This window comes from Cajanus cajan, chromosome 4 (assembly GCF_000230855.2).
Source record: "Cajanus cajan strain Asha chromosome 4, NIPB_CcT2T_4, whole genome shotgun sequence".
Lineage (NCBI taxonomy): Eukaryota > Viridiplantae > Streptophyta > Magnoliopsida > Fabales > Fabaceae > Cajanus > Cajanus cajan.
In genome coordinates this window covers 23,436,543-23,508,631 of record NC_138520.1, presented here as the reverse complement: position 1 = coordinate 23,508,631, position 72,089 = coordinate 23,436,543, and the positions used below count along the sequence as shown (strand labels likewise).

Genomic DNA, 72,089 nt, shown 5'->3' with positions numbered 1-72,089 from the left:
GTGTAAAATAGGCCCCAAAATATTTTTTCTACTTATAGAACTTAATGAATTAATTGTATCAATATTAACTTTAGTTTGTTGGTCATTGTCTAAGCCTAACATTGTAAAGACTGAGATTTGATCCTAATATTATAATTTTTTGTTGAAAGTTCCTTTTTTATGAGTGACTGTTAATTTTCTTGTCACTCTCTCATCTTTAAACTAAGCCCGCTTTCCAATTAATTCTTCTTCCCCCACTAAATCAGGCCCAAATTTTTAATGTTATTTATCCACTTTCCTATTAATTCTTCTTCCTCTCACTAAATTAAGCTCCAAATTATAAATGTTACGGACTAAACTTATTGTATTCTTCATCTTCTCTCCCTGCCTCTTTCCCTCTGCCTTTTCTCAATCTCTCTCTTGATTATAATAACTTATTAAGTGATTTTACATCCCAAAAGACTTGAAAAATAAATTTAAATAAAATCAAAATAAATTATTATTAGGCTAAAAACCTATTTTGGTCCCTTATAATCTTTTTTTGTTTCAATTTAGTCCCTCATTAATTTTTGGTCTCAAACTAATTAATTGGTTTCAATTTAGTCCCAAATTAATTAATTGGTTTCAATGTGTGACTTTCCGTCCAAATTGCTTTAACGGTATTAACTTTTGGCCACGTGGACGCCACGTAGATGCATACGTGGATGCCACGTGGATGAGAATTTTTTTGAAAACACCTGGACCCAGAACGACCCATTCTGAAACCGGAACGGGCCGTTCTTGGTGCACTTTTGGTGTATTAATTTTGCATCCGAAACGGCCCATTCCAGGTGCAAAATTAACACACTGAAAATGTAACCAGAACGGCCCGTTCCGGTTTCAGAACGGGCCGTTCCGGTTTTTTTTATATATATATATATAAAATATTAATAATTTTATAAAATATATATTATTAATTATATTTTAATTATGTTAATATATCTAATAAAATAAATATATTAACTTTTTTATATTTTATTTTATTATGTTTATCTTATTAATTTTTATCATTTTATTCTTTTAATCTTAAATAAGTTGCAAAAAATTATAAAGTGATATTTAAATATTTCTTCAAACAGAAAGAGAAAAAGAAAAAATTATTACTCTATTTATAAGACAATTATATTTTATAAAAATAAGTAATTTTAAAATTTTTACCATAAAAAAATATTTTTCAAAATTATTATATTTTTTAATAAAATTAATCAAGAATATTTGTTTAATTGCATTTTTTATCTCTCAAGTATTACAATTGTGCAGTTTTGTGATCTCCAAGATTTTAATTGCATAATTTTAGTCCTTAAAGAATTACAATTGCGCGATTTTGGTCCTTCAATTTTTAATTGAACAATTTTAGTCCCTCGAATATCATAATAGTATGATTTTTGTTTCTCCCATTAAAAATTAATAATTTTAATATATATATATATATATATATATATATATATATAATGTTTTAAAATTAAATAATTATTTATCTATTCAAATTAACGTATATTATAATTTTCGATATTATATCAATAATATTATTAATATATTTATAGATAAACTAATAATTTGATAAATATAACTTGTTATATATTAATATACTTTTACAAAAATATAAGTATATTAATTAGAAATATATATATATGATCTTATATATTTATATTTTTGTAAAAGTATACTAATATATATTAAGTTATATTTATCAAATTATTAGTTTATTTATAAATATAGTAAAAATATTATTGATATTAATTTATCAGTAATATTAAAATACTAATAGTATATAAATTTTATTTATTTAGTAATAATAAATATATATCATTTGATACATTAAAAAAAAAATATACGTTAATTTAAATAAACAAACAATTATATAATTTTAAAATATTATATATATATATATATATTAAAATTTTAAAATTATTAAATTTTTAATGAGAAAGACTAAAATTGCACAATTATGATATTCGAGAGATTAAAATTGTTCAATTAAAAATTGTGAGACTAAAATTACATAACTATAATCTTTTAAGCAGAACGGGCCGTTCTGTTTTCAGAATGTCTCGTTCTACTTCACTGATGGTGTTTTAATTTTGCAACCAGAACGGCCGTTCCGGTTTCAGAACAGGCCGTTCCGGTCCAAGTATTTTCAAAAATAATTCTCACCCACGTGAATGCAACGTATGCATCTACGTGGCATCCACGTGGCCAAAAGTTAACTCCATTTAAATAATTTGGACGGAAGTCCCACATTGAAACTAATTAATTAGTTTGGAACCAATTAATTAGTTTGGAACCAAATTGAGACCAAAAATTAATGAATGACTAAATTGAAACAAAAAAAGATTATAAGGGACCAAAATAGGTTTTTAGCCTTATTATTATTAATTTTAAAAAAAATTAACTTCAAAATTCGTTTTAAGCCTCAAAAAATATGTTAGGCCAGCCGTGATTTCAAGACGCAAGCCCAGCCTCCAACAATGACTAACTCGACAATTTTCGAGTGCTTTAGTTTTTAAGCTCTTCTTTGAACCGCTCTACACGCCTTAACCGATTGTTGAAAGCAATTTAATTCAATAAATAATTCGGAGAATTGCTATTAGGTATGTGAATCTATGCAAACAAGCAAAAGACAGGTATCATAAATGAGATAAAACGAAAATATTCCAGATAAAAGTATAATTTAACACAAGAACGAATTCGTTTTCCGTATAATTTGACAAAGTCATTCTTCGTACTATTAAGTATTTCCCAATAGTTTGCTCTTTAATGATTTTAAACTAAGTTTATTTCTTTATATTTTCCCTCAACATTTTGAAAACCAACCACAACATTAGACCAAAAAAACCAATACAAAAAAGCACCTGTTATCCGAGGCAAATAAATTATCAGGCATTGATTCCCACCACCAAAATCCACACTTCCCCGACACAATTTCGTGCAAGTTAACGATCACAATCCTCCCTTTTCAAACCGCAAAGTTTAATGCCACTTAAAATTTCTGGATTCTCACTCCTCATTAAATTATAGTTGGAATTTACCATCCTCCTTTAATTAAAGTTACCCTTTTGCTTTATGATGCGCCACCCATATATAGTTGGATCCTGGAGTCCATGCAAGTGGGCCTAGTCGAATCCTTAATGAGTTCACGAGAGTTAATTTGATTAGGCCTGGGCAAAAACTTCTGGCCGATCCGAAACCGGCCAAACCGACGATCAGATTGGGTGAAGCGGATTAATTCTCAGGTATTTCGGATTTTTTCTGAAGCAAATTTCGGGTTCAAACGGGTTTTAACGGTCGGATTCGGTGTTAGAATTTTCTCATCAGATGCACCCGAATCCGACCGTTCGTCTTCACCGTTTATTTTCTCCGTCTCTTTTACTTCGTCTTCTTTCTTCTTCTTCTTCACTCCGTCTTCTTTCCTCTTCTTCTTCACTCCGTCTTCTTTCCTCTGCTTCTTTCTTCTTCTTCACAGTGTCTTCTTTCTTCTTCTTCTTCACTCCGTAAACATCCTCTTTTCTTCAACTTATTCCTGCCATGACTACTGCCGCTGAGAAGCTCCCTGTTCTGGTTGATGAAGATAGTGATGTGGAGATCTGAAACTCCGTGATTTCCCCCAAATGAAGCAGTAACAGAGACCGGCAAAGAGTGACGAAGGATGGCAGCACGAGACGCTAGAGGAAGCTTCTCAAACCGATGAATCCATCCGATGAACCCGTAACCCACACGGATTGAACCCGCTAAAACCCGAGTTCTTCGTCGGTCGGAAATGGCTCCTGATTTTTCTTAATCGGTTTCGGATGATTTTAAGAATTTTAATTTTGGTTGGTTTCGGATGATTTTAAGAATTTTAATTTTGGTCCGAAACCGACCGTGTCCGACCGATGCTCAGGCCTAAATTTGATGGACCACATACTCATCAACTTGTTCTTGTACACCCAAAATAAAGCATAATAAAGCATATGAGCAGTGCTTGTCACAGTGTATCAGACCAGTTCCAACAGAAACTGAGTAAGGGCTCAAAAAGATGTTGCATTAATCTCATTTTCGTAGACAAATACAAACAGTGCTTAATTTGATCACACAAAATGAGATGAAAATTGTTGGTACATAATTGTTTTGAAAATTCACCACGCAGAAACCAGCCTTCGTATACCAAACACAAATTACAGAAACTGGACACAAATAAAAAAATCAGTGATCAGGAGTGTGCAGTAGAACTGCTTGCATTGCTTCTTTCAACCATCCACCAAATTCGTAGATAAACATAGACATTGCTTTATTTGATTAATCCCACAAAATGGAATTAGAAGCCTTATTTACAGTTTTGATACAAACATAAATTACATAAACGTGAATACATAAATAGAGTGGTAATCAGGAGTGTGAAGTATACCTGTTTATTTGAAACTATAGAAATATACACTTGCTTCTTTCTTTAACCTTCCATTTCCCCTGAACCAATTAAACTTAGTATCTGTTTGGATACAATTATCAAGTTAAAAGTACTTTTTGAGCTTTACAACTTGAGAAAGAACTTAATTCTGCTGAAGTTATACCCAAACAAAGTCTTAAACAACAACTTGAACAAACTTGCTGGACGCCCACATTTTGGCAGCATCAGAGAGCTTGCTCCCTTCAACCTCGACCCTCCTCAAGCGAGAAGCGTTCTTGACAAACAACTCAACAGCCTCGGAGCCTATCCCTAAGCATTGCATAATATCCACATTCTCAAGGCTTTTGCAGCTCCTAAGCATGGAAGCCACAGCCACAGTAGTGAGCTCCTTGCACCCTCTCACCCTCAAATCAACCAAACAAACGCACGAAAACAACATGGACACAAACTCCTTGTCCAGCAACATTTCATTATGCGACAAGTCGAGCTTCCTCAACTTCCTCAAATGCTGCCCCAGAGTAGCCAGCAACCCAGGCTCCCTCTCCACCACGTCGCAGTTCACAAGCGCCAACTCCTCGAGCCCGCCGAAGCTCACGGCCAGGGCCTTCAGGCCCTCGCCGGAAACAAGGCAACAACTCTGAAGCCTGAGAACACTGAGCCCTCTCAAATACAAAGCCATGGCTAATAGATGGTCGTTGTTTAGGTCGAGAGGCAAACGAAGGTCGAGTTTGTGAAGCGTGGAGCGGGATTGAGAGAAGAATTGAAGCAAGCCCTCTCTGCTACCACCGTCGTGAACCAAGAGGGAGTTGAGAGAGGAAGAATGCTCCCGAAGCTCCAAGAGAATCGCGTAAACCACAGTCCTGCAGGTTCTGAGCTCGATTGAGTGGAGACCCTGTAGGCACTTGACGAAAGAGGAATAAGAGGCTCCAATTCCTTGGCAACTGTGAAGGCTTAGTTTCTTGAGGCTGGTGCATCTCTTGTACAACCAACCCAGCCCCCAATCATCGCCGCAAAGCCCCACCAGGGAAAGAGTCTCCAACGCCAACCCCAATTGGGATTCCGCATAAAAATGTTGACTTTCTTCGGGAGTGACGTGGGCTTGGTGGGAAGAGAAGGAGAGGGTTAATTGCTTGAGGCAGGGGAAGGAGAGGAGCCATGTGAGGGAAATGGGTCTGGGGAGGGTGATGGAGAGGGAGGTGAGGCGGGGGAGGGCGGAGGAGAGAGAGAGGAGGGAGGAGAGAGAAAGTGGGGCGGGGGAGAGAGTGAGAGAGAGGAGGTTGGGGCAGGAGGAGATGAGGGAGAGAAGGTGAGAGGAGGGTATGGGAGAGAGAGAGAGGGAGAGGGAGAGGGAAGAGAGGAAAGGGTGGTGGGAGAGGAAGGTTGAGAGAGAAGGGAGGAGGGAGGGGTGAGGGGAGAGGCGGAGGGAGAGGGAGGCTCTGGAGGACCGGAAGAGGCGGAGCCACCGCTTCGAGACCAGGGAGACGGAGGAGGAACAAGAGGAGGGAAGCTTCTGGAAGATTTCTTGCAGTACTTCATCGTACAGACTCTTCTCCATCTTTCTCCCTCCCTCTCTCTCTCGCTTGCAACGTCTCGTTTTTTAAGAGAGAGAGAAGGTTGATTAGGTAGAAGAAGAGAAGTGAGTTTGAAAGAGGCACCTTGCTTGCTTACACGCGCAGCTGCAGAGGACGTGGAACTCACGTCCTTACCTTGGAGCAAGAGGTTAAGTGCCGCTTAAAATTTGAAAAACAAATATATATAAATGATTTTATATGATTTAAGAGGCTGAGACTCGCCGATACCTTAAAAATTACATCAATGATTATTTTTATTAGTTGATTTAAGGGATTTTGGATCACCTCCTGCTCCTCTTGCCTCTCAAAAAATCTAAAATTGAGCTATCAAAAATATATAAGAAAACAAAAGGAAAGAATACAAAAAAATAGAAAAAGATTAAGATAATGGAGAATTGGAGAGAGCAGAGAGGTTGTGTGCCGGGAAAGATCTGGATCCATTTTGGATAATGTGGACAAGATTTTTACATTTAATGTTATTGCTTCCATATATGCGTCAAAAATAAAATAAAATAAAATAAACCTTACATAAAAATTAAATTCATATTAGTAAAAATATATTAAAAATAGAAAAGGATTAAGATAATGGAGAATTGGAGAGAGCAGAGAGGATTATGTGCTGGGAAAGATGTGGATCCATTTTGGATAATGTAGACAAGATTTTAAGATTTAATATTATTGATTCCATGTATGTATGCGTCAAAAATAAAATAAAATTAACCGTACAAAAAATTAAATTCGTGTGATGTAGTTAAAATTTAGTAAAAATATCTTTTAATAATATATATTTTTATCCTTTATAAACAAATTTAATAATTATAACTGAAATAATATATATATGAGGGTTTTCTCTAAAATAAAATAAATAAATAAATATATATATATATATAGAAGGGTTCAAATGACACTAAGTATTATATCGCTCAATAATTTTATATTAAATGTAAATTTTATAAATCTAATGATTAGATTGAAAGTTTATGTATATCAAATTTTATTAAAATTGAACAATAACTTGGAATAGTTAAAGTGTTTAAATTTTGTTATATTTTAAAATATATTAAGTAATATAATATTTAATAAAATTACACTAGTATCTTTTGAACCCTCTTCATATATATATATAAGTTTACCCTTTCTTTTAAATCGGTTATAATAAATGAAATTCAATAACTTTTTACATGAAAATAATTAAAGTAGCTTCTAAGACATGAAAATAATTAAAGTGGATTTTATTTTTCTAACAAAATATTTTTATATATTTAATCAAAAATTGATTCCCTATTAACATGCAAGCTTAAAGACTCGTCAATATTTCTGTAAAAAAAAAGAAGAAAATCGTCTACGCCAAAAATTAAAAGGAAAATTTATATGCCACAGTCCAACGAAAACGAAATGTATTGGGTATTCCACCTGATCGTACTCTATCAATTTTTTAATTAATCACCCAAAAAAAAAAATGTCACAATTTGAACAAAACGATAGTTTCTTGTACGAGGGTTTTGAGTGTTGAAGTTCACGCTTCTTAGTGGACGCGAGTGGATTTTCTTCCTATAGCATGCCATGTCTTCTTCTCCAACCGGGTGTGTGACACCTTTCACAATATTATTCATTATCGAATATCAAAATCATGTTAACATATTTCTCCTTCACTATAACAACATAAAAGCTCCATTTCCTCTGTTTGATTTTGTGTTTATACTTTATTCACAGCCACACACAAGCTACCTGCGGGTAGAATGGAGGTTTTCATTTTAAATTTGTATTTAATATACAAGTAGTTCTAAATAAGCCACCGTTCGTTAGTCTTTTTATGTTTATCGTTTTCTTTATAATATAAAATTTTCATTAAAAAGAATTCCCTGACAATTTCTAGATGCTACTGTTATATTTTATCCATAAAATCTTTCTTATATTATCGACTTTATAGAAACAATTTACAAACAACTAATTGTTTTGATCATTCTGTCTCTAAATAATTTCAGGCATGATGAGGAAAAAACAATCTTAAAATATAAATCCTAAAAGTTTTAGATAATTACATGCTTTAGTTTTTAATTTTGACATTAACTTTCAACAATTGTAAAGTTAGCCTACTTTTTACAGAAACATAAAACACTTGAGAATTTAAATGATGATTATTGAAATTCTGAACAGGCAAAATATGCTTAAAAAACATGCTTATGAAGTAAGTGACATTTTAGTGGTGGAATGGAATCCAAGTCGAAAGCAAGAAAAGAATCTGAAAAAATAGGTGGTTAGTGGACATGGTGGATTGGTTGGTGGGGTCGTCCCATGCCTTGTGTTTTTTTCTCATCCACTAGTTAAAGAATCAGAGAAGAATGAAGACTGTTCCACATTCCAGAAGAACATCGTGAAATTTAACAAATTTATAGGATTATTTTGTATCGTAAGTGTCTAAGTGTTACAAAAAGGTATAAAGTCTCTCATCTACTTGGTATTACTTTAAAGTGGTTTATATAATAACTTGTGCCTTTAAAAGATTGTTAGCAAGAATCAATTTCACTTGTCTCTCTTGATGACATGAGAAAGGGCTAGATATGCATTATTGAAAGGATAAATTTTATAACTATATTTTATGTATTTATAAGAAAGTTTAACAAAATATTTTTTAAGGATTTTTATATTTTTTATGAGTGATGTATGATTTGCGGTATATATGTGATGAAATTACTTATTTGAGTGTTAAGTGGAGATATTTGTATGAGATTTTTGTGAGATCTCTACAACACTTATGAATATCAAACGTGCAAAGTCTAAAAGTGCATCAAAGTGGTAACAATAAAAATTATGGGAATTTATTATGATTGGTTAATCTATAATACTCGTCAAATGTTTTGTATTCAATAACTTGCTTCACTCACTATATAGTGTGTTATGTTTTATTAGTTTAGATCTAGTTCAATAACTTGTTACATCTAGTCCAATACATTACATCCCATATTGGAATCCAAAACCTTGTTTTCCCTTTTTTAAAAATATTTTCTTTACCTTTTGTAAAATATGGGGATTGTTGTAAATATATAAGTGTTAAGTCAAAAGAAGGTCTTGGATTTGACAAATTTCTAGAACTTTATTGTTAACAAAACGAAATATTTTGACAAGAGAAAATGTCTTTGAAAATGTTTATCAAATGAAGTGTAAAATGCAAATCATCTGTAAGACGCAGATTGTCTACAAGATGATGTGAACCAAATAGAATAACATATAGTTTATCTCATTCATTAAATGTTCATTATTTATTGAGACTAACGAAAAAAATCATTTGAATATTTTATTCCTTAATAGATCAAAATAGAAAATCATCTTGGAACTTACAAATCTGTTAAAGAGAACAAAATCATACTTTATGTCAAGACAAAGGACGAAGATCCTGAAATCATGGAGAAAAACAGATAAAGTCTTTATTGTTGCTACTATGTGTTGAGATTGCTTCTGTAAGCTCCGTTTGGTATAGAAAGATGATAAGTAGCTTCCTTAATTGAATAAGAGGTACCATTTGATGAAATGCATTTAATATTTGTATAAAATGAGTCAACGATTACCTCTCATCGTAAGGAAAGACATTGAAGATGAACAAAGCAAAATTGTGAGCTAAATTCAAAGAGTTGCAACAATTATCTTCTCCAAGCTAGTATATAAAGAAGACTTGAAGCTTAGAAAAGAAGACAAAACACATAGATACACTTGTACAGAAACATACACACTATATAAATTATACTTGTGTATAATCTTTATGCTTTCTTGCAAAAGCTTACTACACTATATAGGTTGTATAATATCTAAGTGAGACGAAAATAACAATGATAAAAAGAGTTTTATAACGAATTCATCAGGATACAATATCAATCAAGAGGTGAATCAAAGTCAGAGTAGCTTAGCCTTTCTCTCTAGTTCGATGGTGATGATTCTTGAACCCTTTCTTCAAATTATCCACAAGGGATCAAAAGATTCTTTCATAAAGAAAACATATAATTTCATGGAGCTTTTTTCTTGTAGGAGATTTCACAAAGTTAAGAGTATTTTTGGTTTTTTGTTTTGAGTTCAAAAACTGATATTTATATAACTCTCCAACTAAAATAATCAATTATTTTCATAGATAATCAATTATTTTGTTCTTGGTAAATCTGAAAACCATTTGAGAACATTTTAATCAATTATTTATTAGAATAATCGATTGTTATAGAGTGTTGACTCTAAAATAATTGATTATTGCACAATGATAATCAATTGTTATAGTGAGCTTTTCAAAATGAGAAAACACGACATAAGTGATCAATTATTATAAGTAGATAATCGATTATTTTGAGTGACAGACTCAAATTCTCGATTTTTCAAGTTTAAAATCAGTTTAAAAATCTTTTCATAATCAAACATCACCTAACAACAGATATATGACTAATTTACTCATAATGCACAAAGCAAACATGCCTAATAAAATATAAACACAAATCAATACAATTTGCACTCTCTTAAACATGAGAGACATTATTTGTAATCAACAAAATAAACTAAGTCTTCATTATGAGTTTGGTCAACAAACACACTTTCTTTTATGATGACAAATATTTCAATACTTAAAGTTCTTCTCATGCCGTGATCAAATCAAATGTATGATTTTGCTTTCACTATTGCTTACCATTGTGCATAACTTCTAAACTTTTAAACTTCTAAAACTTGCACAACAATAACAAACTACCTTTTCTCTCCCTTTGGGTATCATCAAAAATAGAACAAGAGCCCAAAATTATAGAGAAATAACATATAAATTACAGATTTTGCATTCATTCATACATGATAATGTCGGTGAAAACTTTCAAACATACAACCATGTACATATCACAATTTTATATCAACACTATATGACCAAAATTATAATCAAACTCAAGAAAATTTAAGCTAAAATAAACATGCATTAAAGTTGAAATTGTTCAGAAATTAAAAATATCACAACCCATAAAATTGTTTAAACCTTAAACCGATTAAAAACTTAGAAAAACAACTAAGCTAACAAACTAGACCCAATAGCTAGACTAAATAACTAAACCAATAACCAAAGGATCCTAAGAATTAAGTAACTAATCTGAGTTGTCCTCTATGCCTAGATGGTGGTTGGTTTGTGCCACTTCAAAATGAAAATCATCAAAATGTTAAACATATTATTCAACAAAAACTCATGTTTAATCCCCCTCTCCAGTATAGCACTCATCTTATTTATTAGCATTTTCTCAATAGGTGAGAAAGGCTTGACCTTTGATTCAATAACTTCTTGTTGATCATGATCTTCTTCACCCTTGAAGATATCATTCCCATGTGATGAAGGAAACTTTTTTTATTTTGTTGGATTGATACAAGACAATCTTTTTCTCTCTGGACAAGTCTACTCCATAGACTTCAAACACTTTAGACAAAAGTAAAACATAAGGAAGAGGTCCATCCTCTTTCCCTTTTGCCTTACTAATGCAGTCATTCACAACAACCATCGAATCTATTTCTATTTTGTTTTTAATGATATACTTCAAAAGCAAATCATCTTTAGACATTTGAGCATGGTTTATGCAACCTTGGCTTAAGCATCTAAGAAATAATAAAATAAATCAATCTAGAGTATTGTTTTCATTCCTCTAGTTAGAAACTTATTATAGTTTTCTGACTCGGGATTTCTCAAACAACCCATAAAAATATCCATTTTAGAGTACTCCTCAAAGTTACCAACCAATGCTCTCTACCCTGCTTCCTTCAAATCAACAACCTTGAGTAGTGTGGAACCGTCAAGAGTAACCTTGGTACCCTCAACAATAACATTAAAAGATAATAAGAAAAATACTTGTACGAGATCGGGGTAGTATACACCTTGAACACCTAGAAATTTCTTCAAGCTCTGATGTTCCATTAGAGAGGGAAAGGTGAACCTTTGAGTGGCAAATCAATCTAGATTTAGAGTTTTTAGAGGAATGATTCTCCTTCCAAAGTATCATTCGAAATAATTATTCTATTAGTCTTTTTAGGGAAACTAACTTTGTACAAGAGCTTGTCTAGATGAAGAAATTGGTTTCTTGCTCCCCCTCACATTAAGCTACCTTGGTATTTTGGAAGAAGATGAGGCCATGGGTTTAGAGATAGTATAGATATGAAGAAGATGAAGAAATTTTGGAAAGGTGAGAAATTTAGTGTTTGTAAGTATAAAAAGAATGATTGGAATGTTGAAATTTATAGAAAAGAAATGATGATTGAGGGATTATAACTATTTTTATCTATCATTGGACGAAAAAATGGTGCCATTAATGAAAAATTATGGTGATTGGGGGTTTGGCGCAAAGTTCTAACATTCAATATGTTGAGATTCATGGATGATGAATCAAACTCAACTTTGAAGTTTTGAGAGTTTTGATGATAACAAAGGACACAAGCTAATAACAAAGGACACAAGCTAATCAAGAGAGGAAAACATGAAGATCATGAAAAGAATGCAATATGTAATAGGAGTAGTTTATATGTTTTTATATGTTGAGTTGCCTTGTTGAGTTTATTGTGCATGTGTATGCTTTGTGCATGAGTTAATCTTAATCTAAATTGACTAAGAGTGAGTATGATAATGATTCAAATAACTTGGAAAGTTTTCTAAAGTGTGAAATCAAATCTTTGAAAAATAACTCAAAATAATCGATTATTACTAACTATAATCTATTATTCTAGCAAGAGGTTCAGAGAACCTTTCTGTAATAATCGATTATCTGTGAAATAATAAATTATTCCAGGAAGTACTCTATGGAATAATCGATTATCCTGCAAAATAATTGATTATTCTATTCTTGAGTAATTTCCAGAATTCATGAAAAATAAAAGAATCGATTATCCTTAAAAGTAATTGATTGTCTAGGTTTGGAAAACTTTATAAATAGTTTTAAAACTTTGAAACAAGTACAAAGAAAAAAAGAGAACATAAGAGAGGATTCTACTGATTTTGTGAAGTCTTTGTGACCTTCTTGGAGTGTTTTCTGTGTGAAACCAAGAAGAAAAATATTTTGTGAAATACTTTGAAAGAGATCATCATCATCACTACATTCTTGGAAGAGAAGGATTGAGATTTGTTAAGAATTCACAGTCTGAATTGTTCAGCTTTCAGGTGAATTCGTTTCTTTAATTCTTTGTGTAATGTGTTAAAGAAATCTTGAGTAGGTGTCTCAAGTGGTAAGGAATTCTTGTAGTGAGTTTCTACAAGAAGTGCTTTCTTGGGTGCAAGAAAGTGTCTATCTTGAGTGTTGAAGTGCGTGCATGTATGGTATACTTGTAAAACTTCTTCATTGAGATAGTAGAACAAATCTTGATCAAGTTATGATTGAGAACTGAATGTAGGTCACATGTGGAGTGGTTGAACCAGGATAAAACACTTTGCACTCTTCTCTCATCCTTATCTCTTGTATTGATTAATCTTTAATTGAATTTTACAATGACTGATTCTGAGTAATTTGTTTGCATGGATAAAACTGTTTAAAAGTGAATATTGTCATTGCATACATGTTATTGTGAGAGCTGATTCAATAAAGATTAACCAAGAACTCATATAGAAGTCATTCCTATATACAAGTGATTCAATATACTTCTTTGAAAAGTGTCTTAGAAAAGTTTTGAATGAAATAAAGATCCTTAAACTCTGATAAAAATTTTAAGTGTCATTGAATCTAATTCACCCCCCTCTTGGATTGAGTCATTCTTTTCTATCACAATATTCAAAGAAAATGAAAAGTATCTAAAATAATTGATTATTGCTATGCAATAAGCAATTATACACATTGGAAAAATGCTTAAAAACAACTCTGTTATGAATAATCGATTATTTCTTAAAATAATTAATTATTCAAGAACAAATAACTCACCTATTGCCTGAAATAATCGATTATTCTAGTGACAACCTCAAAATAGAATTGAAAATTCTTCTAGATAATCGATTATTTGACTATTTAATTAATTATTTGTTTACACTTACTAAAAACAATCAATTACCAACTTAAAATAATTAATTATTCTAGTAAAGAATGCAGAAAAATTAACATTCATCAAAATAATTCACTCAATCAATCAAACATATTTCAATCATTCATTCAACTCGTACAAATAACATACATCAAACATAGATTAAAATAAGAATACTTATCATTCAATTTAGACAAGTGTAAGATAAAAAAGAAAGTTTGTTGAATCAAAAGATGATCTTAAACTCTTAGAATAACTATGAGTTTTTATGATAACAAACAAATTTTCAGGAAGACTATCTCAAATGAAGAAAATGTCATAATTTGTTTTTCATTCATGTCTTTTACATTTTCTTCGTACTCTAGACTATTTTTAGCATAGGGACCATGCTAGTCCTTAAATGTGTGGATAGGTGTAGACCCCTAAAATTGTCCGGGTCGGAAATAAAGCTCAAAGACTCTCGAAGACCGAAGGAAAGTCAGCCGGAAGGACTCCTGGAAGACCCTAGGATGATTCTTTGTAGGTCTAGAAGTCTTAGAGTAGCTTAGAATAAGGGTGTGCGAGGATTGGAGCTCAATACACCCTCCTAGAGGTTCAGTACGGCCGTACTGAGCCATTTGAACTGCAATACGGCCGTAGTGAACTCAATACGGCCGTACTGAAGTTTTTGAACTTCAGTACGGCCGTACCAAATTCAATACGGCCGTACTATAGTTCAAAAACCCAGTACGGGCCGTATTGACCTCCCAGGCCGTATTGCGCCTCAATCCTATAAATAGGACGTCATTTGCACGTCCTCCCACACTTTTTCCACATTTCCGGACCCTCGTGCTGAGTATTCTTGGGTTTTTGAGCTATTCTCTGCCCTAGAAGTCTCTCCGAGAGCCGATCCGACGAAGTTCTTGAGTCATGAGCCATTAGCTTGAGACTCGAACAAGTCGAAGGGAAATCTCTTTGATTTCCGTAGTAAAAATTATCTTTAGGGGAAAGGAGCGAGCGGACGTGTAGTGAGAAGGAGCGCCAAAAAGCCTCCCAAAACTTCGTTCTGAATATATAAAAGCCCGCTTCGAAGGTTTTCTCCCAAATCCTTTCTTTATCGCTTTTATTTATTTTTTTGATTGCTGCATTGCATGTTTAGAATTTTCATAATGTAAATATTTTACTAATAATTGTTTCTAATAAATAGGGGTAATTTAGTAACTTTACACTATTATTCATGAAATAATCCGTCATAGGGAACCCGAAAGGGGCGTTGTGGGGTGCTAACACCTTCCTCGCACGTAATCGACTCCCTTACCCGACTCTGGTTGTAATGGCCAAAGTTGATTTGCGAAAATCAATTGCCTTATATCTTTTTCCAATGTTTTGAGTAAAACATTGGTGGCGACTCCAAGAACCCTTCTTTTGCGAAAACCACTAATCCATGGAGGGTCCCGCTTGGGATTAACATGGATTGGTGAATCATTTAAACAAAATTGTTAGCTCGATGAGGTCTCAGTTTGAGAATAAGTCGTTCTAACAATCCACCATTTTTCAAAACTTAAAAAGAGTCCGACCATCGTCGCGAATGCCAATGTCCGTTTCAGCGGGTGGCGACAATAGGTTACACTTCATGCATCAATTTTTGTACTTTTGCAACACTTATTATATGATTATAAGATGATTGCCCCTGCATAATGTTATTCTATGAACTTGCTTATTTTCCTAATTTTTGAGAAATTACTATGAAAATTAATTTTTTTAAAAATGAATCTTAATTTAACTAGTGTTATCTAGAGGCTATCTTCTTTTCTTTTTTTTTTTTTAAAAAAAGAAAACTTTTAATTAGAACTCGACACACCACCTCATCGAGTCTTGAAACAAAAACATTTGTGAAAGATTGTTGGTTTAGCTAAAATATGTTAAAATTAGGTTTTCTATGACACTTATTATATATATCTAGTTATTGGAGAATTGACTATTTTAGGGGCATAAAAAAATATAAAAATACAAAATAAGAAAAACTAGAAAAATTTTGGCTTAGCATCCCTTTGAGGCCGTAGGTTATTAAAATAATTTTTAGTATCCTTAAAAAAGGACTACTAGAGAAATGTTTAGTCACCAAAGCCCCAAAACAACACTCCTTTAAGACTTGGTATGGCAAGTGCAAAGCATAATTGGTTGGTAAGTGCCTTCTTAATTAGTAGAGAACCTAAGAAGAAAAAAAGAAAATAAAACTAATCCAACTCTCTAACCCAAAGCCCAATAGATTGACTCAACAAATCTTTACATTAGGGAACCTCTGAAAATGGTTATGATATGTTTGACAAGCCCTTATACTATAATGATTAACTGTGGATTCATGTAAATATGAAATTGAACACAACAAATTCTTGATTTTTGAAAAAAAAACACTTTTAGTGATAATTTATCTCTCTTTTGTTTAAGGGTAAACAAAGTTCAAGTGTAGAGAGGTTGTTAAACCATTACAATATTATGTAATGACTTGATACATGGTCGTACTTCCTTTAGAACACCAAGCACGTTTGTGCTCCCTAAAACAGGCCCCAGCTCAAGATATTAAGTATGACTGTGCTCTCTGATATGCATGGTTGTGCTTCAAGAGTTCACACTAATTTTTGCCTATGAATAGAGATGTCTAGGCCACATTGTAATCATCCAATTTTTAGTTCTAGTTTTATATTTTTTTTTCTCTTTCTTTTACTCTAGGTGGTAATGTAATTATTCCTCATGAACCTCCAATGATTTATTAAATGAATTTCTTTTTTATTGTTATATTATTTTAGTATTTTCAATTCTTATCTCAGTTAATTGAAAGTTGTATGATGAAACTCTTTTGATTAATACAACCTTAAAATAGTTGAATTATTTGAAAATTAGCATGATCAAGTTGTTTTCTTAATTTCTAATTTAATTAATTTATTAATTTATGCTTTATTTTTAGAATAAATCTCTTATTATCAATTAGGGGTTTTCTTAAAATAAAAATTGTTGACTTCTTGGAACATAGGGTTGTAAACAATTTCAAAAGCAAATTGACGACAATATTTTATAATTCATGAAATTTATATTGGGGGATAGCCGTAACCTTAGAGATTTTAATTTTTGAATCTCAATCCATATATTTTCTAGTTTAATTTAATTATTATCTCAAATCAAATTTTTTTTTCCTGTTAAAATCGTCAAACACCATATAATTAGGACGATAATTATTTTAACTAGTTATTTGGATTCCTTTTATCTATTGTTATGAATATGATAATGCTTTTGTCTTTAAACACATTTTAGAAGCAACAATTAGCATGTCTTCCAAAATCTCAAACAAGGATTTGATGTGGTGCAAGTATGTCAAATACCTAGATCAAATGATGAAAGAGCTGAACAATTGGCTAAACTTGCAAGCCGAAAACCTAGCCAACCATGAACACTGATTCAATAGGAGCTATCAACACCACGCATTGAAGAGAAGGAATGCAAGCGAAAGAAGGAGATAGTAAAAATTAAATGATAGACATCACAAATCACATTAAAGAAGGATCCATCCTAGAAGACCCTTCATTGGCTAAAACGATCAAGAGAAAGGTAGCACGATTCACCCTAGTCGGTGACGAGCTATACCGATGAGAATTCTCTACACTAATGATGAAATGCTTAATAAGGGGCAGGCAAACTATGCGTTAAGGGAGAACCATTAAGGTATATGTAGAATGCATTCTGGTAAGATAACCATGGTGGCAAAAGTCTTACGATTTGGATACCATTGGCCAACACTCCAGACAAATTGCATGACCTTGTAAAAAAATGTATCCAATGTCAATGACATGGTAATCTTGTACATCAACCCGCATATGAAATGCATGGTGTAATCTCCCCGTGACCTTTTATTATGTGGGGTATGGACATTCTCAGATGTTTCCTAATGGCAAAAGGCCAATACAAGTTCCTCATGGTTGCAATAGACTATCTCACAAAGTAGATTGAAGCCAAACCATTGGCTACCATCTCTATAGGAAATGTACAAAAATTTACATAAAAAAATATTGTTACCTATTTCAGAATTCCACACATATCATCACCAACAATGAAGTTCAGGTCATAAGAAAAAAAGTTGAATGAGTTCTCACAAGATTTGGCATAAAACACAGATTAACATTAGTCAAACACCTCCAAGAAAATGGTCAAGACAAACCAGCCAATAAAGTCATTTTGTCTACGTTAAGAAAGCGGCTCGAAACAACTAAAGGAGGGTGGGTTGAATTGCTATAACAGGTATTATGGGCATATTGGTGCACCTCATAAACATCCACTAAGTCAGATTATTATAGAAAAATACATAAGTGTATGCTATTAATTAATTACTAAATGATACAAATTCTTGAATTATGTAGACAATTATATATAGATAGAAAACTCTAGAATAGATATCTCTAGAATCTTCTACATAAAATATGAATAGTGGTGTTGAGGCATATAAATAGGTCATGTACCCAACATTTGTAGCCGAGTAACTAGTAAGTCATTTCCACTCAAATACATTCCAACTATTCCTCTAAGCTAGTTTTTCTTTCAACTAAGCCTATCAATATAAATTTGTCTCCCCATTCTTTCTACCAATCAAAGAAGTTTTTACTATTTGATAATTCATAAACTAACAGTGGTGTCAGAGCTACGTTCGGTCATCTACTGGGCGTAGAAATATTGCCCCACTACTTCCAAAAAAAAATTTTCCCAATATTCTACCCACTTTCAAAAAAAAATTTCTAATCCATGGCTAACACCATTAAACCATCATCTATCCCTATTATCATTTTTAATGGTGAAAATTATGACTTTTGGAGTACAAAAATGAAGACATATTTCACCTTCCAAGATTTATGGGACACGATAAACGAAAGATTTTCTACTCCAAAAGACACACCATCCCTTACTGTGGCTCAAAAAAAAGAGTTGAAAGAGAACAAACAAAAGAATTCAAAGGTGCTATTTATTTTGCAACAAGTTGTTACTGACACAATTTTTTTGAGAATAATGGGTGCAACAACAGCCAAAGAAGCGTGGACTACGCTACAGGAGGAGTACAAAGGAAGTGAAAAGGTACGTGCTGTAAAATTACAAACTCTATGGCGTAACTTTGAATTGTTAAATACGAAGGAATTTGGTACCGTAACTGACTACTATTCTAAGATAAAATAAATAGTTAACCAAATGAGAACGTACGGGGAAAATATTCTTAACAAGAAAATTATGGAAAAATTTCTAATTAGTGTTTCCCGTAAATATGATCCAATCGTGACAACAATTGAGCAAACAAAAGATCTATCTACCTTATGAGTAACAGAGTTGATGGGTCACTTGAAGCATATGAGCAAAGGTTGAATAGGCATGATGAGGACTCAATTGATACTGCCTTTTAATCAAAGCTCAAATTACGGTCTCAAAATAAAGAAAAAATGAATAATGGAGAAACTTCTAGAAATAAAGAGAATTCTAGAAATTTCTCTAGAAATTATCAGAATGAACGTCCTCCATGTGGCATTTGCAAGAGGACAAATATACTGAGAAAGACTGTCGATATCGTGGAAAGCCACAATGTCGCCACTACAACAAAGTTGGACATGTGGAGAAGTATTACCACAACAAAAATAAGCATCAAGCAAACTTTGCTAAAAAGAAAGATGGTGAGCATCATCTTTTCTATGCTAGCCAAGATTCCAATAGTGAAACAAGTGGAAGTTGGTACTTGGATAGCGGTTGCAACAATCATATGGCCAAAGATGTAAGCATCTTCAAGGATATTGACCAATCCGTCAAAGTGAAAGTCTGAATGGGGAACAATACTATTGTTGAATCAAAAGGCAAAGGCACAGTTATGGTGGAGACGAATAAAGGTACGAGACTTATTACTGATGTTCTACTAGTTCCCAATCTCAAAGAAAATCTCTTGAGCATTGACCAAATAATGGAGAAAGGTTATACTCTTCATTTCAAAGGAGACACATGTAAAATATATGACAATAAAAAGCTAGAGATTGGTCAAGTAAAAATAGAGAAGAGGAATAGAAGTTTCCCTATAAGCTTGAGACAAGGCCCTAACATTGCCATGAAAGCAAAAGTAGACGACTCATGGCTTTGGCATCAAAGATTTGGCCACTTTAATATGAATTCCTTAAAGTTATATATCAAAAAAATATGATGAGAGATCTCCTATGCTTAAAGGAGAATAGTGAATCTTGTGAAGGATGTCTCCTTGGCAAGCAACACCGACTATCGTTTTCAACAGGCAAAACATGGAGAGCGAAGGACTTGTTGGAGTTGATCCATATAGATATATGTGGACCAATGCAAACGTTGTCACTCCATAACAATAGGTATTTCATTCTCTTCATAAATGATTTTTCTAGAATGACTTGGGTCTACTTCATAAAAGCAAAATCAAAAGTCTTTGGTATTTTCAAGAAGTTTATGACCCTTGTCAAAAACCAAAGTATTAAACAAATAGAAGTACTTAGAAGTGATCATGACAAAGAATACACTTCCCATGAGTTTGATAAATTCTACGAAGATGAAGGCATTGAGCGACAACTTACAGTTGCATATTCTCCACAACAAAATGGAGTATCTGAAAGGAAAAATCGCACAGTAATGAAAATGGTCATATCGATGCTCAAGGAGAAAGGATTACCAAACACTTGAAGTTAGATGAAAAACACATAGAAGGGGGGGTTGAATATGTGTGTATGAGTGAACAAAGGAATTTTAAAACGTTTTCGCAATAAGAATCTTTTTTGTCCAGTAAAATAATATTAGAAAATGCCAACTGGAACTCCCCAGGATTGGTTCATCAATATTTTTGTGTCTGGAAATTTCATTGTCTGCTTAAGAAAAATATTTCTTAAACGAAAATCGTTCTTTAGAATAACAAGTTAAACGAGTGTGGTTTTCGTCTGAAGATAGTTTTAATGGACGATAAGTGTTAGACAAAATTTTCAATATATTGAGTCAATCAAATAAAGTGCGTATAAAATATTAAAGTATAGAGCAAGTATTTTTATACTGGTTCACTCAAGCTGAGCTACGTCCAGTCTCCTTCAATTGAAGGGTTCCACTAGATAATCAATAAAGTGCAAGTATTATTTGTTCAACCTCTTCAGGCTCGCAGTGAGTATTATATACCACCCAGGTCACGACCACTCCTAGTCCCAAGTATTCTCAACCACTTCTAGCTCGTCAACTTCACTCGCAGACGCTAGTATTCTTTGCTCAGCCACTTCTGGCTCTCAGTGAATATTATCGACCAACTCCTAGCCTGCCAACTTCACTCACTAACGCTAGTATTCTTTGATCAGCCACTTCTAGCTCCTAGTGAGTATTCTCGACCAACTCCTAGCCCGTTGACTTCACTCATCAACGCTAGTATTCTTTAATTAGCCACTTCTGGCTCGCAATGAGTATTCTTTGATCAGCCTTTCCAAGCTTTACAAGTATTCTTTTCATAGCCTCTTCAGGCCTTATAAATGTTGACTAGACAGATTTAGTTTGAGTGTTTGGGTTACTCTCATAGAAAGGATACATAGGTTTCTACACTCACTAAGGTATGTAACCTTAGTCTTTACAACGATTGAGTGTTTTTTTCACTCTCACAGAGAAGATACATAAATTGGTACACTAACTAAGGTTTTGTTCCTAAGATGTACATGTTTGGAACTCCTTAGTTTATAGAGATGAATACACTATTGGTACATTTGACTCTATACGCTCTATTTCTCATTTCGTTGTTTTGTGGGCTTAATATCACTTGGTTAAGAATGAAAAGCCAAAGGCCAGCCAACAAAGCCAACCTCCCAAGGTTTGAGATGGTGATATATATATATATATATATATATATATATATATATTGTCTTGTAGAATCTTCCCGTTGCAAGTGTCCGTTGAAGCAGATATAGTCGTTTATGATTAGTTCAATCTACTCATTTAATGCTTGAGTGTTTGCATTAAATGTTGCTTCCTATGATGGACCTTGCATGTAGTCTTCTTTGCTGGTTAGTAGCAGCGTCTGAATTTAGCAGAGACCTAGGAACCTTTTTGTCCTTTTCTGGTCACATAGTTGTTGAGTGTTGTCCTTAATTGAAAAAGAAATGTACTTTTTCTGACACATGCATGTTTTTGCTTTTACATGCTTTTCTTCTTCTTCTTCTTCTCTTCTCTTTAATCACGCATTTTACGTTGAGAGCATTTGAGTGATTGTAGACGATGCCTTGATTTTTCTTTTAAGACTTGATTATTTAAATGCTTGAGTGGCAGTCTTCGTCTGCATCTGTTGGTCCTATGCATCTCAATCTTTGGCCTTCGTCTGAACATATGGGTTTAGTGTTTTGACTTTTTCTCGTGGTCTGGTCAACATTACAGGTGGAGAAACTTTGCTCTTTGTCTGATGTGTCTTTCAATCTGTGTTGTCCTTCGTTTGACTTTCTTCTATTATTTGTCTCGTGCTTCATCTAATTCCTTATGTTGCACTGGAGGTTGTCCTTGACACACCTTCATTTGATATTGGACTCTTAGTCGTTTGGTGCACATATTATACTTTGTCTTTTTCAATTTGATTTGGCTGGTTTTCATGATGTGTCTGGCCTTGACTGTTCTTTTATCAAAGTTGACCAATTGGTTTCATCTGATGTTTAACCCATCTCTTTATTTTTCCAGGTTTAGCCTTGTTTTGGCTTTTCATCTGATGCTTCAATGTCTCGACTTGTAGTAGGCCTCATCTAGTGTTTTTTGAATGTTCTTCCATCTGTGATTGGACCTGATCTTGATGCTTGAGTGGCCATCATCTAATTCTCTTGTTTGATTTGTCTAGGCTTCGTAGATCTTGCATTTAATGCATTTGATCTTGCATTAAATGTTTGCTTGCTGAATTTACATTTCACGAAGTCTTTTGTACCATTTGTTTACTTCTATGTTTGGCATTAATCATGACCTAGACATCTCTGTACTTTCCTGGCATTGTAGCTGCCGAGCCGTTGTCTTTTACTAACTGGTAGGTGTACTTGTTATGACATATGCAGCTTTGACTTATGGATAAACGCTCATCCATTTTTCTTTTCTCTCTTCTTTTATTTTAATGACTTTACGTGTTCTTCTGAGAGTGTGGATGCTCGGTAATTCTTCTTGTTGTGACTTCAGGCGCAATCCAGCATTCTTAGTTTTCATCTGTGTATTTGAGTCTCCGTTTGGTCAGCTATGCAAGCTCTTGACTTCGTCTAGGATGCTTTGATTTGAGATTTGTCCATCGTCCGTGGTTTTGTATCATCTGAGGCTTCACTAATTTCCTTCTTATGTTGAGCTTGTTATCGTTTGATCTCTTCGTATGATGTCTTGTAGCTTGGGGATAGCTTTGTCTGGTGTATTTCCTTATTTTGTTCAACCTTCATCACCTTCATCCGGCGCTTAGCTTATTTTGTCTTGGTTCTGGTATAGAGGGTGGTGCATGCATATTCTCTATTCTTCAACTTGCCTTCACCACCTTCATCCGACGCTTAGCTTATTTTGTCTTGGTTATGGTACAGAGGGGGTGCATGCATATTCTCTATTCTTTAACTTGCCTGTACTTATGTTTTTATCTGAAACACTAACACATTTGTTAGAGATAACAATATGCATTATATTTGTCTTATTCAAAACCTTACTAGGAATTTCTTCGTCTGGCTTAACAACACTTTTTGGGCTGAAACAGTTTATATTACTATCTACATACTTAATAGATGCCCAACTAAGGAAGCCTGGAGTGAGAAAAAACCATCAACAAAGCACCTAAGGATATTTGGATCTATTTGCTACATACATGTTCCTGTAGACCCCTAAAATTGTCCGGGTCGGAAATAAAGCTTGAAGACTCTCGAAGACTGAAGGAAGATCAGCCAGAAGGACTCCTGGAAGACCCTAGGAGGGTTCTCTGTAGGTCTAGAGGTCTTAGAATAGCTCAAAATAAGGAAGTGGAGGGAATGAAGCCCAATACGGCCGTACTGAACTTAATACGGCCGTATTGAAGCTTCAATACGGCCGCAGTGAACTCAATACGGCGTATTGAAGTTTCTGAAACTTCAATACGGCCGTACTGAAATCAATACGGCCGTACTGAAATCAATACGGCCGTATTGAAGCTTCAATACAGCCGTATTGAACTCAATACGGCCGTATTGAAATTTCTGAATTTCAATACGGCCGTATTGAACTCAATACGGCCGTATTGAAGTTCAAAAATTTCAATACGGCCGTATTGATTCTGTAGCCCGTATTGGGCCTGTTCCCTATAAATATGACGTCAATTGGACGTCATTCCACACTTTTTCAGATAGTTTCAACCCTCTCCTTGAGTATTCTGGGGTTTTTGAGCAGTGTTCTGCCCTAGAAATCACTCGGAGAGTTGATCCGACAAAGTTCTTGAGCCCCGAGCCATTTTGCTTGAGGATCGAACCTAGTCGAAGGGAAATCCTACGGATTTCCATAGTTAAAAGTTTTTAGGAAGGAGCGAGCGAGCTTGTAGAGCGAGGGAACGCCAAAAAGCTTCCCAGTTTTACTCAATATATAAAAGCACGCTTCAAGAGGTTTCTTCTTAAATCCTTCCTTTTACTGCTTTCTGTGTGCATATTTAAACTGTCATCATGTAGATAGTTAATTTATAATCGCTTATAATAAATAGGGGTAATTTAGTAATTTTACGCTATTATTTTAGAAATAATCTGTCATAGGGAACCCGAAAGGGGCGCTGTGGGGTGCTAACACCTTCCCCACGCGTAACCGACTCCCTTACCCGACTCTGGTTGTAATGGCCAAAGTTGATTTATAAAATCAATTGCCTTATCCCTTTTTCCAATGTTTTGAGTAAAACATTGGTGGCGACTCCACGAACCCTCCTTTTGCGAAAACCACTAATCCATGGAGGGTCCCGCTTGGGATTAATATGGATTGGTGAGACTTTTAATAAATAAATTGGATAAGATCGACAAGGTCTCAGTTTGAGAACAAGTCGTTCTAATAATCCAATACATTTTCAAAACTAAAATAAAAGCGAGCTCGACCGTCTTCGCGACAGCCGAGGCCCGTTTGGGCCGGTGGCGACAGATGGCGACTCCACTGGGGAAGCTTCGAGAGTCAGTCCCATTTAGTGACAGATTATTTTTAACAAATAATAGTTAAAATTACTTCATTACCCCTTGCTTGTATGATAACATGCTTTATATATTTGGCTTTAAATAACTGTTGTTTGTTTAAATTTCCGCAATTGTTTGAAATAAAAATTGCACACAAACCTTTGCACACAACAGTTCCCTCTATACCCGGGGGCATGAGTGGTAATCCATAGGGAGTGGATGTTAGTACGGCCGGTTGAATGGGTCTATAGGAGCCTACGAGACCGTTGTCGGAAAAACATCACTCAAGGTGATAACCATGAACTTGAGTCCGACAGTGCGTTGGAGCTTTCCATCGACTTACGACGAGAGGAATTGGGTCCCTATAATGGGGGCACCTTGGGGGCCTTTGACCAGGTGAGAACAGTTAGATCCTCCTTGAATATGCACTTTTCTGCAGGAGACCCCTACCTCGTGATTCGCTCGTGACTGTTCGTGGATGAGTGAATTGTTTGTGTAAATGCTTATGTGAAATTGTTTGTGCATTAATAAATAACCTCGTGATAAGGTCTAAAGAATAATCCCCATGCATGAAAAAACCATGACATAAGAGGAAAGACCATGTGTGAAAATATAATAAAAGTGAGGAACATGTGCATCATTATCAATAATACCTCATGCATCCTCATCATCATTTATAGGTTCACTAATACCCTCTCGATGTGAGTGAAAGAGACCCGTGACTATTGAGATTCTCCGTTGTGGAGAGATAATAGCCTAGGGAGGGTGATAAACTTTCATCTTAAAAAGGCAGCGCCTCAAAGATGAAAGATTATCAAGCTCACATCAAGAGTGTATTCATATCATAAATAAGCTAATTAGAATAAACATTCATTTTAGAAAGTGGCTGGTCATCTCTCTGTCCTCACACGCGCGAAGAAAATCAAGAAAATGGAAGCGCTAGAGGAACAAAACAAGAAGCTCACGACCGAGCTTTCACAGCTCAAAGAGCAGATGGCGCAAATGTTGGAACTCATGCGTCACCATAACATTCATGGATCTCATCACAGTGACCATGGGTCCCATCATGAGGGAGAGGAGGAGGAGCATGAAGAAGATCCTCCACATGCCATACCTCTTGGGGCTGGAATTATGATCAAAGAGCCCGAGGTTTCAAAAGAACAATTCCACGCCCTAGAGGATCGGTTGAGGGCTATGGAGGGGCATGACTTCGATATTAAAGATGCCGCCGACATGTGTTTAGTGAGGGATATTCAATTCCCTCCCAAATTTAAAATGCCATATTTCCCGAGATACGTGGGATCGACTTGCCCCAAGAGTCATCTCACCATGTACTGCCGAAAGATGGCTGCATATGCCACAAACGAAAAGCTCTTGATCCACTGCTTCCAAGAGAGCTTGGCTGATACCGCGCTCAACTGGTATATGCAGCTAGATGGAAATCAAGTATGTACATGGAGGCAGTTGGCCGACGCCTTTCTCAAGCGCTACAAATACAACATCGACCTAACACCTGATAGGTCAGATCTTCAAGCCTTGAGTAAGAAAAATGATGAATCTTTCAAGGCGTACGCCCAACGATGGAGGGAGTTGGCGGCACAGATAGAGCCCCCGCTGTCAGATAAGGAGATGGTGTCCTTATTCATCAACTCGTTGACTGGTCCCTATTACGATAAAATGATAGGGAACACAACGACACTCTTCTCGGACATCATCACCATTGGGGAGAGAGTGGAACAAGGACTTAAAAGTGGGAAGCTGGCTAAGCCTTCCCAATCATATGAAGCTAAGAAGGTCTTCGGGAAGAAGAAAGAGGGAGAAGTCAATGCTATAACCATACCCTTGGCTACTTCCACTTCGAAGTCGGGAAGATCGCAATTCACCCCTGTGAAGAAGTTTGATAAACTTCCGACCACTTATAGCGATCTCCTGCCGAAGCTAGTAGAAGCCAAACTTCTAGCTCATGTTCCACCAAGGAAGATCGACCCACCTTACCCCGATTGGTACAAGCCACAAGACAAATGTTTATACCATTCGGGGGCACCAGGGCATTCAACAGAGAAATGCCTAGCTCTCAAATACAAGGTCCAAAACCTTATTGATGCCGGGTGGGTCACCTTCGATTCGACAGCGCCCGACGTGAGCAAGAATCCTCTGCCAAAGCAGGAGTAGAGAGAAGAACAAGCCACGATAGGGCCCCTTCATATTTCTCTTTTAGGGACTCATGATCAGTACCCGAGATCATGAGAACCTTTTCATGTAAATAAGGGTTTTTGTACAGTTTTAATACATATCAATAAAGAGGCATTTTTCACATTATTCTCTTTTTTGTTCTTTTCTCTCTTTCCTCATTAACATTAATAATTCTAAACCTAAACAAAACCAATAAAATAATTATGTCTGTAATTGTTCGCTCTGACCGGGATCCAAAAGTTGAGGATGAATGGGTTGAGTTGGACAGTGATGAGGAAACCATTTCTCCGGATCTGCAAAGATTGCTAAATCAAGAAGCTTGTCAAGAGAAATTGGAGACTATAAATTTGGGGCATGGCCGAGAGATAAAAGAGGTCAATATTGGGACCCATATCAGTGATGAAATAAGGACACATGCTTTCGCTATGATTATAATAAAATCATTCTTCATTGCTTCTTTTCTTGCTTATAATAAAATTCTAAACCACATTATCTTTAACCCTGTTTGAATAAACATGAATGAGGTTAAAATCATCTTAATAATAATAAACCCACATCATTTTTATGTGGAAGTGTGTGTGACAACTTGGAGCACCTTCCCTTGGCCTTGACAAGTGCCATCATGGACAAAAATAAATCCTTCAAAATAAAAGAAGCTCGGCAGGAAACCCAAAAAGGGGTCTGCGCAAAAATAAGAGCAAAAGACCCGCTAGGAATCCCACAAAAGGGTGACCTAGGCAAAAGTTAGGGTTGCAAAAATGAACAAAAACAAAAGTCCGCTAAAACGCCACAAAAGGGTGTTTTAGGCAAAAATAAGGACAATCAAAAAACAAAAGAAATCCATGATGGTACCATGAACCGAATTCAAAAAGAAAGGTTCAAGAGCAGCTATCCAAGTTGTCAAAATCACAACGTCAATAAACAAAGATTTTCTTAACTTCATAAGTGTTTAATCAAGCAAGCCTAAACACATAAGCCTACCTTGGCCATCCATTCTTACAAAAACCATTTTTGAAAAATAATCCCCTCTAAAACACAAACTTCAAAACAAAAATATCTTTCCCTTCTTTTCTCTCTTGTCCCAAAAGATTTTAGAATAATCTAGTGGAAGCATGGAGAAATAAATCATCACTGATAATGGATCTAATCTGAACAACAAAATGGTGGAAGAACTGTGCCAAGAATTCAAGATCCAACACCACAACTCTTCCCCATATCGGCCAAAGATGAATGGGGCAGTCGAGGCAACCAATAAGAACATCAAAAAATAGTGCAAAAGACGGTTGTCTCATTTAAAGACTGACACGAGATGTTACCCTTCGCTCCTCATGGCTATAGGACTTCAGTACGTCCATTTACAGGAGCTACTCCATTCTCACTCGTTTATGGGGTGGAGGCAGTTCTACCCATCGAAGTCGAGATATTCTATCTAAGGGTAATCATGGAAACAAAACTTTCCGAGGCAGAATGGGTTCAAAGCCAATATGACCAGTTGAACCCTATCAAAAAGAAACGGCTGAACGCCATATGCCATGGTCAAGCCTATCAGAGGAAGATCAAAAAGGCTTTTGACAAGAAAGTCCACCCTCGAGTCTACCATGAGGGAGAGTTGGTAATGAAGAAATTACTACCAACTCAAAAAGGGCAAAATCGGAAAGTATGCCCCAAATCACGGAGGACCATACGTGGTAAAACGAGCCTTCTCAGGAGAAGCATTGATTCTCACAAACATGGACGGAGAAGAACTTCGATACCCAGTCAACATTGACGTGGTAAAGAAGTACTATGCTTGAAGACGTTGCTTGCATAGGCCTGCTAGGATGAAAACCCAAAAAAGGCGTCCTAGGCAAAAGTTAGGGCAAAATAAAAAGCCCGCCAGTACAAGGGTACTAGGCAAAACAACGGCAAAATTATCCCCGCTAGGATACGTCCTAGGCAAAAGTTAGGGGCAAAAGAATAAGATGTAAAAGCAAAGCAAGCAACGATCGTTTGAATCGAAAACCGAAAGGCGGTTCAAGCGATTATCTTCTAGAAGCAAGCGTCTTGCAGCATCTACACTCCTGGCTCAGGCCGAAGCAATTAGGGGAACGTAAAGAGCAACAATTACAGATATAATTGTTAAGCCCAATGTATATAGCCTACCCTGGCCAGCCATTCTTCAGAAATTTCCTTCTGTATATCTTTCTGTAAAAACACTTGTGAATATCAATAAAAATATCCATTTGTTTCTTTTCTTTCTTGACCATGTGATTATGCCTCTGAATTGGTTTTTCATAAAAATTGTACGAAATTCCATTAATAATCGGTCAATAAAAGAAAATTGGAGGGGTTCCTGTAAAATCCATAATCTCCTGCATAAAGGCTCACAAAAATACTCCCTCGCGTCAATGACAGAAAGTCCTCCAAGAAGAAGAGGATAGGGAGAGCCACTCACTTTTCTAAATAAATGAACAAAAATAAAAAAAATTGTATTGCATTTGTGCATCACACACACATTAGTTGCACATTCAAAGACCTTATCATGAGGCAACCGCATAAAATAGAAAAATAGAAAATTGCTTGTGTATGCCAGCAGCAAGCAAAATGCAAAGATTCAGAAAATCAACAGCATCATACAGAATAACTGAGCCTGGAGAGGCTTGCCGAAAGAATACTCTCAAAATAACTGAGCCTGGAGAGGCTCGCCGAAATAATACTCTCTTAGAATAATTGAGCCTGGAGAGGCTTGCCGAAATAATACTCGTACAGAATAATTGAGCCTGGAGAGGCTTGTCGAAATAATACTCCTTCAGAATAATTGAGCCTGGAGAGGCTTGCCGAAATAATACTCCTACAAAATAACTGAGCCTGGAGAGGCTTGCCGAAATAATACTCTCTCATAATAACTGAATTTAATTTCTTTAGCACTTTTAATTTCTGTACAGCAAAAGCCAAAAACATAAAAAAGGCAAAATACAGAAAAAGCCAAATCAGAAGAAAAGGCAAAATACAGAAAAAGCCGAAAATGAAAAAAGGCAAGGATATAGAAAATCCAACAAACAGTTTGTACAGAATAACTAAGCCTGGAGAGGCTTACCAAAATAATACTCCACATCCTCCACAGTATGCAGAATAACTGAGCCTGGAGAGGCTCGCAGAAATAATACTCCCCAGAGGGAACCTCAGCTCAAGCTCACGGAAAAATCCCCAGCGAGAGCTATCAAAGCAAAATCGACGCAATCCCCAATGGAAGTGCGATCATCCAAACAGTATATACAAGTCAAAGGACTTAACACTTCCTCAGTGGAAGATAGCTCTCCGACTCAAAGCGCTGAGCGAGGCTAAGCCTGTAGAGGCTTCCTAAATAATACTCTGGGATACAATAAGATCCCCAAATCCCCAATCGCCTACTCAAGAGGCATCCCTGCAAAAAGGAGAAGAAAATCAAAAATATCAATAAGTATTCCCCAAGTGGAATCCGGCTCTTAGCCAAACATCGAACGTCAAGCCGATACGCCTAACAGAAGAGGCTAATCAAAATCAACGACGAAATCCCCCAGCGGATAACAGCCTACACAGAGGCAACACAATCAGAAAATCAAAGAGAGACACCCGAATAAGGACAACCGGGATACTCCACTCACGTCAAAAGGACGTCAGCCAAACATAAGGCATCGCTCAACTCAGAGAGAGAGCATTTGTGTCTACACCCCAAGGAGTCAAAAATTCCCATGGGTACCAACTAAGCAATGCAAGTTGGGACACAAGAACCTATGAATGACTGCACATCCCTTAGACGGATCCCTGCGTTATCCAGCCCTCAGCGGCACAAAATCAGAAAAACAAACCGTCGAAGCAGCATTGTGGACTGTGGAGACAAACTATACTCAACTACCTCATTTTGAGAGGCAAAGTCTGGAGAGACGGTACTCAAACGAAGTCTGGAGAGACGGTACTCAAACGAAGTCTGGAGAGACGGTACTCAAACAAGGTCTGGAGAGACGGTACTCAAACAAGGTCTGGAGAGACGGTACTCAAACAAAGTCTGGAGAGACAGTACTCAAACGAAGTCTGGAGAGACGGTACTCAAACGAAGTCTGGAGAGACAGTACTCAAACGAAGTCTGGAGAGACAGTACTCAAACGAAGTCTGGAGAGACAGTACTCAAACAAAGTCTGGAGAGACGGTACTCGAACAAGGTCTGGAGAGACGGTACTCAAACAAGGTCTGGAGAGACGGTACTCAAACAAAGTCTGGAGAGACAGTACTCAAACGAAGTCTGGAGAGACGGTACTCAAACGAAGTCTGGAGAGACAGTACTCAAACGAAGTCTGGAGAGACAGTACTCAAACAAAGTCTGGAGAGACGGTACTCGAACAAAGTCTGGAGAGACGGTACTCAAACAAAGTCTGGAGAGACGGTACTCAAACAAAGTCTGGAGAGACAGCACTCAAACAAAGTCTGGAGAGACGGTACTCAGAGTCTGGAGAGACAGCACTCAAACAAAGTCTGGAGAGACGGTACTCAAGGTCTGGAGAGACAGTACTCAAGGTCTGGAGAGACAGTACTCAAGGTCTGGAGAGACAATACTCAAGGTCTGGAGAGACAATACTCAGCCATCAGCGTCGTCAGAGGCACGTTGGTGTTAAACTTAGCTACCGAGGTTGTCAGAAGCGCCGAGGTATGCAACAACCTGGAGAGGCTACTCAATAATTTTCCACCGGAAGACGCTACAAGTCAGAAGGTTGGCACATCACCCGGACAATTGGGTCAACTCCTTTACTTGTCAGCCGGTACACCAAAAGACCGTTTGACTAAGTAAAGGGGGGGCAGCTGTAGACCCCTAAAATTGTCCGGGTCGGAAATAAAGCTTGAAGACTCTCGAAGACTGAAGGAAGATCAGCCAGAAGGACTCCTGGAAGGCCCTAGGAGGGTTCTCTGTAGGTCTAGAGGTCTTAGAATAGCTCAAAATAAGGAAGTGGAGGGAATGAAGCCCAATACGGCCGTACTGAACTTAATACGGCCGTATTGAAGCTTCAATACGGCCGCAGTGAACTCAATACGGCGTATTGAAGTTTCTGAAACTTCAATACGGCCGTACTGAAATCAATACGGCCGTATTGAAGCTTCAATACAGCCGTATTGAACTCAATACGGCCGTATTGAAATTTTTGAATTTCAATACGGCCGTATTGAACTCAATACGGCCGTATTGAAGTTCAAAAATTTCAATACGGCCGTATTGATTCTGTAGCCCGTATTGGGCCTGTTCCCTATAAATATGACGTCAATTGGACGTCATTCCACACTTTTTCAGATAGTTTCAACCCTCTCCTTGAGTATTCTGGGGTTTTTGAGCAGTGTTCTGCCCTAGAAATCACTCGGAGAGTTGATCCGACAAAGTTCTTGAGCCCCGAGCCATTTTGCTTGAGGATCGAACCTAGTCGAAGGGAAATCCTACGGATTTCCATAGTTAAAAGTTTTTAGGAAGGAGCGAGCGAGCTTGTAGAGCGAGGGAACGCCAAAAAGCTTCCCAGTTTTACTCAATATATAAAAGCACGCTTCAAGAGGTTTCTTCTTAAATCCTTCCTTTTACTGCTTTCTGTGTGCATATTTAAACTGTCATCATGTAGATAGTTAATTTATAATCGCTTATAATAAATAGGGGTAATTTAGTAATTTTACGCTATTATTTTAGAAATAATCTGTCATAGGGAACCCGAAAGGGGCGCTGTGGGGTGCTAACACCTTCCCCACGCGTAACCGACTCCCTTACCCGACTCTGGTTGTAATGGCCAAAGTTGATTTATAAAATCAATTGCCTTATCCCTTTTTCCAATGTTTTGAGTAAAACATTGGTGGCGACTCCACGAACCCTCCTTTTGCGAAAACCACTAATCCATGGAGGGTCCCGCTTGGGATTAATATGGATTGGTGAGACTTTTAATAAATAAATTGGATAAGATCGACAAGGTCTCAGTTTGAGAACAAGTCGTTCTAATAATCCAATACATTTTCAAAACTAAAATAAAAGCGAGCTCGACCGTCTTCGCGACAGCCGAGGCCCGTTTGGGCCGGTGGCGACAGTTCCAGAAGAGAAAAGGCACAAGATAGAAGACAAGACAATACGAGGTATCTTCCTTTGATATAGCACACAGTCAAACGGCTACCGAGTCTACAACTTGCAAACCAAGAAGCTGATTATTAGCCGAGATGTTGAAGTTGATGAAAATGCGGCTCGGAATTGGAATGATGAGAAAATAGAGAAAAACATTTCTATCTCAATGCAACAACTAGAAGAAGAAATTGCAGAAGTCCTAGGTGAGCCTCATTCTCCTCCGCAACAACAAACTCCATCACCAAAGTCTACTCCAAGACGAGTTAGATCCTTGGTAGATATATATGAAACCTGCAACTGGGCCATTCTTGAACTTGAAAGCTTTGAGGCAGCGTTAAAGCAACAAGTATGGGTCAAGGCTATGGAAGAAGAGATAAAAGTGATTGAGAAAAATAACACATGGGATCTAGTAGACTATCCAAAAGACAAAGATATCATCAAGGCAAAATGGGTTTATAAGACAAAGCTCAATCTGGACGACACCATACAAAAGCACAAGGCAAGGTTGGTAGCTAAGGGCTATTCACAACAACCCGGAGTTGACTACAATGAGACATTTGCCCTAGTAGCAGGCCTAGATACAATTAGAGCTCTAATAGCTCTTGCGGCACAAAAAGGTTGGAATATCTACCAGCTAGATGTCAAGTTTGCTTTTCTCAATGGAGTACTACAAGAAAAGATCTATGTAGAGCAACCACAAGGTTTCATAAATAAGCGCAATGAAAACAAAGTACTAAGGCTTAGAAAAGCTTTATATGGTTTAAAGCAAGCTACTCGGGCATGGTACAATAGAATAGATCAATACTTCACCGATCATTGATTCGAGAGGAGTAAGAGTGAGCGAACACTATACATCAAGACCCAAGGTCAGTATGACACACTCATCGTCTCCTTGTATGTAGGTGGTCTTATCTACACAGGGAACAATATGAAGATGATGACAAAATTCAAAGAAGACATGATGAAGACATTTGAAATGACAGACCTTAGCTTGATGATCTACTTCCTTGGTATTGAGGTAAGTCAAAAGAAGAAAGGGATATTCAATTGTCAAAAGAAATATATTGAAAATCTCTTGAAGAAGTTCAAGATGAGTGGTTGCAAGACTGTCTCTACTCCGCTTGTGACAAAGGAAAAACTACAAAAAGATGATGGAGCACCAGATGTTGATGCATCTCGCTACAGAAGTTTGATTGGAAGCTTACTATATTTAACAGCCACACGACCAGACATAATGTATGCTATAAGTTTTTTATCAAGGTTTATGCAAAGCCCAAGCCAAATTCACTTTAGAGTAGCTAAAAGAATTCCAAGATATCTACAAGGTACAAAGGAATTTGGTATTTGGTATAAAACAATGACCAACTCAAGTTTGCTCGGAGACACCAATAATGATTGGGTAGGATCGGTAGATGACATGAAGAGCACCTCTGGTTATGCCTTCTCACTCAAATCAATAATATTTTCTTGGGCATAAAAAAAAAAGAAATAATTGCACAATCAACCGCAAAGGTAGAATATGTTGCAGCAGCTGAAGCTACAAGTCAAGCAATTTGGCTATGAAGAATACTTGCAGAAATGGGAGAACAATAAGATGGGCCTACTACAATCTACTGCAACGATAAATTAGCAATAGCAATGACAAAAAAATTCAGTACATCACAAAAGAACAAAACACATTGCAATTAAATATCACTTCATCAGAGAAGTAGAAACAACTAAAGAAATCAAGATGAAGTATTGTAAGACCGAAGAGCAAGTTGTTGACATATTCACAAGGCACTACCAAGAGCAAGATTCAAACAGTTTCGCACTATGATAGTGTTGAGATTCATGGAGTGGTGATTCAACTCAAACTTGGAGTATGAAAGTTTTGATGATAACAAAAGGGTAGATTCTGAGAATCAAAGCTGACCAAGGACATCAACAAGTAAAAAATAAAGTGAAGAAGAAAATATGGCTATTATGATGTGTAATAGGGATAGCTCATAAGTTGTATTGATTTGTTTAGCTTATTTTGCATGTGTGTGCTTTGTGCATGAGTTAATCTTAATCTAATTTGACTAAGAGTGAGTTGATGATGATTTAAATACTTGGAAAGTTATTTTGAGATACAAAACTGAGTTTTTGAAAACTGACTCAAATTAATCGATTATCATTAAATGTAATCGATTATTCCAGCAACAGGTGAAAAGGATGCCTTGTTGTAATAATTGATTATTTGTGAAATAATCGATTATCCCAGGAAGCACTCTCTGGAATAATCGATTATCCTGCAAAATAATCGATTATTATGTTCTTGAGTGATTTCTAGAAATCATGAAGAAAAAAATAATCGATTATCCTTTAAAATAATCGATTATCTGGTTCTAAAAATGTTATAAATAGTTTTCACACTTTGAAACTTCAGAACAGAGAATGAGTTAACAATCAAAAAAGAGAAAAACGTTATTGTGAAGTCTTTGTGACCTTCTTGGAGTGTTTTCTTTGTGAAACCAAGAAGTAAAACATTTTTGAAATGCTTTGAAAAATATCATCATCATCATCACATTCTTTGAAGAGAAAGATTGAGATTTGCTTCTGAATTCACAGTCAGATTTGTTCAGCTTCCAGGTGAATTCGTTCCTTTGATTCTTTGTGAATAATTATAAATCTTGAGTAGGTGTCTCAAGTGGTAAGGAATTCTTGTAGTGGGTTTCTATAAGAGGAGCTTTCTTGGGGTCAAGAAAGTGGTTATCTAGAATGTAGGAGTATATGCATGTGTGGTATGCTTGTAAAACTTCTTCATTGAGTTAGTGGAACAAATCTTGATCAGGTTATGATTGAGGACTGGATATAGGTCACATGTGGAGTGGCTGAACTAGGATAAAAGACTTGTGCATTCTTCTCTTACCCTTATCTTTTACTTTGAGTAATATCTTGGTTGTGTGTTAAAGGGAATAATCTTGATTAATATGTTTGTATGCACAACATTGCTTTAAACTGAATCAAAGTGTTGCATATTAAGTGTTTTTAACTTTGAAATATATCAAAGATTAATCAAGAAAGCATATAGGAATCATTCCCATTAGCAAGTCTTTCAAGGAACTTCTTTGATAATTCATATTAGAAAAGTTTAAATTGAAATAAAGATCCTAAGAACTCTGAAAAATTTTAAAGTGTCATAGAATCCAATTCACCCCCCTTCTTGGATTGAGCCATTCTTTTCTAACAATTGGTATCTAGAGAAAGGTTTCAAGATTGAGTGTTATTCAAGATTTCAAAAATGACCAACAGCAACCTACCTTATGGTGAGGGTGTGTCTATTCATAGACCTCCTGTTTTCAATGGTGAAAACTATGTCTATTAGAAAATTAGGATGAGAATTTTCATTGAAGCAATTGACATTGCTGTGTAGGATGCAATTGAAAATGGACCCTATATCCCTATGACCAAAGATGATGATGGGAAGAGAGAAAAATATTGGAGTGAGTGGAGTGATGATGAGAGAAAAAGAGCCCAATATGACTATAGAGCAAAAAACATTATTACATCTTCATTGTCTATTGATGAGTTTCTTAGAATTTCTCAATGCAAATCTGCTAAATAAATGTGGGACACTTTGCAAGTCACTCATGAAGGAACAAGTGATGTAAAAAGATCTAGAAAGCATACACTTATAAGAGAATATGAATTGTTGAGAATGAATCATGGTGAATCAATTTTTGATTTTCAAAAGAGGTTTACACACTTGATAAATCACCTTGTTGATCTTGGAAGGAAATTTGAAGAAGAAGAATTAAATTTGAAAGTGCTACAATGCTTGGATAGATCATGGGAAGCAAAGGTTACTATCATAGAAGAATCAAAGGACTTGACTTCACTAACCCTTGCAACTCTCTTTGGAAAGCTAAGAGAGCATGAGCAAAAAAGCTGCATATTTTTTAGAAAAATGAAAAGCAAGACAAAAAGGGCAAAGGAGTGTCTCTAAGAGCCTTGAAATCAGTCAAAGGCAAAGAAGTATGTGAAGAATCAAGCTCCGAAGATTCTGAAACAGAGAACTTCAACTTGCTGGTGAAGAAGTTCAGAAAATTCCTAAGGAAGAAGAGGAATTCCCCCTACAAGTTCAACAAGAAGGCCAATAAGAAAGATGAAGCAAGTACATCCTCATACAATTGTTTTGAGTGTGGAAAACCAAGACACATAAAAGTTGAATGTCCAAACCTTTTAAAAAAGCAACAAGAGGAAAAGAAAGTGAAGAAAAATGATAAAGGAAAAAGAGCCTACATTGCTTGGGAAGACAATGACTCAAGCACAATAATTGATGAATCTGAATTTGAAGAAAACAACTTATGTTTGATGGTTGGAGCTGATCAAGACACAATAGTTGTGATTCTGACCTTGAATCTAATCCGGATTATGATCAACTTCAAGAAGCTTTCATTCAAATTCACAAAGAGGCTGTGAAATTAGATGCTTTAAATTCAAAGCTTAAAAAAATGGTATGAAAATGCTTTAATTAGAGCTGAACAAGAGCTTGAAAATTTGAAAAATGAGCATGACAATCTTCAAACTATTTTGAATTTCAATGAAGCTCATTGTGAAACCTCCCCTTCTTCAAAAGTTGTTTGTGAAAATTGCAAGGTTTTGGAAAAAGAAAATGCTGATTTGAAAAATACTCTTGCAAAGTTCACAAATGGAAATGCAAATTTGAATATCATTTTGGGAAAGCAAAGAAATACTTTTGATAGAAGTGGACTTGGTTTTAATCAAAGCATGAATATTCCATTAAAAACAAAGGAAAGAGTTTTTAAGAAAAACCAATTTTTCAGAAAATACAAAGGTAATTTTATTAAACAAACAACTTGCTATTATTGCTGTAAGAAAGGTCATACAATAAGGAATTGCTACTCTAGGAAGTATGGTGTTCCAAATGGAGAAATGATTTGGATTAAAAAGAGTCAAAGGTTGAGAACTAACCATTAAGGACCCTTCACATGGTACCTAAATCAATTTTCTGATTTTGTTGTAGGAATTCTTGAGAGCCAAAAGCTTATTATGGTATCTTGATAGTGGCTGCTCAAGGCATATGACTGGAGATCCTTCAAATTTATCAAGTCTGAAGTTAAAGAATGAAGGATTTGTTACTTATGGTGACAACAACAAAGGGAGGATTCTTGGTCATGGAAACATTGGTAACTCTTCCTCCTTAACATTGATTGAGAATGTATTGCTTGTTGAAGGGCTGAAACATAACTTGCTTAGTATAAGTCAACTAAGTGACAAAGGTTTTAAAATTGAATTTGATAACACTTGTTGCTTAATCTGTGATAAATTGACAAAAGAAATTAGATTCATTGGAAAAAGAATTGACAACATATACATGCTAGACTTAGAACACTCAATTGCAATTTCTAACACCAAGTGTTTAATAACCAAAGAAGACAATATTTGGTTGTGGCATAGAAGAGCTGCACATATACACATGGATCACTTAAACAAACTTAGTAGAAAGGAGTTAGTGATAGGATTACCTAAACTCAAAATTAGCAAGGACAAACTATGTGATGCTTGTCAAAAAGGCAAGCAAGTGAAGGCTAGCTTTAAAAGCAAAAATCAGATTTCAACTTCTAGACCTTTACAATTAATTCACATGGATTTGTTTGGTCCTTCAAGAACCATGAGTCTAGGTGGAAATTACTATGGGCTAGTTATTGTAGATGACTATTCAAGATTCACTTGGGTTATGTTCCTTGCAAATAAAAGTGAAGCTTTTAATGCTTTTAAGAAATTTGCTAAGCTTGTTTAAAATGAAAAGAACACAAATATCACCTCAATTAGAAGTGATCATGGAGGTGAATTCCAAAATATTTTGTTCCAAAAATTATGTGAGGAGCATGGTATTAATCATAATTTTTCAGCACCTAGGACACCTCAACAAAATGGGGTTGTTGAAAGGAAAAATTGGTCTCTTGAGGAGTTAGCTAGGACTATGTTGAATGAGACCAAACTACCAAAATATTTTTGGGCTGATGCAATTAACACAGCTTGTCATGTGTTAAATAAGGTTCTAATTAGGCATATTCTAAAGAAAATACCCTATGAGATTTATAATGGGAGGAAGCCTAATATTTCATACTTTAGAGTTGTCGCAACCCGAATATTTTTGATCTCGCGACCTATGGTTTAAACATCCTTTTGAAAATCTCATCAATTAAGGAAAGCCCGGACACCAGACTAAACTTTAATTAATGGTTTTGAAAATAGGTTCATGGAGTCGCCACCAATATTTTACTCAAAACATTGGAAAAAGAAAAGGTTTTTAAAAGTCCAATAATGGTCTTCATAACCAAAATTGGGTTCGGGGGTCGGTTACGTGTAGAGAATGTATTAAGCACCCCTACAACGCCCTAAATCAGTACCCTATGATGAAGATAACGTAATAAAAATTAATAGTTTAAAGATTTAATCCCCGTTATTAATGATTATTTACATGAAATATAAATTACACGATGAACCCTAAGATATCTACATAATTACATTTATTATAGCAATATATGAAATAAAAGAAGAGAAAGATAGAACAAGAGATTGATAAGTAATACCTCGTAGAAAGCTTTATTAGATCTTTAACTATGGAGATTTTAGGTGCTTTGCGACAACCTTTCACACTACAATATGCCTCACAAAACTCAAGAAATACAATAGGAAAGAGAGAGAGAAATTTCAAGCTCTAAGGAGTCTTGGACGAAATTTTTGAGCCCTGAGAACTGTGCCCAAGCTGTCTATTTATAGGCATCAAAAAGTTTCCAAAACGGCTCGTTCCGAAATCGGAACGGCCCTTTCTGGATCCGATCGTTCTATGTTAATTTTGTAACTGGAATGGCTCGTTCTGAAACTAGAACGGCCCGTTCCAAAGATAAGATTAACACATAATTGGCTAGGCTGGAACGGTTGTTCCAAACAAGGGTTTTTAGGCCTTTTTCATAACTTGGAACGGCCCGTTCCAATTTAGGAACGACCCGTTCCAGTTAAGGTTTTAATCCTTTTTTTGGAGATTGGAATGGCCCGTTCCGGCCTGAGAACGACCCGTTCCAATTTAGGAACGGCCCGTTCCAAACTAGGGTTTTAGGCCCTTTTTTAGGAGCTTGGAACGGCCCATTCCAATTTAGGAACGGTCCGTTCCAAATTAGGGTTTTAGGCCCTTTTTGTAAATTGGAACGGGCCGTTCCGAATTGGGAAGCCCGTTCCGGGATACTAAAACTAGCTCATTTGAGCTTTAGGCTTTCCGATGTCGTGTCTTGTTGTTTCCATGCTTCGGGAGCTTCTTTCCTTCAATAATGAAAGTCCATTTCCTTGTTTGTATTCTCCTGGACGAAATTGGGTGTCTACAGCTGCCCCTCTTTACTTGTCCTTTGGGATAGCTATGTGTTGTTTTTTCGAAGGCAAGTAAAGACGTAGACATTTCGTCCGGGTCTTCTCCTCGTCTCTTTAGTGTTGGCGCTTCTACGTTGTTTCCCTTGGATAGGTGTATTTTCTCGTATCCTCACCCTTTAGAGCAGTTGAGTGTTGGTTGCGTACTCTATTGGGTAACAAAGCTGACAAATTGTACACCTGATCTTCAGTCTTCGAGTAGAAGCTCCATTGTTTCTCTTGTGATAGTGAGGTGAAAATTCAGATCTTCACTCTTGTTTTGACAATAGATACCTTCACATCGTAGCAAGCTTTATTAGATCTTTAACTATGGAGATTTTAGGTGCTTTGCGGCAACCTTTCACACTACAATATGCCTCACAAAACTCAAGAAATACAATAGGAAAGAGAGAGAAAAATTTCGAGTTCTAAGGAATCTTGGATGAAATTTTTGAGCCTGTGCCCAAGCTGTCTATTTATAGGCATCAAAATGTTTCCAGAACGACCCGTTCTGGATCCGACCGTTCTGTGTTAATTTTGTAACTGGAACGACTCGTTCTGAAACTAGAACGGCCCGTTCCAGAAATAAGATTAACACATAATTGACTAGGCTGGAACGACCATTCCAAACAAAGATTTTTAGGCCTTTTTCATAACTTAGAATGATCCGTTTCAGTTTAGGAACGACCCGTTTCAGTTAAGATTTTAATCCTTTTTTGGAAGATTGGAACGGCCCGTTCCAACTTAAGAACGACCCATTCTAATTTAAAAACGACCCATTTCAATTATAAATTATAAAACTTACTAAATTATCCTCAATAAAAAGTATAAAAACTAGAATGTTACATTTTCCTCAAACTTGCATTTGCATCATGAGTAATTAAGAGCAAACAAAAAGACTCCGATGATAATAGTGGTTCAAATTCAAGTACAAACTAATACTTCAAAATCAATTTTTTCACAAGTTACATTTTGTTTTTTCAGAGTAAAGTGAAAGTGTAATCATTAAAGAAACCTAAATCTTTTCTTAAAGAATGCAAAAAGCAGGAAGTAATACAGTATGAAACATATATACAACCGACAAAGCATTTAAACACATATCGAGTCAACAATATTCAATAATACAAGGGGGTCTATTCAGTTTCGGATAGATTCATTCAGAGTTTTTCATGCCATACAGAAAATATTGTGTGGAGTTTTAGAGAGGGAGATACGTGCATGTTTAGAAGATTTTTTTTCCAAAGGACTTTTACAAGATAAAAATAAGAAGAAAGAAATAAAAAAAAAATTAAATGAGAAATTATGTCGTACCCTTATATATTTAAAAGGTTTTGAAACTGCTTTTATTTTTAAAAAATACCTGAGGATTTGGTATTTTAGAATAGTTTGATTCTTATGACGTTTATATTTTTCATTTAAATATATATATATATATATATATATATATATATATATATTCCTAAAATTCTTAATATATATATATATATATATATATGAAACATTTGAATTTATTAAAGATATTTTTTTTATATATTATGAATCATGATAAATTGAGATTTTTCATACTTGTGTGAATTTTGAAAATAAGTTGAATAAAAATTTACAAAATCTTCCTCTATTTCAACAAATAGAATTTTATTATGTTTTTCTCAAAGTTATTTTGATTGGAACAAAATGATTTAAAACACTTGAAATAATATTTGGTAAAAAAAATAGTAAGTTAATAACTTAAATTATTATCTTTACCAATAACGCATCACTTAGTAAGTTAGTATAGAGAAGAAAAAGTGAAAGTGAAAAGAAAAAGAAGATATACACTTTAAGTCATTTTTATTGATTTAAAATATTGGTTATATCAAAATATCCTAATTTACAAATATAGCGTACATAATAACTCCTTTTTTAAAAAAATTTAAAATTAACTTATATATATATACTAATTTATAGAAACTTCCTTTTGTTATTAACTTTTCTAAAATTTTATTTTTAACTATACATAAATTAATTTTAATTTATACATGAAGAAACTCATTTTCATTTTTCTTCTTGTTTTTTTCTCTTAAAATTATTTTACAGAGTTTACCCAAACAAATCCTTCTACGGATACATTTATTGAATATTATATTTTCATAGTAAAGTAAAATTTTCTTGAGCACCTTCCAAATTATTATGACCTAGCTTGGTATAAGCTTCAAGTTCAACTCTAGAAGGTAGACCTGATAAAAGAAGAACCACTTGTTGGGGGTTGGTTTTGGTTCCCAACCATGTCATCCAACTCTTTCACAAACCTACTCATAGCCTCAGCAGGCAACCAAAGTGGTACCACTACCCCTTCTTCTCCTTTGGCATTCTTATGCGCATAGAAAGGGGTTGTCCCAGGAAAGTCACCAGTTCCACCTTTAGCCATTCCACTAGACACCGCCTTGCCCCATCCAAAATCCACATCTCTAAGCCCAATACTCGTCAAATCCGACACGATACAAGACCTCATAGTTCTTGTGAACATGCGTCGTCCTTTAAGCACCATTAGATCTGCCACGGAATGCATGTACTCCTCCGTCACCTCTTTTTTCACTCTCTTTATCATCTCCACGGCGTGCCCAAAAGGATTTTCGCAAAGCTTCCTTGCGGTGGTGACTGCTGCGGGGTATGCAAAAACGTTGCCGTAGTAACCAACGGGTATCCGAGGATTGAACCTCGCACGCGCGTTGACGATGCACATCATGCTAACATCCTCGTCTGCATCTATTCGCAATGCTTTTGTGCGACAGCGCCATAAGCATGCCGTGATCACGTCGAAAGTGGTGCAATTCCGAAGGTGGTGGGGAACCAAGCGACGAATGGCGGCTACCTCGGTGGGTCCAAAGAAGAATGGTCGATGAAGCATGTTGTCGTATGAAATGGTCCTTTCGTTGGTTCCTAGGACTTGCTCGAATTCACGATGGTGGCATGTAATGCGTGGTGGGTCTCTTGCCATTAGAAGGTCCCTGCGCCACACTGGTGCAATCGAAGGCTTGCGTGCACCTCGAGCCATTTCGGCCCACGCGTTCATGAACTGTGACAAACCTGTTGCATCGCTCATGTTGTGGTTCCACCGAATGCCTAAGATTAAGCCATTGCACTTGAGTCGTGTGACCTGTATATCATTTAATATCCAGTGTGAAGAAAAACATGCTTTAAGCTTTCAATGTTGTGTACCATATGGGAATATAAAGAAGTTTGCTTGGATGAAAAAATTTACCTCTAATAGAAGTGTGCGAAATATTAATATACATAGATAGGATCTCTGTTTTTTATTATTATTAATCTTCGTGATGTTTTCCATAATGAAATTTTTTGGAATACAATAATGATAATATAATATATTTTAATTTACCACTTTTTAAATAAAATTATTTCTTAAAAAGTTAAATTCTATTCTATTTACTTTTTTATTTTTTTACTAAATATTATTTTTACTTTATTTTATAACTTATTTTCTCACTTTGTTTTCTTTCATTTTTTTTTCTTCCTTTTTTACCAAATATTAGGTAACAAAGAAGTGGATAAGTGAATAGTCGACCATACATGTACCTGAATAACTAGAAGAGGACAATTAGTAATTTCTTGCGAGCATGAATCATACAGGAATTGTTGTGAGTATTGGAATGGAGCAAGTTGAAGAGAGCCACTAAATTGATCAAGTGTTGCATCAGCATCGGCCTCAATGAATATGACCCCTTCCCCAGTACAATCCACCATCAATTTACGACCATACACCTCCCTAAGCCTACCCGCAAATGGATAATAGAAAACAAGTGTTTTAGTGAGTGCCTCTCGAATGATTTCAACCGCATCTTTCTCAACTGTTGGTGATTCATTACGATAAATTTGGATGAGTGAAGGTGGGAAACGTAGGAAGTCTTGATCATCTATGTCAGACAGTAGTTTAAGTTCATGAGGTGTAGGTATAGCAGGAGCCACCAACTCAGGTTGACACTTATGCACTGTAAAAATTATGTTATCTGAAATTTGGAATTGTTAGAAAGAGAGAATGAAAGAGTTATTAAGCAATGTATTTTTGTTTGAGTGAGTTAGTATGAGAGAAATACTTTTTCACCAAAATTATACAATAATTTGTATAATTAAAAAATAGAAAGAGAACATAAATTAAAAAATATATATATAAAATAAATGTTGAGATAGAGAGAAACACAGACCAAAAAAAATTATAAAACTTGAACGCATGTCATGTATATATTGATATTGATACCATAAACACAAATTATTGGCTTTGTATTACCTAGCTAATAATTTTTTTCCTTATAAGACATGCTTTCCTATTAGTTTAAATTGTTAGGTACAGCTGCGTACAGCTGCCACCACCTTTCGGTGGTTTTCTAATTTTATATTAGAAGCGGGTCCCACATAATAATAAAATAATATTAAAAGTTTAGGAGAAATTACGAAAATGCCATTGGGACTTTCCTATAAATAGGGAAGCTGAAAACCATAATTTTCATCCCAAATCTTCTTCTCTTCTCTCTTCCTCTCTTATACACCTTGAGATCTGTTCTCGGTAGTAGTAGTCTCCTAATTCAAAGGAGTAAGTTATAGAGAGAGAAGTGCTGTAATTTCCTCCCTTTCAGTAAATAATATTTTTACTGTGGTTATTTTCTCCCTTGTCTCTTTTTTACTCATCTCTTATTTTAGCTGTGAGTAACTATTAAGCCTACTCTGGACCTAACAGTGGTATCAGAGCCACTAGGTTGTTTATTATTCCGCTGTGGTGTACATTGGTATAGTATCGGAGAAAATTCTTAGTATGCTCTGTGGCTGCAGTATTGTCTGATCAGTCACATCAGAAAAGAATTATTCTTGTTACTGGATTTTATCACTGTTCCAGTAGGCGGTACTATTCTAGTGGAAGTTACTTAAGTCGGTTTAATAGAAGAAATTATGGCAGCAAAGTTTGAGATAGAGAAGTTCAACGGGAACAATTTTTCCCTGTGGAAATTGAAGATAAGAGCAATTTTGAGAAAAGACAACTGTCTTAAAGCAATTGAAGGCAGGCCATCAGATATTACTGATGAAAAGTGGAGAGAAATGGATGACAATGCTGTTGCCAATTTGCACTTAGCAATGGCTGATTCAGTTTTGTCGAGCATAGCAGAGAAGACAACTGCAAAGGAGATTTGGGACACGCTCGTAAAATTATACGAGGTCAAGTCACTTCACACCAGAATATTCTTAAAGAGGAAACTCTACACTCTTCGAATGAGTGAGTCCACAGCAGTGACGGACCACATCAACAATCTGAATACGCTATTTGCTCAGCTTTCAACAGCTGATTTCAACATAGTGGAAAATGAACGTGCGGAGCTTCTACTTCAGAGTTTACCAGATTCATATGATCAACTCATCATCAACATAACAAACAATAATGTTGTTGGTCGTCTATCCTTTGAGGATGTTGCCGGAGCTATTCTTGAAGAAGAGTCCAGGCGAAAGAATAAGGAAGACAGACTGGAAAGTTCAAAGCAAGCAGAAGCTTTGACGATGATGAGAGGAAGATCAATGGAACGTGGCTCCAGTGGGAGTCAAAATCATGGTAGATCTAAATCTCGAGGAAGGAAGAACCTCAAATGCTATAATTGTGGCATGAGAGGGCACATGAAGAAAGATTGTTGGCACAAGAAGAGTGGAGGAGGGAAGAATTCTGAAGCGTCAACCTCTCAAGGTTGTGTTGCTAGTACCCAAGAAGATGGAGAAATCTTGTACAGTGAAGCAATAAGTTCCAGAGGCGAAAAACAACTCCATGAATGTTGGATATTGGATTCAGGTGCAACCTGGCACATGACTCCAAATAGAGATTGGTTTTGCACTTATGAATCAATCTCAGGAGGATCCGTATTTATGGGAAATGATCATGCTTTGGAAATTGCTGGAGTTGGTACTATCAAATTAAAAATGTATGATGGTACTGTTCGTACAATTCAAGGGGTACGACATGTGAAGGGCTTGAAAAAGAATCTATTGTCCATTGGGCAACTAGATGATCTCAAGTGCAAGATCCACGTTGAAGGTGGAATCTTGAAGGTAGTTAAAGGCAATTTGGTGGTGATGAAAGCTGAGAAGATCACATCAAATCTATACTTGCTCTTGGGAGAAACGTTGCAAGAAGCAGATGCATCAGTTGCAGCAATAAGTCAAGAAGAGGCAACGATGATGTGGCATCGTAGACTAGGACATATGTCAGAACGAGGCTTGAAAATTCTTGCAGAACGTAATCTCTTGTCAGGGCTTAAAATGGTAACCTTACCATTTTGTGAGCACTGTGTGACAAGCAAGCAACATAGATTACAATTTGCCAAAGTAACTACAAGGAGCAAACACATACTTGACTTGATCCATTCTGATGTCTGGGAATCACCAGAAATTTCCATGGGAGGAGCAAAATATTTTGTATCATTCATTGATGATTATTCCCGGAGATTGTGGGTGTACCCAATCAAAAAGAAGTCAGATGTGTTCCCAGTATTCAAGGAATTTAAAGCACAAGTAGAACTTGATACTGGAAAAAGGATTAAGTGCTTGAGGACAGATAATGGAGGAGAATATATAGATGGTGATTTTCTGGCATTCTGCAAGCAAGAGGGTATCAAGAGGCAATTTACAGTTGCTCATACACCTCAGCAGAATGGGGTAGCAGAGCGGATGAATCGAACTCTTCTAGAAAGGACAAGAGCTATGTTGAGAACTGCAGGATTAGCCAAGTCTTTCTGGGCAGAAGCAGTCAAAACTGCTTGTTATTTGATCAATCGCTCACCATCAACAGCAATTGGTTTGAAGACACCAATGGAGATGTGGAGTGGAAAACCATCAAATTATTCTTCATTACATGTATTTGGTTGTCCTGTGTACGTGATGTACAACTCCCAAGAAAGAACAAAGCTGGACCCAAAATCCAGGAAATGTATATTCTTGGGTTATGCTGACAATGTTAAGGGGTATCGCTTGTGGGATCCCACTGCCCACAAGGTTGTTGTCAGCAGGGATGTAGTCTTTGCAGAAACTGAACTGCAAAAGGAGCAGGAGAATGACAGCACTATCAAAGACACTAGTATAGTGGAGATAGGAGGAAAGTCTAAAAAGGATGACACCTCTGAAGCAGAACAAGAGCATGAGGAACAAGAACCAGATGAAGCCAATGATGAAGAAGTTCAACAAATAAGACGTGAGAGAAGGAGACCATCTTGGCATTCAGACTATGTTATGGCAAGTCATGATGCGTACTGTCTCTTAACTGAAGAAGGAGAACCATCAACCTTTCAAGAGGCGTTGAGGAGTTCTGATGTTTCTCAGTGGATGGCAGCAATGCATGAAGAAATAGAGGCCTTACATAGAAATAAAACATGGGAACTTGTTGATCTTCCAAAAGATCGAAAAGCCATTGGTTGCAAATGGATCTATAAGATCAAACGTGATGGCAATGATCAAGTGGAGAGATATCGTGCAAGATTGGTGGTTAAGGGATATGCTCAGAAAGCGGGCATTGATTTTAACGAGATATTCTCGCCAGTTGTCCGATTAACCACAATCAGAGTTGTTCTGGCTATGTGTGCTGTATTTAATTTACATCTTGAGCAACTTGATGTAAAGACTGCTTTTCTTCATGGGGAACTCCAAGAAGAAATATATATGCTCCAACCAGAAGGCTTTAAAGAACAAGGAAAAGAAAACTTGGTTTGTAGGTTGACCAAATCTCTGTACGGTTTAAAGCAGGCGCCAAGGTGTTGGTATAAGAGATTTGATTCCTTCATTATTAGCCTTGGTTACAACAGACTGAGTTCAGACCATTGTACGTACTACAATAGGTTTGATGACAATGATTTCATCATCTTGCTGTTGTATGTGGATGACATGTTGGTGGTAGGCCCCAACAAAGATCAGATCCAAGAATTAAAGGCACAATTGGCTAGGGAGTTTGATATGAAGGACTTGGGACCAGCAAACAAGATTTTAGGGATGCAAATTCACCGAGACAGAAAAAACAGGAGGATTTGGCTTTCTCAGAAGAATTATTTATTGAAAGTCTTGCGGCGCTTCAACATGCAAGACTGTAAGCCAATTTCGACCCCACTTCCTGTCAATTACAAATTATCCTCAAGTATGAGTCCTAGCAACGAAGCAGAGAGGATGGAAATGTCTCGAGTGCCGTATGCATCAGCGGTGGGAAGCCTTATGTATGCCATGATTTGTACGAGACCAGACATTGCACAAGCAGTGGGAGCGGTCAGTAGGTTTATGGCAGATCCTGGTAGAGAGCACTGGAGTATTGTAAAGAGGATCCTTAGATACATCAAAGGAACCTCAGATGTTGCATTATGTTTTGAAGGATCGGAGTTTGTTGTCAGAGGCTATGTTGATTCAGATTTTGCAGGAGATCTGGATAAACGAAAATCTACTACTGGTTATGTGTTTACACTTGCTGGAGGAACAGTGAGCTGGTTGTCTAAGTTACAGACTGTTGTAGCTCTATCTACTACAGAAGCTGAATACATGGCAGCTACGCAAGCATGCAAGGAAGCAATTTGGATTCAAAGGTTATTGGAAGAACTCGGGCACAAGCAGGAGAAAATTACTGTGTATTGTGACAGTCAGAGTGCCTTGCACATTGCAAGGAATCCAGCCTTTCATTCCAGGACAAAGCACATAGGAATTCAATATCACTTTGTTCGTGAAGTAGTAGAAGAAGGAAAAGTGGATATGCAGAAGATCCATACAAAAGACAACATAGCAGACGTAATGACAAAGCCTGTCAACACTGACAAGTTTACATGGTGTCGATCCTTATTTGGCCTATTGGAAACATAAGCAACATGAAGTATCAATAAAGAAGAAATGGTGTGAAGATATGATTAACTTAATCATAATCTTCAAGTGGGAGAAATGTTAGGTACAGCTGCGTACAGCTGCCACCACCTTTCGGTGGTTTTCTAATTTTATATTAGAAGCGGGTCCCACATAATAATAAAATAATATTAAAAGTTTAGGAGAAATTACGAAAATGCCATTGGGACTTTCCTATAAATAGGGAAGCTGAAAACCATAATTTTCATCCCAAATCTTCTTCTCTTCTCTCTTCCTCTCTTATACACCTTGAGATCTGTTCTCGGTAGTAGTAGTCTCCTAATTCAAAGGAGTAAGTTATAGAGAGAGAAGTGCTGTAATTTCCTCCCTTTCAGTAAATAATATTTTTACTGTGGTTATTTTCTCCCTTGTCTCTTTTTTACTCATCTCTTATTTTAGCTGTGAGTAACTATTAAGCCTACTCTGGACCTAACATAAATTTGGGAAGTATTTAATGTTAATGAGAAAGTAATAACTATGAATGAAGCAACTAAAGGAAGCGATAACAAATCCAAAACTTGTAAGTGATCGGATTGAAAAACAAATCTAATAGTAAGGGACTTCATATATATACCTGTTGGCTAGGTTAGCTCAGTGTGCTATTCTGAAAAATCTAAGAACAAGTTTTACCTTTGGGGGAGTCATCGGAGAATGGAGATTCTTTGCTGTTTGCCATTGGTTGTGCACAGAGCTTGCCAAAATCCTATCAGGACTTCATTCAAATACAAGGCTGCTGTGAGGGATTCCTGTCCAGTTGATGTTGCTTCACTGCATACCTAATTATCTCATACAAGAAATCTATTAATTTAAATTTTGTTGAAATTTTCAAAATCATGAAAATCTCGACACTGCAAATATCACGTGTTAGTTTAAATGTTATTAAATTCAGTTGCTTAAAAGGTGACTAACTATATTTTATGATGAAAATTAGACAAAAAATATTTCTTATGAATAACATAATTATAAAAAAAAAATAATATATATATATATATATATATATGCGAAACTTATAAAATTAACTTTTGAAATTTTAATAAATTTCGATTAATAGTAGAAAATATGTTTAAAGAGTATGTTATTGAAACATTTTTCTATATACCGTTGATCTCATTCACTATAGACAATCTTAGTTGAAGCACTATATATGGAAGATAAAATTATCTCTTCACATATTTAACAAAGTAACGTAAGAATGACTTGAACTCGATGCCTACCAATTAGTATTTCTCTTTATTTAAACTAATAATGATCATATTATATTTTTTTAATTTATCAATGAAATATTTTATATTATTAAAAAAATATCATTTTCCTGTGAATTTTCACAAAAAAAATATTCACAAATTTTTTTTGCGAATTTTCCTGCAATAATAATTTTACAAAAATATTTTACAAATTTATTTGCAAAAAATAATTTACAGAAACTTCTTATAAATATTTTATTAAAAATAATCTACAATTTTTTTTTTTCAAATTTTACTACAATTTTAATGATCATAGAAAATTTTTTCCTTAGTAAAAATTTGCATAAAATGTTATAAGAATTTTACCTTGTTTTTTGTGGATTTTCTTGTAAAAATAAATTTATAAATAATGTTTATTAAATGGTAAAAAAATTTCACAGATAATTTTTCTTGCAGATTTTTCTGCCAATTTTAATTCATAGGAATATATATATATATATATATACATATATATATATATACATATATATATATATATATACATATATATATATATATATATATATATATATATATATAAGTTTAAGAATTAAAAGATTTTTCTCAAATCTCACATCGATCAGAAATAAAACAATTAAAGAATATATAAGTTGGGACAACATACTCGCCTTACAAGTTGATTTTGTATGGTTGAGTGTTAGACTTATAATTTACAATCTAAGAGTTTAAAAAATTATTTTTACAAGAAAATCTATTGTTAGAGGTGTGGAAACAAATTTCTTAATGTTTCAGATGAATTTATTGGAAACATTTAAAAGTTAAAAAATTATTAAAAAAAAATAAACTTTCATTTGCAAAAACATATTATCCATAAATATATTATCTAGACATAAAAAATTTGCATAAAAAATCATATGTAATAAAAATTTTTAATAGTGCTGTAATTTTGTTTGCATTATTTTTTATTTAATTTATATTTTAAATTTAATAGTTATATATTATTAATTACTTAAAAATTATTTTTCATATGTCTTTTAAAATAGTATTGCATCAATTTGAAAATAATAATAATAATTATGACAATGATAATATTAAGTAAAAATAATTATGATAACAATAATGATCATAATGATGATGATAAGATGAGTAAAATAACAAATAAAATGAAATACTAATTCTTTAAAAATAAAAAACTTTTCAATTGTATATTTATATTTTATAATTACCGCCGTAGGCAACACGACGAGTAAAAGAACAAATAAAGTCAAACACTAACATATAAATTAAAGATAAAGATAAAATATGTAACGAATTACGTATATGATATAAAAAAAAAAACAAGCTTTTCAATGATAAGGTTGCCTCATACCATACGTCACGTCCAATACCTGCAGAAATATTTAAGTTAATTTGGTCCAAAGGAATAGGAATTGACTATAGTATATACGGGAAAATTATCGACATACAGTCCATTTTATTTAAATTTTTTTTGAATTTATGGCGAAGGAACAAAATAAATTATTATATTGGTATATTCAAATTTTATTTTATTTTTAATTATCTTCCTTTATCTCATTTTTTTTTATTTTTTTTCTATTTTTATTACATTAATTATTTTATTTATTGATTTCTCTTTCCTATTTTATTCTTTTTTATCTCTTTATTTTATTAGCATTTTAGTTTGTACATTATATAAGTTAAGTATTTATTATATATAATTAAATTTTATAATAAATTATACATATATATATATATATATATATTATATTTAAAAATTGTATAAATTGATGTTTTTAAAAATGTGAATTATATATTCAATTTAAAATAAGTAATTTATATTAAGAAAAATAATTGTTTTTAATTATTGATAACATATTTTAAAAGTATTAAATTTTAATTTTATAAATAAATATTTAGTCCAACCTAAGAATTAATATAAAAATATAAAATAAAATAAAAAGAGTATGGTTCGCACATGTTAAAAGTACATATATAAAGAAAGATAGGTAGTAAGTCTCATTTCAAACACAATCGTGCACACAACTCAAGACATTATGATGGACTCCTTCCTTCCATGGTGTGTTCTTTGGCTTCCAAGGAGGAGCTCCCTTTTTCTCCACGGTCTAGGAAGAAGGATGGTGGCTGGATGTTCCTCAAGGGTGGTGGAAAAACAATATTGAAGGGTGGAGATGAAGGTGGGTGAAAATGGAGGTGGGAAGGTGGAAGGTGTTTTTGGTGCTCTTGGCTAGCTCTCTCCACCAAGGGTTGGTGGAGGCCACTCAAGGGAAACTCAAAATCTCTTTAGGGTAGAGAGGAGAGGAGGTTGGGAATGAGAATCCTAGGAGACTAAGGAAGGATTTTGAGGCACAAAGGCTCACTCAAAATGCATATATTCCAAAGTGGGTACAAGGTAGAGGGACTAGAGTACTTACAGAGAGAGGAGAGCATCTAGGGTTTCTTAGGGGCATTTGGTCGAAAATTTCAAGCCCAAATGCACCCTAAATGAACCCTAGATGCAGCCCAAATGAAATGGCTCTCATCTCTCTAAAAAGTCTAAAGTATCCCTAGTCCTAGAAAATGAAAGAAATGGACTTTTGACCTCACAAGTCAAAGTTAAGTCCCTAAATAAATCCTATGACTAATTTGCCCCATAATACAAAGGCTAAATAAAAATACAAATTAAAATCCTAATTTCTAATGTACCCCAAAATACAAGGGAAAAATAGGAAAGGAAAGCAACAAGCTAAGGAGAGGGCCCAAAATTCACACATGATAAGCATGGCTTTTGGTGTGGTGTGTTCTTCATCTTCCTCTACTCTCCTAGCCATGGACCTTGTTATAGGCCTTATATGATGCCTCAAGGATGGTCCTCCATCTCATTAGATACATGAACTCTTGTGCGTTTATTTCTATATGTATGATATATCATTTTCTTCGCATAAAGAGTTTGCAAAATATGAGGTAACCTAGGAGTACATGGACCACAATATCACACAATAGGTGACCCTTTTAGTCCACTTTCAACTAAGAAGAAAATCTATAAGAGCCCGTCAGGGTATTATAGCCTCTAAGATCAATGGCTAACCCTATAAATCAACACAAGACGTTTTAGTGTGAGATGTCCATCTGCCTCTAGGATCAACGACTAACGTCATAAACTAACACAAGACTTTTTAGTATGTTTTGTCTTCAGTCACACGTTTTTTGGGAAAACCATTTTTGAGATGTTTGTCTGCCTCTAGGATCAACAATTGATCCCACAAACCAACACAAGACTTTTCAATGTGTTTTGTCCTCATTCACACGTTTTCTAGGAAACTTCCCAGAAGATCACCTATCCCTAAATTTCTCCAAGTTAAGCACGCTTAACTATGAAGTTCTTATGTGATGAGCTATCGAAAAATAGATGCATCTTATTAGTATAGGTAGTACAAATTGATTTCTTTAAGTCATCCTCAATCGTACAATTTTACACTTTTACAAATGTCTAGATCCCTCTCAGTCTAGTGTTTCAGGTTGTTACAAGTCCACCAGGTTCCACCTGATTGGTCCTCAAACCACATTGTACTAGGAGAGAGGACTTGCTCTGATACCACTAAATGTGACACCCTCTACCCCGCATGCCATAATACAATATAAAATTGAATAACCTCAATATAATAAATAAACTTAAAGTTCACACAAGTAGAGAAAATCACATTTTAATATAAACTAGACTTGGCAGAAATAATAATTACAATGGGAATACAAATTAAACAACTCAAAGTAAATAACAAGAATCAAATCCTGTCTAGTCCTAACTAATTCTTCGGTGTCACGTGTCTTGTCAAAGCAAAACCCAACATTGAGGACCAAGCCTCACCACTAACATCCTCAATACCATGTTGATGATTACTTGCAAAAATCACAAGAAGACAACACAAAAGAAAAGGAAGTGAGAAACATCTCAAGAAGACAACACAAAAGAAAAGGAAGTGAGAAACATCTCACTCTAACTCATAGTGTAGGAATGCAAACCAACTAGTCAAACACATACAACATGATATAGCATACATAGTTACACATCATCATATTTAACTCATTCATAGCATAATAAGTAACAATAGATAAGATTATATTGCAAATGCAATGGACATGAACTACATGTTATCATGCATGTGACACTAGTAAAATATCATATATCACATATCACATAACATTTTGTATGATCTCATTAATTCATTGTCAACTAATCTCATATCATAAAATCATCAACCATTCTCAATATAACAATTAATAATTTAACTATCTCAATTAAATATTAGCAACCAATGGCATAAGGGATCACATCACTATAACTCATACATAGCTTACAAGCATATCAATATCACACTCGCATAATACATTTTCATATACGATATTGTGTGGTCCAAACACCTTAGCTAGAGCTATATATATGCTATTAAGTTTATCTTAATTTTATTAGAAAACTAAGACAATTATCTCCAACTTCTATGTTGACCTCAAAAGATAAATATGCCATTTATTACTATAATTACTATAAATAAATAAAAATCTGCAATATTTTAAGCTAAATTTGACAATTTGACCTTTGGTCACTAATTTGATCATAACTTGACTTCTAGACCTCCTTTTTAGGTTATTCCAACGACATTTGAAAGCTAAAATCCAAGGATACAACTTTCATGAAGATAACAAAACTTAATTCTACCATTTAATATACTAGAAAAGCTTACAACGTACACACGTTACATAACTCAATCATTCCTTAACATTTTTATATGATTTTTTGAGTCTAAACTGTAGCTCTAAATGCCTACTTTCTAATCAGAACTCAATTTCATTAATCACATGCAGAGAAATTAGATAAATACCAAGGTATATACATACTAGAATTTTCAAAATCTAACACAACTCACACCCAAAGTCTTTTCTCTCTATCCAATTGGTAAGAACTCTTTATAGGTTATTTACACTCCTAAAAAACACAACTTACACATATAACTACATACACAATCAATCTTCTTGTACAATCACATATGCATTCCCTTAGGATTTTTCAAGAAACTCATAGAGATTTCATACAATTACGATCTCAAAATATGAAATCAATCATCTATTCAAGTAATTCATACCATTAGTTACATACAAGAAGAACAAAAAGTGAAATAGACACCATTTGGGAAAACCCCTCATACATGAGCATACAACAAACACAAGATTGAGGATTAGTCTTACTATCCAACATACAAACTCACACCCAGGGAAAGGTTTCTCACTCTCCCATACCTGGATAAGCTCTAGATGACAGGTCTGGAGTGATTTTCACTACTAGAAAAGTATCATTTTCTTGCGAATTTTCCTACAAAAAAATATTCGCAAAAAGTTTTTGTGAATTTTCTTGCAATAATAATTTCACAAAAAAAATTTACAAATTTACTTGCGAAAAATAATTTACAGATATTTGTTACAAATTTTTTTTATAAAAAATAATCTACAAGAAATTTTTGCAAATTTTTCTACAATTTTAATGATCATAGAAATTTTTTTCCATGGTAAAAATTTGCAGAAAATATTGTAAAAATTTTATTTTGTTTCTTGTAGATTTTCTTGCAAAAATAAATTCACAAGTAATGTTTAGTAAATGGTAGAAAAATTTCACAAGTAACTTTTCCTGCAGATTTTCCTGTCAATTTTAATCCGCAGGAAAAATAAAAAAAATATTTAAATTTATAAATACAATATTTTAAAAAACTTTCAAGTCCCACATTGATTGAAAATAAAACAATTAAAGAGTATATAAGTTAGGGCAACACTTACCTTACAAGTTGTTTGGTATGGTTGAGTGTTAGGCTTATAATCTACAATCTTATAGTGTGTTTGGATGGAGAATTTAAATGGAGTAATTTATTTATTTGACGAATTTTAAATTCTTTGGGATGAAATACCTTGTTTGGATGGAGAATTTATAAGGAATTTGAACTTGAAACATTTGTGAAATTCCTTGAAACAGTAAAATTTCAAATTCTTCCAAAAAAGTAAGAATTTGAAATTCCTCATATTTTTTTCTTATTTCACTTATATATTTTATCTTATCTCTTATCTCTTCATATTTTTAATTATTGAATATTCAAAAATATTTTTAAAATCATTAAATATTATCTAATATTAATTTTAAAAATTATTAAATATTTAAAAATTAGATAATATTTATTTTTATAAAATTTAATTTAAAAATATCAACATATAAATATATTTTTAAAATCAATTTTACCATGGTGGAATTAAATTAATATATCCAACCCAACAATTTAAAATTTGAGAAATTTGAATTGACTTATCCAAACAAAATATTTTAAGAATGATAAAAATTGAAATCAAAGTAATTCAAATAACAAAAATTTAAAATTTCTTGAATTTATAAAATTCCTCATCCAAACACACCATAATGTTTATGAAGTTAGATGAAAAACACATAGAAGGGGGTTGAATATGTGTGTGTGAACAAAGACATTTTAAAATCATTTTCGTAAGAAGGCTCCTTTCGTCCAGTAAAATAGTATTAGTGACTGCTAAACAGAAACTGCTCAGGATTGGTTTAACAAAAACATTTTGTGTCTATAAGTTTCATCATCTACTCAGAGAAAATACTTCTTAAACGAAAACCATTCTTTAGGATAAGAAGTTGAACAATTATGGTTTTCGTCTAAAGATAGTTTTAATAGACGATAAGCATTTGACGAGGTTTTTAGTATATTAGATCACCCAAATAAAGTACGTCTGAAACATTAAAATAGTGCAAGTATTTTATATTGGTTCGTTCAAACTAAGCTACGTCCAGTCTACTTCAAATGAAGGGTTCCACTAGATAATCAATGAAGTGCAAGTATTATTTGTTCAGCCTCTTCAGGCTCGTAGTGAGTATTATTATAGACTACCCAGGTCACGACCACTCCTGGTCTCAAGTATTATCAACCACTCCTGGCTCGTCAACTTCACCTACTGACGCTAATATTCTTTGATCAGCCACTTTTGGCTCCCAATGAGTATTCTTGACCAACTCCTGACCCGCTAACTTCACCACTAGCGCTAGTATTCTTTAATCAGCCACTTCTGGCTCTTAGTGAGTATTGTCGACCAACTCTGAACCCGTCAACTTCACTCATCGACGCTAGTATTATTTCATCAGCCACTTCTGGCTCGTAGTGAGTATTCTTTGACAAGCCTCTCCAAGCTTTACAAGTATTTTTTCCCTAACCTCTTCATGCTTTACATATGATAGCTAAACAGGTTTGGTTTGAGTGTTTAGGTTACTCTCATAGAGAGGATACATAAGTTGGTACACTCACTAAGGTATGCAACCTTAGTTTTTACAAAGATTAAGTGTTTGGTTTACTCTCACAGAGAGGATACATAAATTGATACACTCACTAAGGTTCATGTTTCTAAGATGCACACATGGGACTCCTTAGTCTACAGAGATAATTATACTATGGTACATTTGACTCTACACGCTTTATCTCTGGTTTCGTTGCTTTGTGGGCTTGATATCACTCTTGTTGAAATTGCAAAGCCAAAATCCAACCTTTCAAGGTTTGAGGTAGTGATATATATATTGTCCTGTAGAAATTTCCCGTAGCAAGTGTTTGTTGAAGCAGATATAGTCATTCATGACTAGTTTGATCTTCTCATTTAATGCTCAAGATCTTGCATTAAATGTTGCTTCTTATTTATAGACCTTGCGTGAAGTCTTATTTGCCTTGTAAGCAGCTGTGTTTGAATTTAGCAGAGGCCTAGGATCCTTTTTATCCTTTTCCGGTCAAGTAGCTGTAAAGTGTTGTCCTTATCTTAAAAAGTGATGTACTTTTTCTAACACATGCATGTTTTTGCTTTTGTGTGCTTTTCTTCTTCTTCTTCTTCTCTTCTTTTGATCATGCGTTTACGTTGAGAACTTTCATTTGATCGTAGATGATGCTTGAGTTGCCCTTTGAGACATGATTCCTTATTTTCTTTCATGGCATTCTTCGTCTTCATCTGTTAATCCTATGCATCTTAAGTCTTGTCATTCGTCTGAGAATTTGGCCTTGACGCTTTGACTTCTTCTTGGTTTGGTCAACATTGTAGATGGACAGACTTTGTTTTTGTCTGGAATATCTTTCATTATGTGTTGTCCTTAGTCTAATATTTTGTTGACTTTCTTTTGATATTTGACCCATGCTTCGTCTAATTCCTTATGTTGCACTAGAGGTTGTCCTTGACACATCTTCGTCTGATATTAGACTCATAGTCGTCTGGTGCACAAATTATATTTTGTCTATTCAATGAGCTTGATTAGTCTGATTCTCATGATGTGCCTTGCCTTGACTGTTCTTTTTATCAGAGTTGGCCATCTGGTTTCATCTGATGTTTAACCCATCTTTGTCTTGTTCTAGATTTAGCCCTGTTATGGATTTTCTTCTTATACTTCAAGGTTTTGACTTGTAGTAGACCTCGTCTAGTGTTTGTTGAATGTTCTTTTATTTTTTATCAGACCTAATCTTGTTGCTTGACCACCCTTCTTTTGATTTTCTTATTTAGTTCGTCCAGGCTTTGTAGATCTTGTATTTAATGCTTTTGATCTTGCATTAAATGTTTGCTCACCGAATCTATGTTACATGAAGTCTTTTGTACCGTTTGTTTACTTATATGTTTGACTTCAATCATGACCTAGACATATCTGTACTTTCCTAGCATTGTAGCTGCAAATGCGTTGTCTTTTATTGACTGGTAGACGTACTTGCTCTAACACATGCAACTTTGACTTGTGGATAAGTGCTAGTCCAATTTTCTCTTCTCTCTTCTCCTACTTTTGATGACTTTGTGTGTTCTTCTGAGAGTGTGGATGATAAGCAATACTTTTCGTTGTGATTTATTTGTCTTCAGATGCAATCCAACATTCTTTGTTTTTGTTTGTATATTTGAGTCTCCATCTAAAAAATATACTTTGAATTTTTCTTTTGCCTGGTCAGCTATGCAAGTTCTTGACTCCATCTAGGTAGCTTTGATTTAGATTTGTCCATCGTCTGCGGTCTTGTATCATTTGAGGCTTCATTATTTTCTTTCTTGTGCTGGACTTGATTTCGTTTGATCTCCTCATCTGATGTCTTGTAGCTTTTACCCTTTATCTTTGTTACTCGTGCTCTGTGTTGGGTGTAACGACCCACCCTAGGCCGTCACATCCAGAACCAACCAAAATAAAATAATATATAATAAAGAAAATAGAGCAAGGGCTAGCTACGCTAGAGTGTAAATATACAATAACATATAAATTGTTTCCAAAATATATAACATATTTTTATAACAGAGTCATCATCCTCAGTAAGATTATACAGTAATCCAAAAAGATAATATAATTAGAATATCATGAAAGTATCAAAATAAGACACCCTAGGTGCTGGTTAAGCTCTAAGTCTAGCCACTCCTTAAAGCAGTTACCCAAAAAAGAATCCTTGCTATCGCAAAGCCTCACACCTGATCTGCTCCCCCACATAGTGAGATCATCACAGTCCACATCATGGAAATATAAGGGTTAGCACATATAAAACCAATCATAGTACAATAAAATGGAATATCATTAAACTAAATATTCATCAACAGTATGTATCCATACCAAGGGAAATGACAACATTATAAACAATTATTTCCATGCCAAATATAAACCAATCCAGAATCTAAGGTATACACATCCATGCCAATGCATACATATTTTATGATAATAAAGAATCCATAACCAATGTATACAATCCATACCATATGTATACATATTCCACATCCAAAACAAAGTCACACCACAGTATAATCCATGATGTAACCAACACATCCAAACCAAATGTTGGCCTCAACACATCCAAACCAAGTGTTGATTCGGTGAAACATGTCATCAACCCATGTCTCACACCTAACCTCTCATGGAAAATATACAGTTGGATTACGTCGTCACGTAACCCTGGTGATCGCGGCCACTTCATCCATCGGTATGACTCGGCCTTGCCCCCATACCGGTAGAAAATAGAATACTTAGAGGAGTACTTCAGAATCCACCTAACGTCTGAAGTGGTTTATTATATAACCTTTGGAAAAGTTCCATATTGGAATCCTCACCATGGGACTCCTAATTCCATATTTTTCCAAAGATTATATCCTGATCCCACCAAGAGATCTAATCCATACCATAACCTTACTCCTCTAAGTTGATGGCATCGTAGCTTGCATGAACTTGAGATGATCAACAAAGAATAGGACGCCTTCTCCAAGGATCAAGTTCTTCAAAGGTGGCACAAGGTTTTAGGGTGGATGATGATGGAATGGATGAAAATGGAGGTTGGGTAGAAGGTGTTTGAGGAAATGCTTGAGAAGGGTACTCTAGGGTTGGCTCACTTCATGATGATGAAGGCCACTTCTAGGGTTGTTTCTCTCAAGGTGGAGATGGGAGGGAGGTGGCCGAATTAGCCAAGGGTGACTAAGGAAAGATATAAAGGTACAAAAGGCTCTCTTTATATTCAATATCCAAAGTATTTACAAGGTGTGGTGCCTAGGGTATTTATAGGAGTGGGAGGCATCTAGGGTGCCAAATGCACACCAAATGAAACCCAAATTAACCCTAGATGAAACTTGGTGGCCAAGGATAGAATCTTTGGGTTTAGTTAGGCTACATCTAGGTGCATGATAAGACCATGCAACCTTTTCCCTCCACTTGGGCCTAAGCCTTTCTAAGTCCAAAAATAAGTCCAAACACCACCAAAAATGCGTCTAGCTCCCTAATTAAATACCCTAGCCCAAAATTAAAAACCTATGATCTAAAGCACCCCATAATACAAGGGTAAAATGGGAAATACAAAAGAAAATAAATCCTATGAATAAGATACTCCAAAATACAAGGGTAAAATAAGAAATTAAAGACAAGAGCAAAAAAATAGGAATAAAAATAAATGCTATAAAAACTTAGGAGCTAAGGCCCAAAAGTAGGCTTACTCCTCCTATGGTTTTTCAATACTAACCCATTCCTTTTGCTTCCTTCAATACATCTCCTCTTGGACTTCTTGGCCTTAGTGTTATTCCATCATTCCCTCTCTCTTGAAAAGGTTTTGACCTCAAATCAAGAGGTTCCTCATGGTGGACATCATGACCAACAAAAACATAAAAATAAGCATTAGAGGTAATAGTATATATATGATAGAAATGGAAAGTGTATCCTAAGAGGAGTTCTACTAAAAATGCTAAAAATATTGTCTAAATTAAAAGGACTAGACTCTCTAATGCGAAAGATAGGATCCTCCCCATGGTGAAGTCTAGATGTATAACCAAAACCTAAAAAGGTAAAAAGACTAAAACTATAGCACACTAATGCATTAGTCCTAAAAACTAAAATATCTTGTTGGAGGTACCCAATGTAGTGACCTAGGTATGTACTAGAAAATAAAGAAAACTTAACTAAAAAATTACCTAAACAACTTTGTATTGCATAATTTGTTAGATACATATGAGAAAAAGGTGTTAAGAGGAGTCTAGAAAACTCATATAATCTAAGTTTGTCTTGTAGGGAAGTAACCAAGTTAAGTTCAAATAAATTTGAACTTCCCTCAAGATCAAAAATAGAAAATAGGACACCATTAGATGTATCCAACAAATCATACAAATCAAAAGTTGGGTGCTTTATGAAGACAACTAAAGTAGAAAGAGTCTTAAAGAAAGAAGGCTTATCTTCCTTGGGCACCACGAAGGAAGTAGCACAAGAAGTGGGACTAAGTGAAGTCCACTTCTTCTTCACTAGATCTTGAAGTTGAGATTCTTTTTCTTTAAAAAGGATTTGTTTTTGAATCTCCACTTCATGACTAGTGGCAACGTGAGAGAAAGAGTTAAGGTCTTGATGAATGAAGAGAGTCTTTTTTAAATCATTTTCAATGGGAAAGTGACTCTCTTTAAGCATAAGCCCTTTGGAGGAAACATTATCCTCCTTACTCTTCTCTAAGAGTGTTGGTTGTGTTTCATTTTCTAACCACTCTTGAACTTTCTCTATACTTTTCTTTATTTTTTCTTTCTTTTCTATTTTCTTTTCTTTTTCTTTTCTTCCAAGTTCTTCCTCTCTTTTTGTATTTTCTTCCTCATGCATACTCTTAGGGACTCTAACCTCTTTGGATTTTTGATACCTAGTTGGGACAACCCTAGGTTTGGATCCACTAGTTTCTCTCCCCTCAACTAATTTTGCAAGTAATTGTTTTATTTCCTCCTTATTCCTAGCATTTTCTTTTTCCCTTTTTCTAATTTCTTCCTCTCTTTTTATGTGTACCTCTTCTTTTTTTTCTTATGTACTCTTTTAACTCTCTAATCCCCTCTCTAACACTAGACCTAGTACTACAAGAACTATGACCGTGTACACTTGAATGATCACTCATCTTTGATCAAGAAAAGGTTTTTTCACAAATTTTTTTTTCCAAAAGGTTGGTAAAAAGGTTTTCACAAAGAATGAGTGATAAAAAGGTTTTAACAAAAAGGTTTTCAAGATGCAAGATTGGTATGAAAAGGCCTAAGTGTACAAAGTGAACTATTAAGGGAGGTGGACTACTAAGAATCCCTTAAAAACCAAGTCTTTTCAAGTAAAAATCACTAAGCCTTTTCACACTTTTCTCACAAAAACAATTTTCACAATACTAAGGTGTGTGATGTGCACGCCCCCCTAGTAGGCAAATGAAGCCTTCTAAACGAAACAAATAAACAATGTAAAGTCTTAGGCAAATATACTACCAAAGCTTTAAAGCATGCAAAGGAAAGCACTTAAAGCATATGCTAGTCGGTTTCCTAGGTGAAGGTTTTCAAATCACCTTCAAACTACACGAAACTTCCAGAACGGTCTGTTCCAAAACCAAAACGGTCTGTTCTCCTTTTGGAACAGCCTGTTCTCGGCCCGTTCTCAAATTTAAACCTAGTTTATTTTTGGTGCTTGGAACGGCCCGTTCCGCTTTTGGAACAGCCCGTTCCAAATTACCAAAACACCCTATACCTTTATAAAAATTTACAAAAAATGCCATTAATAAATAATAATAATAATAAAAAATATGGGTATTACAATTCTCCTCAACAACAAAAATTTTCGTCCTCGAAAATTCACTTACTCAAAAAGAGATATGGGTATTGATCCTTCATCCTATCTTTCAACTCCCAAGTGGCTTCATTAGTAACCTCATCCCAAATAACCTTCACCAAATTGATAGATTTACCTCGCAACTGTTTAACTTTCTTAGTAGACCTTGGTAATCCAACAACAAAATCCATGGTTATACTATCCCATTTCCATTCTGGCACTTCCATCATTTGTAACAAACCTCCTGGTTTTTTATGTTCCACTTTAGCTTTTTGACACACAATGCAAGATGCAACATACTCGGCTATCTCCCTCTTCATACCATTCCACCAAAACATTTTCTTCAAATCTTGATACATTTTTGTCATACCCGGATGTACACTCAACTTGCTCTTATGTCCTTCCTCAAGTATCAACTTCTTCAACTCTTTATCTTGTGGAATACAAACTCTACCCTTGTACCTCAAAACTCCATCCATATCTTGTTCAAATCCTTCAGCTTTCTCAGAACCCAACAACTCTCTAACCTTATTCAATCTTGTATCCTGAACTTGTTTTTGTTTCACCATCTCCAAGAAATCACTAGTAATGGTAGTCGTACCACAACTAATAAAATCTGGGGCAATCACAACATTAAGATTCATATCCCTGAATTTTTCTACCAACTCCATCTCTTTAACCATCATGTAAGACATATGAAGAGATTTTCTACTCAAAGCATCTGCCACTACATTTGCTTTACCTGGATGGTACATTAACTGAAAGTCATAATCTTTCAAAAACTCAATCCACCTCCTTTGCCTCATATTTAACTCTTTCTGATCAAACAAATATTTCAGACTCTTATGATCACTGAACACATCAAACTTTGCTCCATAAAGATAATGCCTCCAAATCTTCAAAGCAAAAACCACCGCAGCCAACTCTAGATCATGCGTAGGATAATTTCGTTCATGAGTCTTTAACTTCCTAGATGCATAGGCCACAACCTGTCTATCTTGCATAAGAACACATCCTAAACCTTGATGAGATGCATCACAATAAACCTCAAAAGATTTATTAGGATCTGGCAGAATCAATACTAGAGACGACGTCAGCTTTTCCTTTAACTCTTGAAAACTTCTTTCACACTCTTCCGTCCATATAAAAGGATGATCTTTCTTGGTCAGCTGTGTCAAAGGCATAACTATTTTATAAAATCCTTCTATGAATCTTCTATAATAGCCAGCCAATCCCACAAAACCTCTAACTTCAGTAACTGATTTTGGACGCTCCCACCTCAAAATCGCTTCCACCTTAGTAGGATCAACTGCAATTCCTTGTGCAGAAATCACATGACCCAAGAACTTAACTTCAGATAACCAAAATTCACATTTTGACAACTTTGCAAATAATTGTTTCTCCTTCAATACCTGCAAAACTATCTTCAGATGTTCTTTATGTTCCTCCATAAATCTAGAATAAACCAAAATGTCATCAATGAACACCACAACAAACTTATCCAGAAAGGGTCTAAAAATCCTGTTCATATAATCCATGAAAATAGCTGGAGCATTCGTCACTCCAAAAGGCATAACAACATACTCATAATGCCCATACCGAGTCCTGAAAGCAGTCTTTGATGTGTCCTCCTCCTTTACCCGAATCTGGTGATACCCAGACCTCAAATCAATCTTGGAGAAAATAGAAGCTCCCCTCAAATGATCCATCAAATCATCTATTCTTGGCAATGGATACTTATTCTTGATTATCAATTTATTTAACTGCTTGTAATCCACACATAACCTCACACCACCATCTTTCTTCTTTACCAATAACACTGGTGCTCCCCACGGAGATACACTAGGTCTGATCATTTGTTTCTCCAAAAGCTCTTCAACCTGCTTCTTCAATTCAAACAACTCCGCTGGTGCCATTTTATAAGGAGAAATAGACACTGGTCCTGCCCCTGGTATAAGATAAATACTAAACTCCAACTCTCGCTTTGATGGGAACCCTGGAACATCATCCGGAAAAACCTCTGGGAATTCTCTAACAACATCAATACTATTCAACAACTTTTCATTCTCTACACTAATAAAAGATAGGATCATAAACCCAAGAGCTCCACCCTTCAACAACCCATCCACCTGTCCACTAGAAATAAATCTCTCCTGTTCAACAGTAGGAAAGATTAATCTCTTCTCTGAACAGTCTATCAAAATCCTGTTGGCAGAAAGCCAATCCATCCCTAAAATCACATCCAAATCAGGTAGAGGTAAACAAAACAAATTCACTTTATAACAATGCCCTTCCACCTCCACTGGACATCTCAAACAAACCTCAGAAGTCAAAACAGAACCTGAAGCTGGAGTAGAAACGACTAGATCCACACACAAGGAACTCACAACCAAATTTAACCTTGCCACACATTGATAAGAAATAAAAGAATGTGAAGCACCAGAATCAAATAGAGTAGAAATATCATTACCATCAGCTTTACCCTTTCCCTTTACCAGCTCAAATGACGTTTCAGCTTCAACACCTGTCAAAGCAAAAACACGACCTGCTGTAGTAGGCCGATCCACTTTCTGGTTCTCTCTAGCTAGAGTATTTCTGACATTGCAATCTTTAGCCATGTGACCCACCTTGCCACATTTAAAACACGTATAGTTCTTTGTAGGACAGTCCTTCATCATATGTGGGCCTCCATAGATGTAACATCTAATACTCTGAACAACTCTTGTGGTAGTAGTCCCCATCGGTTTCTTATTAGCATTTCCAATTTGAAACTGAGATGGTCTCTTTTGAGGATGTTTCCCCCTCCCAAATCTAGATGATCCCTTTGGACCCTTTGCCACTCTATTTCCTCCTTCAAATCTCTCAACTGTTTTTGCCTTTTCAACTAGAACTGGGAACTCTACAATCCCCATAGGAACAATAGTCTTTTTCAGCTCATACCTTAAACCCTCACTGAATTTCCTGCATCTCCATGCTTCAGAAATAGCTTGAGAATAGTACCTAGCCAAGTGTTCAAACTTGACCACATACTCTTGTACTGACATATTTCCTTGCTGCAGTCTCAAAAATTCAGCTTCCTTAGCATACCTGACACTATCTGGAAAATATTTCTCTAGAAATACCTTTTTGAAGTTTTCCCAATTTATCGCCTCCCCTCTAGCCTCCATCATAGCTTGAGCACCTTTCCACCAGAAACTAGCCTCACCCACCAACATATAAACAACATAAACTAGCTTCCTCTCCTCTGGACAATGCATCACCATGAAGATTTTCTCCATCTCCTCAATCCACTGATCAGCAACTTCAGGTCCATCAACACCTGTAAATTGAGGAGGATTCCCTTTTCTGAACTCTGACAAGCCCGTATACTCATCAGGTACATTAACCCTAGCTGCTTCAGCAGCAGCCCGGTTGGCCTCCATCTGAGCCAACAAAGTATTCTGTTGTCCAATAGCAGCAGCAATTAGCTCCATAGCCTGAGCAATCTACCGCTCATCCACACCTGAAGAAGGATTAGAATGGTTTCCCTTACAAACCATCCTAATCAAGATAAAAGATCAAGGAGCCCATGAGTTTACACTAAAACACATAATTAATTCCTTTCCAAAATCCATTTCCACACAACAGAAACATAACAAGACCATTTCCCACAAATCCTAAAGAGACTCGACCAGGCTCTGATACCAAAATTGTAACGACCCACCCTAGGCCATCACATCCAGAACCAACCAAAATAAAATAATATATAATAAAGAATATAGAGCAAGGGCTAGCTACACTAGAGTGTAAATATACAATAACATATAAATTGTTTCCAAAATATATAACATATTTTTATAACAGAGTCAGCATCCTCAGTAAGATTATACAGTAATCCAAAAATATAATATAATTACAATATCATGAAAGTATCAAAATAAGACACCCTAGGTGCTGGTTAAGCTCTAAGTCTAGCCACTCCTTAAAGCAGTTACCCAAAAAAGAATCCTTGCTATCGCAAAGCCTCACACCTGATCTGCTCCCCCACATAGTGAGATCATCACAGTCCACATCATGGAAATATAAGGGTTAGCACATATAAAACCAATCATAGTACAATAAAATGGAATATCATTAAACTAAATATTCATCAACAGTATGTATCCATACCAAGGGAAATGACAACATTATAAACAATTATTTCCATGCCAAATATAAACCAATCCAGAATCTAAGGTATACACATCCATGCCAATGCATACATATTTTATGATAATAAAGAATCCATAACCAATGTATACAATCCATACCATATGTATACATATTCCACATCCAAAACAAAGTCACACCACAGTATAATCCATGATGTAACCAACACATCCAAACCAAATGATGGCCTCAACACATCCAAACCAAGTGTTTATTCGGTGAAACATGTCATCAACCCATGTCACACACCTAACCTCTCATGGAAAATATACAGTTGGATTACGTCGTCACGTAACCCTGGTGATCGTGGCCACTTCATCCATCGCTATGACTCAGCCTTGCCCCCATACCGGTAGCAAATAGAATACTTAGAGGAGTACTTCAGAATCCACCTAACATCTGAAGTGGTTTATTATATATCCTTTGGAAAAGTTCCATATTGGAATCCTCACCATGGGACTCCTAATTCCATATTTTTCCAAAGATTATATCCTGATCCCACAAAGAGATCTAATCCATACCATAACCTTACTCCTCTAAGTCCTATTAGCTTTCCAAACCACACACACATAGCATATTCCATAATTACATACAAACTTTTCCATAACCATACCAAATCATTCAATATAATAACATAAATAATTAAACACCTAAAAACAACCATCAACTTAAACACATGACAATCTTCATATAAACAAAATAGCATATTAAAAAATTATACTACCCCTATCATGCTCATACATACTAGATTAAGTCTTATAAGTACTACCCTTACTTGGATAAAAAGGAATCGAAACTAGGGCAGAACCTCCTCCTCACTTTCTCTCTCTAAGATCTCCTCTTCTCCAACTCTCCATTTTCCAACCCCCAGCCCCCTATTTATAGAATTATGCTTACCTAACCTGGAACGGCCCGTTCCGAAAGCGGAACGCTCGTTCTGGGCCCAAAAAATCTACGCAAATTTTTGAACTGGAACGACCCGTTCCAAAACCAGAATGGCCTGTTCCAGGACTCATTCAGAACGGCCCGTTCTCCTTCCAGAATGGCCCGTTCCAAAACTAGAACGGCCCGTTCTCCTTTTGGAATAGCCTGTTCTCGGCCCGTTCTCAAATTTAAACCTAGTTCATTTTTCGTGCTTGGAACGACCCGTTTCGCTTTTGGAACAGCCCGTTCCAAATTACCAAAACACCCTATACCTTTATAAAAATTTACGAAAATGCCATTAATAAATAATAATAATAAAAAAAATGGGTATTACATTGGGAAGGAAGTTGTAATGCAAGGTTTGTAGTTTGTGGGTGGCTTTGTCTGGTGTATATTCTTCTTTTGATCAGACTTCATCCAGTGCTTAGCTCATTTTGTCTTGGTTCTGGTGTAGAAGATGGTCAATGCAACTTGCCTGTACTTATGTTTTTCTGAAACACTAACACATTTGTTAGGAATAATAATATGCATTATATTTGTCTCATTCAAAACCTTATTGGGAATTGCTTCGTCTGACTTAATAGTTTAAATGATTATGTATCACATGTTGGAGGCGTTGAAACAAATGCTTTGGATGAATTTATTGTGAGCATTTGAATGTTGAAGAATTATTGATAGAATTTGTAGTAATTTCTTTGATTTTTTTCGTAAAAAATACTCCTGTGTTGGGACTACTCGAGCAGTAAATCAATACTAGAAAAGTAACGGCATTTAATAGATGCCTTTCATCGAAAATAATGTGTTTTAGGTCAAAAAAGGATTCTCATCGAACATAATGTGTTTTAGGTCGAGGTGTGAAAAGAAGAATTTTTTAAAAGATAAAAAGATAAATAAGAATTTAGTTCCACCTCGACTTAACATATTCCTCGAAACTAAATTCCTAGGGCGGCATCTGTTGGGACTAATCGAGACAAATTCTCTCGGGATCTACCTGAATGTATCGAAAGGGATATACCATATAAAAGTCAGGGTGGATAAAAGTGTTCGATAGTATATCGAATCAAGCAGATGTTATTTGAGCAGTCTAGGGACAGTTACATCAAGGAGGTTATCAGTTAGTCGAAGAAATAAAAAAACGTGGGATGAACGGTTACAAGAACTAACATTTAAGCCACGTAATTGGCGTAGTGGACAACGGTTACGCACCCACGACATGTTGGCACAAAATTTAACCGCTCTCGACTAACTCTATAAATAGGAGGCACATATCACTTCACAAAGGTCAGAAAATTCATACTTGAACTTTTGTAAGCACTTTCTGCCTGCGCATATGGCTTCCGTGCATGGGATTGCTGTTGGGTATGATTTCTTGGCCACATTTTCTTTCTTTTTCTAGGATTAGTTTAGTTTTGTGTAATTTCGTAGTGTAGTTCGTAGTTCATAGTTTGTTATTCTCAAAATCATGATGTTGTAACTTGACAATTATGCGAAGTGGACAATGATTTGTATTGCCAATATATGTATGGTTCATTCCGTTTATTTGAGTATCTACATGTATGAAAATTATTACTTGATGAAAATCTGGAAACAAGTATTTATTAGTCCCTCTGTCTTGTCTCCATTCTTAAGAAAGTTTAAATCGTAAAATACCTAAACTAAAATGATTTTGTGCTAGTTCAAATAAAAAGAACTCATAAATGAATTTCACCACAAACAAATTGGCACGCCCGGTGGGACCCGTTTGATTGAAAACATAATTGAACTAGTTTTAGGTATGTTTTATGAGACTTAGGAGTGGAAGAACCGTGTCTACATCTAGAGAGGTAAATAATGATGTTCCAGTAGATATAGAAAATAGAAATCCAAATACTAATGGGGAAAGTGTAACTGTTTTGACAAGGGGGGAAACGCCACCGAATATAGTACCTAAGAATGTGGGGAGACAGATAAATGTGTCTCAGGAATTTTTGAATGCCACTCGATAATACCCATGGGGTATGCTGCCAAATTGGCGAACTACTCAACCCATACATGTCGAGATGCCAGTACCTTATTTAGGGCCCAATCTTCAAATGCATGTATCCCCACAAGGATATAATCCCGGACCAAATGGAATGGGATTTATCATGCAGATCCTTATCAACATGTAGGGACAAGTCATGAGGGGTCTTTGGTTTGACAAAGTAACTATGTCCCCACATGTATAAGTAATCAAGCTATGATAGCCCTTCGACAACAGATGGACCATAGTAATCATGACATGGTTAATTTACTATCGACTCAGATGCATAATATACTCACCCTTTTGTATGAGTTAATAAATACACTAGGAGATAAAGTGGGAGATAATCAACCGTCGAGAGCCATGAGTGCGAACTTGAACCAAATGGAAAATCAAGTTGGGAATGTAGGCTTCCCTCAAAATTTAGGTAGGCTTCATAGGAATCTCGAGGAATATTTAGATCAAGTTGTAGAAAAGGTACTAAACAGACATGATTTCGAGGTAGGTCAAAATGAACATCCTTATTTTGTGTTTGCTTTTCCAGAATACGTAACTCAGGTACAATTGCCTAGGGGGGCAAAAATCCCAAAATTTTCAAAATTTGCGGGACATATTGCAAGATACTTAGTCGAATGTGGAGATTTAGGGAATAATGAATATTTGAAAATGAAATATTTTCCAAGTTCTTTGACTAAGCATGCTTTTACGTGGTTTACTACCTTGACCCCTAATTCAATTTATACTTGGGCACAGTTAGAAAGAAATTTTCATGAACATTTTTTTCGAGAAGAAACAAAAGTGGGTATAGTCGATCTAATGAATATAAAAAGACAAAATCATGAAATGTTAGACAACTATTTGGATAGGTTCAGGCAGTTAAAATCTCGATGCTATACGAATATCCCTAAACATAAATTGGTTAAAATTTCTGCTATAGTGTTAGACTTTTCGATTCGAAAAAAACTGGTAAACAAATAGTTAAGAG

At 35.3% G+C, this 72,089-nt stretch overlaps 2 protein-coding genes across 2 annotated transcripts; both read right to left on the bottom strand.

Moving 5' to 3' along the window:
• Positions 1-4,260: 4,260 nt before the first annotated feature.
• On the bottom strand, positions 4,261-6,103 carry LOC109816219 (RNI-like superfamily protein). The gene has a single exon (XM_020381136.3). It carries the CDS (start codon positions 5,955-5,957, stop codon positions 4,578-4,580), a length of 1,380 nt encoding a protein of 459 aa, XP_020236725.1. The 5' UTR covers positions 5,958-6,103; the 3' UTR covers positions 4,261-4,577.
• A 36,634-nt stretch (positions 6,104-42,737) lies between these two features.
• On the bottom strand, positions 42,738-50,458 carry LOC109816209 (benzyl alcohol O-benzoyltransferase). Its single transcript, XM_020381110.3, has 3 exons — positions 50,320-50,458; positions 44,371-44,801; positions 42,738-43,933 (listed from the first exon to the last, which is right to left on the bottom strand). Exons 1-3 carry the CDS (start codon positions 50,363-50,365, stop codon positions 43,001-43,003), a joined length of 1,410 nt encoding a protein of 469 aa, XP_020236699.2. The 5' UTR covers positions 50,366-50,458; the 3' UTR covers positions 42,738-43,000.
• Positions 50,459-72,089: the final 21,631 nt, after the last annotated feature.

What these genes read in the sequence shown, in the direction of transcription:
- LOC109816209 (XM_020381110.3), bottom strand. Translation starts at nt 50,365, where the DNA reads ATGGCAAACAGCAAAGAATCTCCATTCTCCGATGACTCCCCCAAAG. An exon ending in CTCCGATGACTCCCCCAAAG is followed by an intron (nt 44,802 to 50,319) that starts GTAAAACTTGTT and finishes TCCAAATTTCAG; the next exon opens with ATAACATAATTTTTACAGTG. An exon ending in GTCCTCTTCTAGTTATTCAG is followed by an intron (nt 43,934 to 44,370) that starts GTACATGTATGG and finishes AATGATATACAG; the next exon opens with GTCACACGACTCAAGTGCAA.
- LOC109816219 (XM_020381136.3), bottom strand. Translation starts at nt 5,957, where the DNA reads ATGGAGAAGAGTCTGTACGATGAAGTACTGCAAGAAATCTTCCAGAAG.